Raw genomic sequence first — 72,089 nt, 5'->3', positions numbered from 1 at the left:
GAAGAAGCCTCGCTCTTTCAGATGCCGTACCAGCTTCGTCAACTCTTCGCTACCATTCTGCTGTATTCCATGCCAGCAGATACGAAGGCTCTCTGGGATAAATTCTACGACGATTTGGCTCGCGATTACGAGTAAAGTCACGTAGAAGGGAAGTAATAAAATAATAAAAATAAAACATAATAAAATAATTCTCACGACGTTTTGCCACAACGCAAGCAGCCGTCCTCAGGTGAAAACCAGGTCTGTCGAGGCGACAGCGTCTGAATGAAACAGCACACGTGATTGGGGGGAAAGGGCGCCTTGACAAAATAATTTGCATATCAAGAGGAATTTAGCATATTTATGGGAAATGCAGGTATGTGATTACTACTACTTATGCCCGTGCATTATGCAGGATTAGCAGCATCAAAGGGATGGGATATGGGAAATGCAGGTATGTGATTAGTACTACTTATACCCGTGCATTATGCTGGATTAGCAGCATCAAAGAAAATAAAAGAAATGGTAAAGTTCAAGACCCTTCACAGCCTCCACGAGTTCCTCACGGCAGGTGGGATGGCTCTGTCGGACTTTGACGACCTCCCGCAGCTTTCCGAGTACCCACACTTGGTCTTGGACTCGCTGCTTGAGAACAACCATATCCGCCGCGAATTGGACACGAAGGACTTCCCATTTCGACTTCTGCGCAAACAGTTCCCCATTGTCCCAGCCTTCGCGATGACCATCAACAAGGCGCAAGGGCAAACTGTTCACAACCTGGGATTATATCTACCAACGCCATGCTTCTCGCTCGGCCAACTGTACGTGGCACTATCGCGAGCCACGGCAAGATCCAACATCAAGGCGCTTATTGAGGGACCTGACGACGAGGAGGAAGACGGAGTGTACACGAAGAATATCGTGTATCGCCAGATATTTCAATAAGTTGCATTCTATATTTGAATAAGTTGCATTCTTTAATATTGTCGATTGAGCGTCTCATAAAAATGCATATAACCTCACAAAAATAAACATAAAACAATCACCAAAACATGTCTATTGTGTCCAGCCCCTTTCAACTACCCACCAACCAAGCATATACACACCGCCCGCGAAGCGGGCGGCGACTGCTAGTGTTATATGTAGATGTGCATTGGGAGTCGTAATTGCAAACTGGGAGGCTCTCGGTTTAGAATGTCATCAATTAGTATAATAACAACGTGGTCCTATTAGAATCACGCTATCTACTGCTGCCGATGTTCTGGTGGCGGCCGTCGATTCGAGCTTTGCTCTTTCTTTCTTCGCCTGGATGGTGCCGCGGGACGCAGCATCTCTGAAGGTGATGCTGCTGCTGCTGTTGTTGCTGTTGTTGCTGCTGCTGCAGTTGTTGCTGCTGCAGTTGTTGCTGCTGTTGCTGCTGTTGTTGCTGCTGTTGCTGCTGTTGTTGCTGCTGTTGCTGCTACTGTTGCTGCTGCAGTTGCTGCTGCAGTTGCTGCTGCTGTTGCTGTTGCAGTTGCTGCTGCAGTTGCTGCTGCAGTTACTGCTGCAGTTGCTGCTGTTGTTGCTGTTGCTGCAGTTGTTGCCGTTGCTGCTGCTGCAGTTGCTGCTGTTGTTGTTGCTGCTGTTGCTGCTTAGTATGCTTCAGTTCCAGTGGTGTTCCCTGATGGGATAAGAAACTTTGATCAAATACTTTTATCAAACGAGTCATTACAATGGTAACGATTGGTTCGCACGTCCATATTACATACATACATGTTGCATACATACATACTACATACATACATGTTACATATATACAGGTTACATGCATACATGTCACATACATACATGATACATGCACATATACTTACTACAAACAGACATGTTACATACATACATGTTACATACTTACGACCGTAGTGTGATTCGAAGAGGACCACGGAGTGATTCGAATAATTCGAATGCGATTCGAATATCACACTTCAATGTAGGTTGTTCTAATCTATAACACTAGTTAATAATGTTATTGTATAGCGTTATAATGTATAGCTCATATGTTATATTGTTAGAGTTTACTATAACACTAGTTTACAGTATTTTGTATATTCTTCAAATGTATATGTTAATGTTTAAGTTATAATGTTGGAATTCATAATGTTAAAGTTCACAGTGTGAGAGTTTACAATGTAACAGTATATCAAAAGGCGTCGATCGATGGCTTCGATATGGTAGGTTGCATCAGAGTTTTTCATCAAAGGCGTTATCCCATCACGGGACACCACCATGCTGCGTATATAACAGTAACAGAAGCAACTACAGCAGCTACGAAACCGTTCGATGGCAAAGCAGCGACTTCTGCTTCTGCTCCAACTGCTGCCCGGCTGTTTGTGGCCGACTCTGCTCTCGTGGTACCCCACACGTCTATGGAAACAATTGAGATGATCCTATCTGAGTTGAGATTTGAGCGACTAAAGTTTACTTTGTTTAAACATAACTTAGTGTAGGTTAGTGCCATCGGTGTTTAGCGAATACTACCGAAGAATTAGCTCACACTCATTTATTACATAATTTGTCATAATTTTGGTTGATTAAGGAGAACAAGACACAGGCCATGTCGACGAATTCTTATCATAAATGTACTTAACTATCTTACTGTGATAACATTTGGCTGTTCAAAGCAGTCTGCAACCGTGAATTGTGCAGTTTGGACTAATTGAGGACATCACATCTATTTTGTTGGTTCTCGAAAACTGAGACCAATAATTAAGAGGCAAATCACGAGCGAAAGTTCGAAGGCTGTCATATACCGCTACATTTACGAGTTGGCTCTTTGGGGCTGTACGATGTGTATAGTTGAAGGTGCTAGGTGTTGTCTTCTTCTAACAGCTACTAACATGCGTGTTATGACTGTTTTTTTGGATTTGTTCATTGTTGTTCTTTTTTTTAGGCTTTTTTTTGTTCTGTCACTTGAATGTTGCAGTTTGAGAATTTGTCATGTGACAGTGGTGTTTTTCGAAGTATTAATATAATAATATTCCGTCTTTTGCTATTCGATGACATTGAGATGAGACCTTCATCTAGCAGTGAAAATCGTGATTGTAATACGACCGTGTTGTAATTTTTTTTTTATCCGATCCTTGCACGTAGACCATACATACATATGAGCAAAGTGCTATTCTAATAAGACCACACTGTGATTCTAATGCTTCTAATGAGATTATAATACCTTACCTCCGTTTATATCGTTCTAAATTAAAACACTAGTTTATAGTCGTTTTATGTTTAGTATTATCGTTTATAGTGTTACAGTTTACATGTTATAGAGTACAGTTTATCCCCGGCACACTTCGGGATTAAGGACTGGTACGTTGAGAAACGATTAACTACGGGGACCTTTCCCCTCAAGAAACACGTGTCAATCGGGTAGACAGCCAAGATGCTGCCGGTTAAGGGCACACTTGTGTGACGGAGATCCTCCAACTGAAACTCGCTTAACATGTTTTTGCTAGGAACATTATAAAATAAAGAACGGACAAACATTTGTTAAAAATACGTTTTTATTCATCTGCAATCATTTTTACGTCAAAACTCGAAGGGAATATTTATTATGTCCTATGTTCACACATTTCCAGTACAATGCAAACCATTTCCGTTCCAGGAATACCAAAGCGTTAAAGTATAATTCCCCATGATTTCCTTAATAGTTCACCACATTTGTTCACTGTGCATCTATGTTGAAGTCAAGGCCATATATCCAACGAACGCGTCATCAAAGTACATCCTGAAATCGGTTATGAAAGTCGATGAATACCAACCAAAAAAAGCTATATACTTGACAAAAATCGTTTAAAATGTAGAGTAAAGATGTACCTACAGACGCATTCCAACTTTAGCTCAACAGGAACACATAACGACTACAATTGAACAGTCTCACAACCAGTCCTCATCACACCACTTCGGCAAGTAATCCGATAACATTACAAACCACCACTGTGCACGTCATTAAACTCTCAAAAAAACTGTAAAACTAAAATGGTCAAAATTAAACACAAACGTACTCAAGACAGCTTAATAGGTATAACCGCATGCAACATTATATTTCAGTCACCCCGAGCTCTCGGTTTGATCCTCGAGCCACTCCATTACATCCAGCCATCTCTCGGGATCCAACTGCATGGGATCGAAGGTGGAAACTTCTTCAGGACTCATTGCAGCACCTTGAATTTCAGCTTTTGATTTCAGTTTCCTATCATTGTGGACCTTCTGATGCCTGTTCATGGTTGATGACCGTGCAAATGCCTTCCCACACACAGGGCACAAGAATGGCTTCTCACCAGTGTGTGTTCTCTGATGAGTTTGAAGAGTTGATGACCGTACAAATGCCTTCCCACACACAGGGCACAGGAATGGCTTCTCGCCCGTGTGTGTTCTCTGGTGACTCTGAAGATGTGATGAGTTTGTAAATGTCTTCCCACACACAGGGCACAGGAATGGCTTCTCGCCCGTGTGTGTTTTCTGGTGACGCTGAAGATGTGATGAGTTTGTAAATGTCTTCCCACACACAGGGCACAGGAATGGCTTCTCGCCCGTGTGTGTTCTCTGATGAGTTTGAAGAGTTGATGACCGTACAAATGCCTTCCCACACACAGGGCACAGGAATGGCTTCTCGCCCGTGTGTGTTCTCTGGTGACGCTGAAGATGTGATGAGTTTGTAAATGTCTTCCCACACACAGGGCACAGGAATGGCTTCTCGCCCGTGTGTGTTCTCTGATGAGTTTGAAGAGTTGACGACTGTGCAAATGTCTTCCCACACACAGAGCAAAGGAATGGCTTCTCGCCCGTGTGTGTTCTCTGGTGAGTTTGACGAGTTGATTCCCGTGCAAATGCCTCCCCACACACAGAGCACAGGAACGGCTTTTCGCCCGTGTGTGTTCTCTGGTGTCTCTGAAGATGTGATGGCCGTAAAAATGTCTTTCCACACACAGAGCAATTCAATGGCTTCTTGTCTCCGTGTGCGTGGGGCTGTGGAGAGCGTCTCTGCTCCATGTGAGCGTAGTAACAGCAGCGGTGTTATCGAGTCAAAAGTACGCTATCGGCCGCAAGGATGTTTAGCGTTGAGTTTTGGATTTTGTTAACTGCTAAAACAAGAACGACACTCGCGTCTAACCGAGACGCAAAAAAATCCCGTAAATTTGACGACGAACACGTTTAAGAGTTCATCCGCGAAAATAGACACTTACTTGGAGATTCAGGGTATATCGATGTCTGGAAGCCGTCTGAAGATGTCGCCACGAACTCTCCCGACGCAAAGTCGCCTGACTGTCGACACAGCAATTGTGCTCGCCAGGCTGCGTTGTCTCGCGGTTGAAGGGCGATCAGCAGAGCGACGAGTCGAGCGTCCAACCTCATCAAGTTCCCTCTCGAAATGGCATTGAGCTCTGCTTCTGAGCCGCCTTATAACTCCCCCCCTAGGATCCAATCCTTTGTCTTCAGGATATTTGCATTCGATTGTTAATTTTGGAAGGCACAAACCGCATGTCTATTAACATACCGAAGGGTAATGTGCCCATTGTGCTTCATGCATGAATATGTAAGTGCATCTCAGTGTGTAATTGTGCGCTTATTTTGAATAAATGAAAAAACATTGTTCTCGATTTAAAGTGAATGCAGAGAAATTAGCACATAACTTTAGAAAAGGAAGAGAGCGGCCTTCTCGACGAGGGAGTGAAACCCAATGAGTAATATTCTTTTACAGCGTTACAATGGATAGGTTGTAGTTCATAGGTTATAATATTATGTTTCACTATGAGTTGATCAAATGCGACGATCAAGGGCATCAATCGGGTGAGTTTGATCAGAGGCTTTAATCAAAGGCGTCATCCCTTCACGGCACACTACCTCCCTGCGTATATCACAGCAACAGAAGCAACTACAGCAGCAACAACAGCAGCGACAACAACAGCAGCAACATGACATTTCGAGGGCGACGCAGCTACTTACGATTCTGCTGCCCAGCTGTTTGTAGTCGGGACCTGCTCTCGCAGGACCCCACACGTCTTTGGAAATGATTGCGATGATCATGTCTGAGCTGAGAATTAAGTCACTCAAGATTACTTTTTTTAACCATAACTTTAGGTAGGTTAGTGTCCTCGGGTCTCTGTGAATACTACTCTTGAATGAAATCATACTCCCGACATTATACTAATTTTGGTTGATCGAGTAGAACAAGGCACGTGCCATGTCCAGACGAATTCTTATCAACAACAGTGTCCTTAACACTTGATTAAACGTGCACCTCTTAACCCCTCCCTCGCATTTACGACTAACGATTGCATTTGCACATAACATACATTCAAGCCCATTAAAATGCTAATACGACCATATTGTTATTCTAAAATTTGAATGCGATTCTTGCCCTGTATCTCCACAGTTCACATATCCGACCTCCGGTTCGATTGAACAGATAATTTACATACATATGTGTAGATTGCGATTTAATACTTCTAATGAGATTTTAATACCGTACCTCCGTTTATGGTGCTATAAATTATAAAACCAGTTGATAATTTGTGTTGTCGTTTAATGTTTAGTGTTATTGTCTATATTCTTAGGTTGTTTCGGTAAAGTCACGTAGGTAAAACATCAAAATTAATAAAAATAATAAAATAAAATAAAAGTCACGACGTTTCGGAGGCAACACAAGTCTCCGTCATCAGGTGGGACCGTCACAGCCAGATTAGCTGCATCAAGTGAGGCAATGATTCAAGATGCAATCCCTTAAAAGCAAGTTGAGGGGGGAGGAGACGGGGGCTCATCAGAATGTGGTAGCCAATGAATGGAACGTCGAGCACATCCTTTTGGCCCCTCCCCCTCCCGATGCGTTGTGCCTGGCGCCCCGTGCTGTCTTTGAGCCCCGCCCCCCTCCCTCCCGATACGTTCCATTCATTGGCTACCACATTCTGATGAGCCCCCCTCTCCTCCCCCCTCAACTTGCTTTTAAGGGATTGCATCTTGAATCATTGCCTCACTTGATGCAGCTAATCTGGCTGTGACGGTCCCACCTGATGACGGAGACTTGTGTTGCCTCCGAAACGTCGTGACTTTTATTTTATTTTATTATATTATATTTATTAATTTTGATGTTTTACCTACGTGACTTTACAGAAAAACCTAAGAATATGAATCCTTGCAGTCCCGAAAGCTTCAAATTTAAAATTATTGTCTATAGTTTTATCAATTTACATGTTTTTAAAGTACAGGTGATTCCCGGTATACTTCGGTATTCTGGACCTGAATGTTGCGAAACGATTCATAATGGGGACCTTTCTCCACCGGAGCGCACGGGCTAATATTGGGTTTGTGCGATTATTTTACATATCCATACTGAATATTGCTATTTGATGCCATTGAGATGGAACATTTATCCAATAGTGGACAGCTTGATCCTAATACCACCAAAGTGTTATTCAAATAATTTTAATCCCATCCTGATCCTGCACCTTCCGTTTCACATATCCCACAATTGGATCGCACGTCCATATTACATAAATGTCACATGCATACATGTTACATACAGACATGTTACATACTCACGAGCATAGTGTGATTCTTAGAGGAACACGTTGTGAAGCTGAGAATTCGAATGAGATTCGAATATCACACTTCAATGTACGGTGTTCTAATCTGTAACACTAGTTTATGATGTTATTTTATAACGTTTTAATGTATCGCACATAGCTTATATTGTTAGAGTTCACAACATTATAGTTTACTATAACACTAGTTTGTAGTGTTATTTTAAAGCGTTACAATGTATAGCTCATAGGTTAAAGGTTATATTGTTAGAGTTTTTAATGTTAGAGTATGCAATGTGAGTTTACAATTTGATAGTTTGTGGACGTGCCCTGTTCTCGTGGGACCCGACACGGATTTGTAAATAATTGCTATGATCATGTCTGAGCTGGGATGAGCGACTAATGTTTACTTTGTTTAATCATAACTGTGTGTAGGTTAGTGCCATCGGGGCTTAGTGAATACTACTCATGAATGAACTCATACTTCTTTCGGATAGAAATTTGAAATCGTGTTGGTAGAACAAGTCGCCTGCCTTTTCTAGACGAATTGTCATCTTCAAGTGCATTCGTAAATAACTGCTAAAATACACAGCATATGGAAGGCTGCCCTGTTGGGGAGATGTAGTTTGGGTAAAGCGCTGTGACCGGGTGATGACACGGATTCTGAAACAATGGAGTTAAACACTCTCTGCTTGGCCCCGTCGACAGCAGTGAAGGCTGTCATATACCGCCCCATTTACGAGTTGGCTGTATGATGTGTATAGTTGAAGGTGCTAGGTGTTGTCTTCTTCTAACAGATACTAACGTGCGTGTGTTGTGTGTTTTTAAGACTTGCCCATTGATGTTGTTCTTTTTATTGCGGCGTTTTTTTGTTGAGTTCTGTCACTTGAGTGTTGCAGTTTGTTTAAGAATTCGTCACGTGAGCGTGGTGTTTTGCTTGTGGGAATTTCGCTTTGTCACAATTTGTGATTGTTATAATAATTGTAACGATTCATAATCTCATGAGTTTATAATGAGTTTGTGCGTGTATTTATATAAATATATTCCGTCGTTTGTTATTCGATGACATCTAGCAGTGAAAATCGTGATTGTAATATGACCATGTTGTAATTGTGATAATTTTTATCCGATCCTTGCACGTACACTATACATACATATTAGATATTCTTATACGACCACACTATGATTCTAATGCTTCTAATGATATTATAATACCTTAAATCCGTTTATATGGTTATGAATTATAACACTAGTTTATAATAGTTTAATGTTTAGTGTTTTCGTGCATAGTATTACAGTTTACATGTTATAGAGTACAGTTTATCCCCGACATACTTCGGAATTAGGGACTGGTACGTTGATGAAAGATTAACTACGGGGACGTTTCCCCTCAAGGAACACGTGTTAATCAGGTAGACAGCCAAGATGCTGCCGGTTAAGGGCACACTTGTGTGACGGAGATCCTCCACCTGACATTATCTTCACATGTTTTTGCTAGTAACATTATAAAATAAAGACCGGACAAACATTTGTAAAAATACGTTTTTAATTCATCATTTTTACGTCAAAACTCGAAGGGAATATTTATTATGTCCAGAACAATGCAAACCATTTCCGTTCCAGGAATACCAAAGCGTTAAAGTATCATTCCCCATGATTTCCTTATTAGTTCACCACATTTGTTCACTGTGCGTCTATGTTGAAGTCAAGGCCATATATCCAAAGAACGCGTCATCAATGTACATCCTGACATCTAAAGTCGATTAATACCAATAAAAAAGCAATGTACTTGAAAAAACGTTTAAAATGTTGAGTAAAGATCTAACTACAGACGCATTCCAACTGTAGCTCAACAGGAACACTTAACGACTACAATTGAACCCTCTCACAACCAGTGCTCATCACACCACTTCGGCAAGTAATCCGATAACATTACAAACCACCACTGTCATTAAACTCACAAAAACTGTAAAACTAAAATGGTAAAAATTACACACAAAAGTACTCGATACGGCTTAAAAGGTATAACCACCTGACGTAATATTTGTTCATCCCTGACTCTCGGTTTGATCCTCGAGCCACTCCATTACATCCAGCCATCTCTCGGGATCCAACTGCATGGGATCGAAGGTGGAAACTTCTTCAGGATTCATTCCAGCACCTCGAACTTCAGCTTTTGATTTCAGTTTCCTATCATTGTGGACCTTCTGATGCCTGTTCCTGGTTGATGAGTCTGCAAATGTCTTCCCACACACAGGGCACAGGAATGGCTTCTCGCCCGTGTGTATTCTCTGATGACTATGAAGATTTGATGACTTTGAAAATGTCTTCCCACACACAGGGCACAGGAATGGCTTCTCGCCCGTGTGTGTTCTCTGATGACTATGAAGAGTTGATGAGTCTGCAAATGTCTTCCCACACACAGGGCACAGGAATGGCTTCTCGCCCGTGTGTGTTCTCTGATGACTCTGAAGATGTGATGACTTTGCAAATGTCTTCCCACACACAGGGCACAGGAATGGCTTCTCGCCCGTGTGTGTTCTCTGATGACTCTGAAGATGTGATGACTGTGCAAATGCCTCCCCACACACAGAGCACAGGAATGGCTTCTCGCCCGTGTGTGTTCTCTGGTGAGTTTGACGAGTTGATTCCCGTGCAAATGCCTCCCCACACACAGAGCACAGGAACGGCTTCTCGCCCGCGTGTGTTCTCTGGTGTCTCTGAAGATGTGATGGCCGTGAAAATGACTTCTCACACACAGAGCAATTGAATTGCTTCTTGTCTCCGTGTGCGTGGGGCTGTGGAGAGCGGCTCTGCTCCATGTGAGCGTAGTAACAGCAGCGGTGTTATCGAGTCAAAATTACGCTATCGTTCGCAAGGATGTTAAGCGTTTTTTGTTAACAGCTAAAACAAGAACGACACTCGCGTCTAACCGAGACGCAAAAAATCCCGTAATTTTGACGACGAACACGTTTAAGATTTTATCCGCGAAAAAAGACACTTACTTGGAGATTCACGGTATATCGATGTCTGGAACCCGTCTGAAGATGTCGCCACGAACTCTCCCGACGCAAAGTCGCCTAACTGTCGACACAGCAATTGTGCTCGCCAGGCTGCGTTGTCTCGCGGTTAAAGGGCGATCAGCAGAGCGACGAGTCGAGCGTCCAACCTCATCAAGTTCCCTCTCGAAATGGCATTGAGTTCTGCTTCTGAGCCGCCTTATAACTCCCCCCTAGGATCCAATCCTTTGTCTTTCAGGATATTTGCATTCGATTGTTAATTTTGGAAATCACAATCCGCATGTCTATTAACATACCGAAGAGTAATGTGCCCATTGTGCTTCATGCATGAATATGTAAGTGCATCTCAGTGTGTAATTGTGCGCTTATTTTGAATAAATGGAAAAACTTTGTCCTCGATTTAAAGTGAATGCAGAGAAATTAACATGTAACTTTAGAAAAGGAAGAGAGCGGCCTTCTCGACGAGGGAGTGAAACCCAATAGGTAATATTCTTTTACAGCGTTACAATGGATAGGTTGTAGTTCATAGGTTATAATATTATGTTTCACTATGATAGAGCTTAACATGTGAGAGTATACAATATCAGAGTTGATCAAATGCGGCGATCACGGACATCAATCGGGTGAGTTTGATCAGAGGCTTTAATCAAAGGCGTCATCCCATCACGGAACACCACCTCCCTGCGTTTATTACAGCAACAGAAGCAAGTACAGCAGCAACAACAGCAGCGACAACAACAGCAGCAACATCACATTTCGAGGGCGACGCAACTACTTCCGATTCCGAGTGGGGATCTGCTCTCGCAGGACCCCACACGTCTTTGGAAATGATTGCGATGATCATGCCTGAGCTGAGAATTAAGTCACTCAAGATTACTTTGTTTAACCATAACTTTAGGTAGGTTAGTGTCATCGGGGCTGTGTGAATACTACTCATGAATGAAATCACACTCCTGTATGACCGACATTATACTAATTTTGGTTGATCGAGTAGAACAAGGCACGTGCCATGTCCAGACGAATTCTTATCAATAACAAATTTTGAATAAATGGATAAACACGTTCCCCATACCCTCCATTGTCCTCGATTTAAAGTGAATGCAGCCCCGTGGCGTTGCCAAAAACCACCGAGCTTCGGGAGTGAGCACGTACAGACGCGTAGTGACCACACTTGCAATACAATCACTCTAACATCAGTAACCAAAATCCGATCTGGTACATGGTCTCCGCTTGGTCTGGTTTGTATCCGTCATCACTCCGGAGACAAACAGCGAGGAATGGTTTGGCCAGCCACCAGCAGCTATTAAAGTCGCCAAAGCGACTTTAATAGCTGCTCTGAAACAACACTGTCACCAATGGTGGTTTACAGGCTAGGCTGTTAAGCGGACAATCAGTCTTTTTGGGCAAGGCGTATGGGAAAATACACACCTCTGTTATCCCGTAAACATAATACACAGCATCGGTAAGGCTGCCTTGTTTGGGAGATGTAGTTTGGGTAAGGTGCTGTCACTGGAGTTAGGCGATGTGACTGGGTTATCACACGGATTCCGAAAAGCAGCTTAGACAATACGATCCACTGCGCTCCATGTCCCCACATAAACGACGACATTCTGAGTTTTAAAAAAGTGGAATATATATTTGTAAATACGTTTTTTATATAATGTTTATTGTATCTATGTTACAATGTGTGATTGTTATACTCTTTATTTGTGTATACTGTATATACTTATATGGCTATTCGATTCCATTGATACGACACATGCATCCAACAGTGGAAAGTGTGATTCTAATACGACGAGTGGGATTCGAATTATTGTAATTCGATTCTAATCCTGCATATCCTACCCCCGGTTGGCATATTAACTTACCATACGTACAACCACAGTGTGATTCTAATTAGCTCAGTGCGATTCTAATGATTAGTATGCGATTATAATCCCATACCTCCAATTATGTGGTTCTGCACTATAACAGTTAATCGTATTTTAAAGCGTAACAATGGATAGTTTGTAGTTCATATGTTATAATATTATATTTCACTATGTTAGAGTTTAACATGTGAGAGTTTACAATGTCAGAGTTGATCAAATGCGACGATCAAGAGCGTCAATCTTGATCGACGCAGAAGCAAATACAGCAGCAGCAACATCACATTTCGAGGGCGACGCAGCTACTTCTGATTCTGCTGCTTCCGCTGCTCAGATATTTGTTGCCAGGCCCTGCTCTTGCGGGACCCCACACGTCTTTGGAAATGATTGAGATGATGATGTCTGAGCTGATAATTAATTTAATAAAGAGTACTTTGTTTGTGTGTAGGTCTGTGTCATCGGGGATCAGCGAATACTGCTTATGAATAAACTCGCACACCTTTATGACCGACATTGTACTCATTTTGGTTGATCGAGACGAACAAGGCACGTGCCATGTCCACACGAATTGATATTAACAATATTGTCCTTAAATACAATGCTAACACTGGATTAACGTTAACACTGGATTAAACATGCACATTTTAAACCCTGCCTAGCATTTATGACTAACGATTCGCATTTGCACATAACACATATTCAAGCACAGTAAAATGCGCATACGAACATATTGTTACTAGAATAATTTTAATTCGATTCTAACCCTGCAAACCCCCACAGTTCGCATATCCGTCCCCCGATTCGATTGAATGTATACTTTACATACATATGAGCGATCAAAATGCTTCTAATGACATTGTCATACCGTAACTCCGTTTAGAGTGGAATCTATTATGTTCTCTGATGGTCTTGAAGAGTTACCGAGTGTGCAAATGCCTTCCCACACACAGGGCACAGGAATGGCTTCTCGCCCGTGTGTGTTCTCTGGTGTCTCTGAAGATGTGATGGCCGTGAAAAGGACTTCCCACACACAGAGCAATTGAATGGCTTCTTGACTCCGTGTGCGTGGGGCTGTGGAGAGCGTCTCTGCTCCATGTGAGCGTAGTAACAGCAGCGGTGTTATCGAGTCAAATGTACGCTATCGGCCGCAATGATGTTTAGCGTTGAGTTTTGGATTTTGTTAACTGCTAAAACAAGAACGACACTCGCGTCTAACCGAGACGCAAAAAAATACCGCTAATTTGACGACGAACACGTTTAAGAGTTTATCCGCGAAAATAGACACTTACTAGGAGATTCACAGTATATCGATGTCTGGAACCCGTTTAAAGATGTCGCCACGAACTCTCCCGACGCAAAGTCGCCTAACTGTCGACACAGCAATTGTGCTCGCCAGGCTGCGTTGTCTCGCGGTTGAAGGGCGATCAGCAGAGCGACGAGTCGAGCGTCCAACCTCATCAAGTTCCCTCTCGAAATGGCATTGAGCTCTGCTTCTGAGGCGCCTTATAACTCCCCACCTAGGATCCAATCCTTTGTCTTTCAGGATATTTGCATTCGATTGTTAATTTTGGAAGGTACAATCCGCATGTCTATTAACATACCGAAGAGTAATGTGCCCATTGTGCTTCATGCATGAATATGTAAGTGCATCTCAGTGTGTAATTGTGCGCTTATTTTGAATTAATGGAAAAACTTTGTCCTCGATTTAAAGTGAATGCAGAGAAATTAGCATGTAACTTCAGAAAAGGAAGAGAGCGCCCTTCTCGACGAGGGAGTGAAACCCAATGGGTAATATTCTTTTACAGCATTACAATGGATAGGTTGTAGTTCATAGGTTATAATATTATGTTTCACTATGATAGAGCTTAACATGTGAGAGTATACAATATCAGAGTTGATCAAATGCGACGATCAAGAGCGTCAATCGGGTGAGTTTGATCAGAGGCTTTAATCAAAGGCGTCATCCCATCACAGAACACCACCTCCATGCGTATATCACAGCAACAGAAGCAACAACAGCAGCAACAACAGCAGCGACAACAACAGCAGCAACCTCACATTTCGAGGGCGACGCAGCTACTTCCGATTATGCTGCCCAGCTGTTTGGAGTCAGGACCTGCTCTCGCAGGACCACACACGTCTTTAGAAATTATTGCGATGATCATGTCTGAGCTGAGAATTAAGTAACTCAAGATTACTTTGTTTAACCATAACTTTAGGTAGGTTATCACAACTACAACATGGTCATATTACAATCACGATTTTCACTGCTAGATGTCATCGAATAACAAAAGACGGAATATACTTATATAAATGCACGCACAAACCCATTTTAAACTAATGAGATTATGAATCGTTACAATCATTATGACAATCACAAATTGTGACAAAGAGAAATTCCCACAAGCAAAACACCACGCTCACGTGACGAATTCTTAAACAAACTGCAACACTCAAGTGACAGAACTCAACAAAAAAACGCCGCAATAAAAAGAAAAACATCAATGGACAAATCCTAAAAACAGACAACACACGCACGTTAGTAGCTGTTGGAAGAAGACAACACCTAGCACCTTCAACTATAAACATTATACAGCCCCAAAGAGCCAACTCGTAAATGGGGCGGTATATGACAGCCTTTGCTGCTGTCGACGGGGCCAAGCAGTGAGTGTTTAACTCCATTGTTTCAGAATCCGTGTCATCACCCGGCCACAGCGCCTTACCCAAACTGCATCTCCCCAACAAGGCAGCCTTCCCTATGCTGTGTATTTTAGCAAGTATATTTACGGACGCACTTGAAGATAACAATTCGTCTAGAAAAAGCAGCCGACTTGTTCTACCAACACTATTTCAAATTTCTATCCAAAAGAAGTATGAGTTCATTCATGAGTAGTATTCACTAAGCCCCGATTGCACTAACCTACACACAGTTATGATTAAACAAAGTAAACATTAGTAGCTCATCCCAGCTCATACATGATTATAGCAATTATTTCCAAATCCGTGTCGGGTCCAACGAGAACAGGGCACGTCCACAAACTCTCAAATTGTAAACTCACATTGAATACCCTAACATTATAAACTCTAACAATATAACATTTAAACTATGAGCTAGTGTTATAGTCAACTATAATGTTGTGAACTCTAACAATATAAGCTATGAGCGATACATTATAACGCTATAAAATAACATCATTAACTAGTGTTACAGATTAGAACACCCTACATTGAAGTGTGATATTCGAATTCTTAGCTTCACACCGTGGTCCTCTAGGAATCACACTATGCTCGTCAGTATGTAACATGTATGTATGTAATATGTATGCATGTGATATGTCTCTATGTAGTATGTATGCATGTAACATGTATGTATGTAATATGGACATGCGAACCAATGGTGGGATATGTGAAACGGAAAGTGCAGGATCAGGATGGGATTAAAATTATTTGAATAACACTTTGGTGGTATTATGATCAAGCTGTCCACTGCTGGATGAATGTTCCATCTCAATGGCATCAAATAGCAATATTCAGTATGAATATATAAAATAATCGCAAAAACCCAATATTAGCCCGTGAAATAATGATTCGTTACAATTGTAATGACTCCGGACTATATTAATTCAGCAAGTAATCCGATAACATTACAAACCACCACTGTGCAGATGAATAAAACATTATTTTCAAAAACTGTTAATAGCAAAAAAAATTGGAGCCGAGTTTCAGGTAGGAGCATCTCCGTCACACAAGTCTGACCTTAACATGCATCATGTTGGCTGTCTCCCCATTAACATGTGTGGTTCAGGAGGGGACGGTCCCTATTATAAATCGATTCACAACGTTACGGTCCCTAATCATTAAGTATACAGGGAATCCTGTACGCTATGACATGTGAACTGTAACACTATAAACGATAACACGAACCATTAAAATACAATAAACTAGTTTAATCATTAATAATACCAAAACAGAGGTACGCTATTATAATCTCATTACAAGTATTGAGTAGTTCCGACGGACGTAATCGGAGACGGAGGTAAGTTAGGTGCTTCCGCCAGGGTTTATTAACACTTATCCATACTACACAGCAGGGTACACAACTCCCAGGGGCTAGGGGTCCTACTCTGAGTCCGGGTCCCTGCCGGCTAGCTCCGGTCTCTCTCTCGTGTCGGATCGGGGACTCTGCCGACTCCACCGAGCGGAGAGAGAAGCACCTCTACGGCTACCACCGGCTTCTCCCCAGACTCCCTGTTCGATCCCTCTCTCTACCCACTGGTTCCCTCTTCACCCTGTTTACTATCCCCGTTCCTATAGTGGCCCCGCTTTCGTCACGGGGTATCCCTTAAATACCCTAGGAGGCGTGACGTCACGTGCACTGCCCAGCGCGTGCGACCCCACGTCCCGTGACGTCATCGCACCGGACAGCGCACGCGACGCCACCACTCTCCTCTACTCCTCTACACAAGTATTAGAATTACAACGCGATCGTATTAAAATCACACTATGCGCATATGTATGTATAGTGTACGTGCAAGCGAACTGTGCTCGTATGGACGTATGTAATATGTATGGCCTTTGGACATGCGCACCGATGGTCGGATATGCGAACTGTGGGGGGTGAAGGGTTAGCATCGCATTACAATTCTTAGAATAACAATGTGGTCGTATGAGCATTTTGCTTTGATTGAATGTAAGTTATGTGCAAGTGCAATTGTTAGTCGTAAATACGAGGCAGGGATTAATAGGTGCACGTTGCATCCAGTGTTAACGTTTATTTTAGCATTATATTTTAGGCCACTATTGTTGATAAGAATTCGTCTATACGTGGCACGTGCCTTGTTCTACTCGATCAACCAAAATGAGTACAATTGTCGGTCATAAAGGAGTGCGAGTTAATTCATGAGTAGTATCCACTTAGCCCCGATAACACTAACCTACAAACACAGTTATGGTTAAACAAAGTCATCTTTAGCCACTTAATTCTCAGCTCAGACATGATCATCGCAATAATTTCCAACGACGTGTGGGGTCCCGCGAGAGCAGGGCCCGGTTACAAAAAAGGTGCTGAAATGAGTCCTGAAGAAGATTCAACCTTCGAGCCCATGAAGTTGGATCTCGAGAGATGGCTGGATGTAATGGAGTGGCTCGAAATTCAAATCTAAAGCAAAGGATAATTGAAATTATTTTGGGTTTGGTGAGACCTATTAAGCCACATTGTGTGCAATTGTGTATGTTTTAGACCAAGTAATACGTTACAATTGATGTATCAGTGATTTTGATACTCGAGTTTTGCAGTTTGTTAGAATATTTCGTTACGTGCAGTTGGTGGTTTCTAATATCGGATTACTTGCTGAAGTGGTGCGAGGAGCAGTGTTTGTGAGACCGTTCAATTACTGACAATCTTGTCGTGGTTAAGTGTTCCTGTTGGAATGAGTCTGTTGTTACAACTTTATTCGATATATTTTACTTGTTTTTTTCCTTTATATCGCTATTTTGGATGGTAATACGCGACTTTAGATAACTGATTTCAGGATATACATTGATTACGCGTTCGTTGGATGTTTGGCTATGACTTAAACAGACGCACAGTGAACAAACGTGGTGAACTAATAAGGAGATCAATGGGGAATTATACTTTGGTTTGGTATTCCTGGAAGTGACTTGATTTGCATTATACTGTAGCTATATTCTTTGGTTCTTTCGGTAACGTCATATAGGTAGACAAAATAATATAGATAAATAATGTGATCTGTTATTTTTCTACCTACGTGACTTCAGCGAAAGAACCAAAGAGTATGGATTCCTGCAGTCACGAAAGCTTCAAATCAAGATAATAAAAATCGCACCATGGTCGTATTAGAATCAAGCTGCCCACTGCTGGTAGAATGTTCCATTGCAATGGCACCGAATATATGCCGGATTGATATTGGGCGTGGAGCCTACAAGCGCAACCTTGCGCATTTTGACCTGGTTCTCGACGCCCGTCCCGCGCCCATGGTAGAATCTTGTGCATGTCGGGGCGTCAAGGGTTCGCACCACAGCCTTGCAGGATTAGGCAGGTCCCTGGCTTATTTTGAAGAATTTGACCAGGCTCCAGGCACCGGTCCCTCGCACGTGGCGGATCCTTGAGGCACCCCGGGCCTCAGGGGCTCGGAAACTGTGGGCGGCACAACACATTTCCTTTGGCGTACGGTTTCCGTTGCCGAGTGCCCCACCACGTCGGGCAAACCAGACTTGGGCTGTACAGGACATGGGGGTGAGCTGTCTGGGTGGGGACGGACATAAGTCTTGAGGCGCGATGGGTGGACGAACCAACGGCGGCAACCCTAACTACATTTACACACTGCAGCCATTTCACCTCTATGACTTCTACCGTACCTTGCAATTGACTGAGCAGCTTGGGGATATACCCGGTGGCACCTGTGGGCAAACAAGCATGCCCTGTCCCCGACCGCCCATGGAAGCACGTGTTTCCACCGCCCCGTGTTCTTTTCATTAGCGGCTTGCAGAAAGTAGAGCCCGTGTCGTCATCGGGGTCTGTGCTGAAGTCGGAGTCAGGTGGAACGGGGAGCCAGGGGCAAGGGAGTCGGGATAGGACAGAGCGCAGCGCCATGGCTGGAGGTGGCTGTGGCCGGCGCAGAGGAGGCAGCACGGGGCAGCCGACTGTGTCGGGGGGACCAGTGGGACCGAGCCCGGCATCCCTCACCCCTGGGAAGTTGTTACACCTGGTGTAGGTCAATAACTTTAATAAACCCTCGGCGAAAGCCCTTAAACCTCTCCTTCGTCTCCGAGTGCGTCCTGGGAAATTCTCTACATATGTATAGTAGTGTACGGGCATGTGAACTGTGCTCGTATGTATGTAATATGTATGCATGCCATTTGGACTTGCGAACCGGGGGTTGGATATGCGAACTGACGGCTGTTTGCGTTGTGGCCGAAACGTCGTGAGAATAATTGTATTATGTTTTGATTATTTTATTATTTCCATTCTACGTGACTTTACCGAAAGAACCAAGAAGTTTGATCCTAATACCACCAACGTGTTATTCAAATAATTTTAATCCCATCCTGATCCTGCACCTTCCGTTTCACATATTCCACAATTGGTTCGCACGTCCATATTACATACATACATTTTACATGCATACATACTACATACAGACATAACTCATGCATACATATTACATACATACATGTTACATTCTCACGAGCATAGTGTGATTCTTAGAGGACCACGGTGTGAAGCTAAGAATTCAATTTGTTCTAATCTGTAACACTAGTTTATGATGTTATTTTATAGTGTTATAATGTATAGCTCATAGCTTATATTGTTAGAGTTCACAACATTATAGTTTACTATAACACTAGTTTGTAGTGTTATTTTAAAGCGTTACAATGTATAGTTCATAGTTTTAAGGTTATATTGTTAGAGTTTATAATGTTAGAGTTTCCAAATGTTAGTTTACAATTTGAGAGTTTGTGGACGTGCCCTGTTCTCGATTTGGAAATAATTGCTATGATCATGTTTGAGCTGGGATGAGCGACTAATGTTTACTTTGATTAATCATAACTGTGTGTTGGTTAGTGCAATCGGGGCTTAGTGAATACTACTCATGAATGAACTCATACTTGTTTCGGATAGAAATTTTAAATTGTGTTGGTAGAACAAGTCGCCTGCCTTTTCTAGACGAAATTGTTATCTTCAAGTGCGTCCGTAAATATGCTGCTAAGATACACAGCATAGGGAAGGCTGCCTTGTTGGGGAGATGTAGTTTGGGTAAGGCGCTGTGGCCGGGAGATGACACGGATTCTGAAACAATGGAGTTAAACACTCGCTGCTTGGCCCCGTCGACAGCAGCGAAGGCTGTCATATACCGCCCCATTTACGAGTTGGCTGTTTGGGGCTGTATAATGTGTTTAGTTGAAGGTGCTAGGTGTTGTTTTCTTCTAACAGCTACTAACGTGCGTGTGTTGTCTGTTTTTAGGATTTGGCCATTGATGTTGTTCTTTTTATTGGGCGTTTTTTTGTTGAGTTCTGTCACTTGAGTGTTGCAGTTTGTTTAAGAATTCGTCACGTGAGCGTGGTGTTTTGATTGTGGGATTTAGTTTTTGTCACAATTTGTGATTCTTATAATAATTATAACGATTCATAATCTCATGAGTTTATGATTCTGTGCGTGTATTTATACAAATATATTCCGTCTTTTGTTATTCGATTACATATAGCAGTGAAAATCGTGATTGTAATATGACCATGTTGTAATTGTAATAATTGTATCCGATCCTTGCATGTACACTATACATACATATTAGCGATTCTTATACGACTCTAATGCTTCTAATGATATTATAATACCTACTAATACACTAGTTTATAATCGTTTAAAGTTTAGTGTTATCGTTTATAGTATTAGTTTACATGTTATAGAGTACAGTTTATCCCCGACATACTTAGGGATTAGGGACTGGTACGTTGATGAAGGATTAACTACGGGGACCTTTCCCCTCAAGGAACACGTGTTAATCGGGTAGACAGCCAAGATGCTGCCAGTTAAGGGCACACTTGTGTGACGGAGATCCTCCACCTGAAATTCTCTTAACATGTTTTTTCTAGGAACATTATAAAATAAAGACCGGACAAACATTTGTTAAAAATACGTTTTTATTCATCTGCAATCATTTTTACGTCAAAACTCGAAGGGAATATTTATTACGTCCTATGCTCCAGTACAATGCAAACTATTTCCGTTCCAGGAATACCAAAGCGTTAAAATATAATTCCCCATGATTTCCTTATTAGTTCACCACATTTGTTCACTGTGCGTCTATGTTCAAGTCAAGGCCATATATCCAACGAACGCGTCATCAATGTACATCCTGAAAACCGGCTATCTAAAGCCGATTAATACCAATCAAAAAAAGCTATATACTTGAAAAAAAAACCGTTTAAAATGTTGAGTAAAGATGTACCTACAGACGCATTCCAACTTTAGCTCAACAGGAACACTTAACGACTACAATTGAACCCTCTCACAACCAGTGCTCTTCACACCACTTCGGCAAGTAATCCGATAACATTACAAACCACCACTGTGCACGTCATTAAACTCTAAAAAAAACTGTAAAACTAAAATTACACACAAAAGTACTCGATACGGCTTAATAGGTATAGCCACATGACATAATATTTTTTCAGTCACTCCGAGCTCTCTGGTTGACTCTCGAGCCACTCCATTACATCCAGCCATCTCTCGGGATCCAACTGCATGGGATCGAAGGTGGAAACTTCTTCAGGACTCATTGCAGCACCTTGAATTTCAGCTTTTGATTTCAACAAACTACAACATCAGCTAGTTGCTCTTAAACTAGTCCTAAATCCTGCCAAATCCTGCCAAAACCAAGGTGCTATGCTTCTCACCAGGACTAAAGCGGGAAGTTATTTTCCCCAAATTACATTCCTTAAATAATGATCAAATAGAGCAAGTTAAGATCTATAAGTATCTTGGGATCATCCTGGATTCAAAACTGAATTTTGAAGATCACATTGATTATATTGGGAAAAAGACAAAAATTAAAATTGGTTTTCTATATCGACACAAGCACTGCTTCCCCCCTATGTTCCGTTTGGAATTGATTAAAGCTACCATACTGCCTCTACTTGATTACTGTGACATTGTTTATAAATCAGCCCCAAGTACTGTACTGAAGAAGCTTGACTCAATGTATCACTCGGCCTTAAGATTTGCATTGAACTGCCCATATAGGACTCACCACTGTGACCTCTACATTGGGTCAAACTTAACATCTCTGAATGTTCGACGGCTTGTGCACCAGATCTTATTTATTCATGATGTACTTGCAAAAGAATCTGCAGATTACCTGCTGGATCTCATCTCTGTTTCAAAGAACAAATTTGACCTAAGGTCTACACTCATTTACCAGCTTAATATTCCCTATTGCCGTACATATACTGGAGGAAGGGCCTTTGCTATTGATGCCCCCAGGGTCTGGAATGCTGTTGCCAATAAATTGAAACTTGAGTCACTACCTATGAGATCTTCACTCAAAACTGCTCTAGAGGAGTTGTACACCCCTAGCTGCCAGTGCTATTCAGTGACCTAAAGTAAAATGTTTCGCTCCGGATGATCGCTACAAAGTATGACCTGTGTTTTGATTTAGTGTGCTGATCTTAAAGGTGGAGTGACTCATGCAGCCAGCTATGGCTGCAGGGTTTTGGTAGTACATGTTGTTTATGCCATTTATTGTGAAAATTCTGTCACAGTTCCTATGATTGCTTTTTCATTGCTTTCATGGCTTTATTTTGGTGATTTCGAAAAGTGTATTGGTTTAGCCATGTTTGTTTGTTGTAGTACAGAGTTAGACTGATGGCCTTAATTTAAGCTGTCTTGTGGTTGTTGTTGTTGTTGTTTGACTTGCATCCCACTGGGATTTTTGCACACAGCGTTGGTGTACGGTGTTTTTTCTGCAATATTTTGCTGTCTTTTCTTGGATTTTCTGTTTGCACTTAGTCACATATTCACTTTAAGATGTTTTTTTGTTCATGTTTTTGTTTTTTGTTTGTTGCGGTTGCACCCGATTCAAGAGCTGAATGGCTCACAGGGCTATACCTAATAAATGAACTTGAACTTGAACTCGTATGGGCTGGACTCATTAACATAATTTATTCAAGTTAAGACCCGCTCATTGCGGAAGGGGAGTGTTTTGTACCCAAGAAGTGACGTCACGGCCTGCTGCCGCGTGGCTGTTGCATCTCCGCGCGTGAACTGAAATCCGAGGTGAGAAATTCTCATCGCGGTTGTGGTGGTGGTTGTGGTGATGGTTGTGGTGATGGTGGATGTGGTGGTGGTGGTAGTGGTGGTGGTTGTGGTGGTTGTGGTGGTGGTTGTGGTGGTGGTTGTGGTGGTGGTTGTGGTGGTGGTTGTTGTGGTGGTTGTTGTGGTGGTTGTTGTGGTGGTTGTAGTGGTGGTTGTAGTGGTGGTGGTTGTGGTGGTGATTGTGGTTGTTGTTGTTTACCGAGGTAGAGCCTCACTCTCGTAGGGATGTCAATTGAGTAGCAGCGAGCATGGAAGCGATGTCCAGGTTGGAACTTTACAACGCGGGCCTTGCCTCCTGCCCTCGCCTGATCGCGTTTGCTTCAATTCTCTCGCTTAGTTTAGCAATCTGTGGAAGAACGTAATCTCCCAGGCTATGCGTTCATTGTGTGTTGACCGACTCTCTGTGTTGCATTGCATTACATTTCCAAATTTTACGAAGTTTGTTTGATTAAGTGTGCTCTCTCTGTGTCCTCTACTGCAGTCACCAAACCTCCAAATATCTCATTGACACAAGGCCATAATTATAATATGTTAGAATAATTATTATATATTATAATAATTCTAATAATCAAATATGCCCCTCCAATTTATTGCTATAAAAATCTTCTTTAAAAGTAATAATTGCGATGCTATGTTAATAAAAACAACAATTTGCTAAACCTTGGCCACGAAATCTGGACTTGTCTTCATATAACAATACATAGATTTATGTTTATGTGATTGCGTTGTACTTTATGAATCCCTAATCTCTGCCATTACATACTATGAAACAAGAAAAGGTTAATAAAAAAACACAGCAATGTAATACAATATACTATTACACATTATTGTATCAAATAAAAAAAATTCCATCCCATGTGTTAGTGAATTTTTAAAAATATTTTAGGGAGGAAATGGCAGGAAATGAGTTTTCAAATATAGATATTTTTCTAGTGGGGGACCCTTGACCCCCTGTAAGATTTGATCCCCCCCCAATGTTGACTCCATGGCTACGGCCTTGCATTGACATGCTAATTTCTCTACCCCCCCCTCTCTCTCTACCCCCCCCTCTCTATTTAAGACCTCGACACAGAAGCATTGTTTCTCTGTGTGCCTATGTGTGTCTCTCTCTGTCTCTCTGTCATCTCTCTCTGTGTGTCTCTGTGTCATCTCTCTCTGTGTGTCTATGTGTGTGTGTCTCTCTCGGTGTGTCTATGTGTGTGTGTCATCTCTCTCTGTTCATGTGTCTCCGTGTCGGTGTTTCATCTCTCTCAAATTGAGAAATCTTTGGAAGAACGTAATCAACCAGGTGGGGTGTTGACTGTTATGTTAGCCGACTCTCGGTGTTGTATTGCAATACATTTATGAGTTTACTAGGTTTTTTTCCTCTTTCATTTGTACCTAATGATGATTGCTTGTGTTGCAATCGAAATGTCGTATGCTATTATTATTTTTTTATACATTACTTTACTGAAAGAACCAAAGAGTATCTTGCTTACGTTTTAATTTCTCTTCACCTGGCTCGCTACTTTGTAACTTTGTTTTATTTTAAATATTCACAGTTTTTTTTCATTTTTTACCAGGCCACGCCCGTTTCAGCTGCTGTACCGCTCTTGTTTTCAGAAGCGACCTGCCCACAACAACAATAACAACAAGGTGGGGCTTGTCAACAGCGTTGCGGTGGTCACTCTAGACGCGTGGCGGTGTTCACTCTAGACGCGTGGCGGTGTTCACTCTAGACGCGTGGCGGTGTTCACTTTCGACGCGTGGCGGTGTTCACTCTGGACGCGTGGCGGTGTTCACTCTGGACGCGTGGCGGTGTTCACTCTGGACGCGTGGCGGTGTTCACTCTGGACGCGTGGCGGTGTTCACTCTGGACGCGTGGCGGTGTTCACTCTGGACGCGTGGCGGTGTTCACTCTGGACGCGTGGCGGGTAAACCGGGGGATCCGGAGGGAAATCCCCATGACCACAGAGAGAGAGACACGCAGCCTCGGCTGTGTTGATTGATCCTCAATTATTTACTTGGTGGAGTGAGGAAGCATTAATACTGAGCAGGTGATTGTGGCCAGGCGTGGGTCTGGACACACCACCACCTGTGAACTATGCCAGTGCGTGACAGTGGTGGAGGAAGTGGGGGTGGAGTGGCACGTGCCCCCCCAATGGTCCGATCGAAATCACTAATTTCGATGGGATCATTGGGGTTTATTAGTAACATGCTTCACTACGTGGCTTCGCCCGGGACTTGGATTCTTGTCTTGGATTAATTTCATATTCCCTTTTATTTCATTGTAAAATCCTGAAAAAAATGTATGCTTGCAAGAAAGAAAAAAGCCTAAACAAATCAGTTTAACTAAATCGGATGTTTTTCACTGCAGGAAATTCAACCATAACCCACTTCGACGTAAGGTCGATTTTGCAACTCGGGAAGGGAATGACGTGGCAAGCTGAAAATAGTCACGTTCACTTAGACATTCCAGACAGCATAAGTTGTGCAAATTTAATGATGCTAGAGCTCAGCGTTGGAGAGTTTTTGGTGCTTCACACAAACAAACAGATGTAATTTCTGCTTCATATTTAAGATAGCAGTTGTACCTGTTCTTCACACGGATATGTATTGAAACTCCGAGAAGCGAATGACTTCATCGTCCAGGAGCGACGCGCCACCTAAAATCTCCCAGCACGCTGTTAACAGCTCGAGAAGTACGGCGCACGAAGAGCCATATGGTAGGGGTAAGCATTGCAGAGCGCTTAACTCAGGTGTGTTGCGGGTTGACGCCACACACTTCATGGTCATTTCCCCCCCCCCCCCCCCCCCCAAATACAAACGTCTATTTTTATACTTTTTTCATTGTGTACAGTATGGAACCTACCCACATGACACATTTCAAGTGTGTTGCATTTTGGGAAGTATGCTAAACATTTCGAACAGTCACAAACACATATCCACACATTTCCCTTTTATATATAGACTAGCTTTACTACCCGGCTTCGCCCGGGACTTGGATTCTTATCTTGGATTAAAACACGGCCTACGCGGAGTGTTGGGGGGGGGATGCGTGACGTTAGCAGGTACACTGCGTAACGCTGCCGCATGTGGGTGACATCACCGATATGACATCACCGCTCACTTGCGTGCAAAATATATGCATTATTGCGCCCCCCCCCCCCCCCCCAAAATACAAAAGTCTATTTTTATACTTTTTGCATTGTGTCCAGTCTGGAAGCTACCCACATGCCAAATTTCAATTTTGTTGCATGTCGGGAAGTATGCTGAACATTTCGAACAGACACACATTCACAAATTTCCCTTTTATATATAGATATCCATAATTGCGCCCCCCCCCAAAATATATAAAAGCCTATTTTTATACTTTTTGCATTGTGTACAGTTTGGAAACTACCCACGTGACAAATTTCAAGTTTGTTGTATGTCGGGAAGTATGCTAAACATTTAGAACAGTCACATTCACAAATTTCCTTTTTATATATATATAGATGAATCAGCATTTTGCGACCCCCACTGCCACCGTGTGGAATATTATTACGTGCTAGGGACTCTATGAGATGATAGGACAACAGTCCGTGTCCATAATTGGCAATAAGTAACGGCAAAGCTGTTACAATCAACTTGCAGAATTGTGCGCAGTTGCATATCCAGTACACGACTTCAGCGAGCGCGATGCCGATCACACGCGTGAAATAAAAATCAAGGGACAAGTCCTTACTTAATAACAACTCCTACGATTTTTCATTGCTGGAGGGGTTGCCCCCTCTACCTGAAATTCCTGGCTCCGCCTCTGAGTGTGTGACAGTGTCAAGTTTGTATTTGCAGTAAAGTCAATTAACTCTATTGAGCACGGGGGTTATATAAAAACAATAGTTTTTTTGTTTTCCTCTGGAACTCTTTGTAAGAATGGAGTCAGGAAGTTATCACAGCACACGTGCAGCTGAAGTCGGAACTGTTCATCACAGCAATCAAGGACATCTGTGCCTGGCTTTACACCTCTTAGTTGCGATTGAACATTAATTTATGCATTTGTGCATAACACAAATAGTATTATTTTCAACATCCTTTTCTATGTCAGCTGAATTTAGCTTTCATAAATATTCCTTTTAAAGTCAGACACCCAAAATTGTGTGCTCGGAGTTTTGGGTTAACATTCATTTTGAAGATACGAGGGCTTCCAGGCATGTTTATAACCATTTGCCCTCTCATTGTGTGCCATAACAGCCCGTGTGATGAATTTGGGACACTTTTACAACTATATCATGAATCTATGAATACGTATTGGTGTGTAAGTCACGTGTGACTGTGTATATATGCATTCCGCTGTGCCTCGATACTGACGTGTACAAGGTGTGGATTTTCTTTTTTTTCTGTCTGCAGCTGCCGCTTCCTCTGCAGATTTGGTCTGATGGAGCAAAGGCACTCAGCGCAGCTCGGTGCAAAAAGGCGGCAATGCGACTGGTGTGCATACAGCACGAATAATCCTGGAAATTTGACACGGCACCAGAGAACTCACACAGGAGAGAAACCCTTCAAGTGCAGTGTGTGTGGGAAGGCGTTTGCACAGTCATCTACTCTTGTAGAACACCAGAGAACCCACACGGGAGAGAAACCCTTCAAGTGCGGTGTGTGTGAGAAGGATTTTGCACAGTCATCAAATTTTCATGTACACCAGAGAACACACACGGGAGAGAAACCCTTCAAGTGCGGTGTGTGTGAGAAGGATTTTGCACAGTCATCAAATCTTCATGTACACCAGAGAACACATACGGGAGAGAAACCATTCAAGTGCAGTGTGTGTGGGAAGGCGTTTGTACAGTCACCACATCTTCAAAAACACCAGAGAACTCACAAGCATCAGAAGATCCACCAGGAGTGGAGTCTGAAATCAGCTTGTGAAAGTCAAAGTGCTGCAATGAGCCCATCCCTCATGAAACAAGAACCGGAAGAAAATCCGAGCTCGAACACTTTTAAAGGTATCGAGGTGAAATATGAGGAGGTGAAGGTGAAATGTGAAGAAGTGATGGTGAAGAGTGAAGAAGTGATGGTGAAGATTGAAGAAGTGATGGTGAAGAGTGAAGAAGTGATGGTGAAGATTGAAGAAGTGAAGGTAAAATGTGAAGATGAAGATTCAATTCCAAAATCGGACCTTCACATCGATGGAGGCAACGTGAAGCAGGAGGAGAATTCTGACTGAGGCAGAGCGAGGCAACTCCCAGCAGTTTGTGGAAGTGGAGGTGTGGGTGGACTTCCTCCGAGACAATACAAAGTCAAATGGAGACCCGGTAGATGTGTAAGCTTGAGACGATGTCGCTCCAATAGATGCACCTTTGTCACCGGCCTTTAATGACAAGAATGTGAAGTTGAACACTCGGTTCCTAGGTTCAACCTGCAGGGTAAGAGCGGCCAGTCTTTGTGGGCCTGTGTGTTGGGTAGATTTCTAACTAGGAGCGAGAGCCAATAAGCTCCCAAGCATTCACTGTTATAAATTGCATTTATATGGTGCTTACTTAATCGCCTCGGCAACTCGGAGTTTTGTATCGTATCTCGTTTCAAACACTCGAAGAGCACCCCCAAGTAGCAGCTGCCCCTGTGTGGCACAAGGTGGTGGCCCTGCACCGGCCTGCATGTAGACAAGAGCCCGTCAGTAGAGGGCGATGGTTGATGTGGCACCTTGGTTGTGAAGTTTATAGGTAATGTTTCTAATTTGCTCAATTTTGACCCAGACACCAGCATTCGTTTTGAATGGCGCAATAGTATTAGTTAAAATGATTGTCAATAATTTAGAATGATTACTTGTCTGATGGTGTGCGCACATGTAACATTTTGTCTATAAGGGTCAAACATTGAATAAGTGATGTTAGGACAAAGTTTGTGTTTTGCAAGTAACCTGTACAGATCACTCGGGTGAGACTCATTGTTTTTGTGATACAGGTCAAAGGGTACTTTTGTGTTTTCAGGAAGCGTCTGCCTCTGGAGCAACTCATTGTCTTTTAAATAGTGAGCACGCTCGGATCATTAATCAGTTACAAGGCATACCAATTAAAAGTTACACGAAAAGGAGGAACATTCTCTACAACACGAATTATAATTTTGTATTATGTGTTGACATACATTTTGTCGAATTAGGACGAGAAATGGTCCTTGCTGATTGTAAAGTGACGAAAAAAATTGCACACGAGCGACGCATCCACGCAAGCTCCCGATGCTCCGTTTTGAAGTTTGAAAATGAAACAACTTTGAATTGCATTATGTTTTGAATTACATAAATGTACTTCATTAAAAGCTTATTCATTGAAAACGATATTTCGTGTGAATTTTCTCTCGTCGTGAAGTAGATCGCCTTGCTGGGAGTTCAGTTTGATGCGGACTTTCACCTGTTTGGGATCGCGGGATCGAGATGAGGCGACACAGAGCTGGCCGTGCGATAAGACCGCCGTCTGCAGATAGATTCCAACGCGATCGAACGTCTGTCCCTGCCCCTCCGTCGTTCATGCAGGGGGCACGTAGGTTTGCAGCGCCCCCTGCATGAAAGCGACGGAACGTGCAGCGTTCGTCACGAAGTTGTGCGTAAGCGCCATAACAAGGCGCTGTAAGCTGACCTGCCACCACGGGCACTGGTCAACAGGGAGCAGGCGAGAGAGAGTGAGGTGCGTAGGGGTCGACCAAAGGTTAAACCCCCGGCCCCCCACCGTGACCGGAGACTAACACCCCTGACCCCCCACTCGTCCCTAAGGCCCATTAAGATCTTTCAGAAGGTTCTGGGACGGGGGGGGGTCAGGAGGGAAGGGGTGATCCCGACCTGGGGATAAAAGGCCGGCCCTCTGGACGGACCGGGCAGTGTTCACCAACTCAAGCCTGAGGACATCCGAAGACCTGAAGACTGGAACAGCACCCGGGGACCCTCAACTGAGGCTCTTGTTAGAGCCGGGTTGTAGCGGACCCGAGGTGAGCTCAGACACTCTGGGACCCTCCCCCAGCTCTAGCCAGAGCCGGGTTGTAGCGGACCAGAGGTGAGCTCCAGTACCCTGGCTGGGACGGGTCGTCCAGTCTTCCCTTAACGCCGGGCTAAGGGACCCGTGGGTGGCAGAGCCCGGAGTGTGCAGGCTGCGATAGAAACGAGGCTGTCACTCCCGTAGGCTATCGGGTGGAAGGGGTCGTACCCCTTCGTGTTTCAGTCGTGTGTAGAGCCGAGTTCGAAAGAGTTATCTTAAACAACTACGCTGGTTTGGTCGTTTGAGTGCGTATCTGGACGTTAATTTATTTACGGACCCGCCCAAACAGCTAGCTCTGATTCGTCGATAAAAATTAATAAAACAGCCGGCAAAAAGCCACAGCTCACTTTCATTCGACAAATATAAATAAATAAACCTGCCGCACAACAGCGTCTCTTCGGTCAACAATTGCACCTACTTTCACGCAACACCATATTCAGAGTGATGGTCGCAACGCAAAATCTACTGTAGGTACAGTGTTGCTGTTGCACCCGCCGAACACTGCGTTTTGGTGGCGATATCTCCCCAACGAAGAACGTCCGCGGCTACAACCAAGAACCCTCCACTAATCAGATAGCCACATACATTTTCAATTCCAGAACTTTTAATAAAATCTGTTCATTATTGGTGGGGTTCGCTTCGACGGCCCATGCAGTGGACAAAACTGACTACTCTTTCGTACGCAGCTCCATCAATATTGCGCCCATTCCCTTGAAACCACTGTGCTTAATCTTTCATTGGGCCGAAACAAGTGTGTGCAAAGTGGCCCTGCACAGTTCCCCGCCCTACATATCAAACCAGCGCTCGAGAAATTATGTCGGTGTTGCCTTCAATCTCATTGGACTAATTCATTATCCCTTACATTTAATTGCCTCAAAGTGGGCTGCTTGCTTTGTGGCGGCAGCACGCGTCAGTCAGTCAGTCGTCCATTTCCAAACAAGCAGAAGCACACAGAAGGTAAGCGCTGTGTGATAGCATAGGTCTGCCAAGGTCTGCGCCGCAGTGGTGCAGTGCACTGTGGGCGCACATCCTGCGCTGTGTGAGTGTCGTGTGTATGCAAGTGTGCGAATGGTTGTTACGGTTATATACGTATAGTTATGTAAAAATGGGTGCTGCGTGCTGCGATTATTGGAGTCCCCAAACAACTTTACCTTACGAGTAGGCAGGGCTCGCTATACAGTGAGTCTTAGCGGACTGAGCTGGCAGCTTCACCTGCCGGGACCACGGCCAGTTGCGTAGCGCCCCCTACAGTTTCGCCCATGGGTCAATACCCCCATGGGGCAACCCAGCTGACTGTTTGATGGGTACAATGGGTACTATCCGGCTTATTAACATTATTATGTATTGACGTTGATCGCGTCTCCATGGACGGCTTGCTGTCTACTTCCGTTGTGTAATTGAGATTTTATGCATGCTGCTGATGGTAAGGGCATGTGTTGCATAATATGCAGCATGTGTCCGCGTATCATGTTTGCCACGGATGCAGTTGGCGTTACTGTACATTTATCATGTTTTGGAGTGCCAATCCCATGCACTTTGAAATGTAATAAACTGTCACTCTCTGGCCGTTGCACAAGCCATATCGGAATTTGCGACATGCTAAAACAATGAGTACAGTGTGACACCACCCGGGTAACTCCCGGGATCAAAATGGGCATTGGAAAGTGATCGCTTTATTGAGATGATTATGGTACTACCACAGGGTATTGTGAACGGTTCAGGAGGAGGAGAGGTCTGGATTTGTAAGTCTCACAGTACCGGTAAGAAGCGCCGGGTGGGGGATGCCCTCCACTGGGGTACTAATTCTGTCATTATTAGTATACGATCAAGCAATGTTTCTATCTGCAAGCTGTCATAACTGAAACGATCCCCGTTATTGTTCGATTGAGAAATGGAGTGACCCACACCTCTGATAACATATATGAGGAACCCAAAAATCTGATGCATGCGTAAAACACCCACAATGGGAATACGTAAACGTAAAAACACCAACAAAATATTTTTTTATAAGAAAAAAATAGGTGGCCCCATGACGGATTTGTCTGTGTGTGTACATACAGACGGAGGATGCAGGGGCCAACCTGTGTGCGATCGGAACGGTGCAATTGCTGACCAATGTCACTGTGCATGGCGCACACGCTGACGCACACCGGAGCTGTGTCTTTGCCATGCAAGGACATGGTGGATGGTGGAGCGCATATGGATGGTGCGTTACGAATACAATGAAACAAAACAAACCGCTGGAAGCAGCCATGCGAGCAGGCTACCTTGAGAGCGATCGCGAATGGGTTGCGTGTCTGGAAGAAGCCTCGCTCTTTCAGATGCCGTACCAGCTTCGTCAACTCTTCGCTACCATTCTGCTGTATTCCATGCCAGCAGATACGAAGGCTCTCTGGGATAAATTCTACGACGAATTGGCTCGCGATTACGAGTACCAGTACCGCCAGCTGACCAACAAAGAAGAAATGGTAAATCTTCTTGGTTCTTTCGGTAAAGTCACGTAGAAGGGAAGTAATAAAATAATAAAAATAAAACATAATAAAATAATTCTCACGACGTTTTGGCCAGGTCTGTCGAGGCGACAGCGTCTGAATGAATCAGCACACGTGCTTGGAGCTGGGTTGGAAGGGGGGAAACGGCGCCTTGACAAAAAAAATTGCATATCAAGAGGAATTTAGCATATTTATGGGAAATGCAGGTATGTGATTAGTACTACCTATGCCCGTGCATTATGCATGATTAGCAGCATCAAAGTGAGATGATATTGGAAATGCAGGTATGTGATTAGTACTACTTATGCCCGTGCATTATGCAGGATTAGCAGAATCAAAGAGAGGGGATATGGGAAATGCAGGTATGTGATTAGTACTCCTTATACCGGTGCATTATGCTGGATTAGCAGCATCAAAGAAAATAATATAAATGGTAAAGTTTAAGACCCTTCATAGCCTCCACGAGTTCCTCACGGCAGGTGGGATGGCTCTGTCGGACTTTGACGACCTCCCGCAGCTTTCCGAGTACCCACACTTGGTCTTGGACTCGCTGCTTGAGAACAACCATATCCGCCGCGAATTGGACACGAAGGACTTCCCATTTCGACTTCGGCGCAAACAGTTCCCCATTGTCCCAGCCTTCGCGATGACCATCAACAAGGCGCAAGGGCAAACTGTTCACAACCTGGGATTATATCTACCAACGCCATGCTTCTCGCACGGCCAACTGTACGTGGCACCATCGCGAGTCACGGCAAGATCCAACATCAAGGCGCTCATTGAGGGACCTGACGACGAGGAGGAAGACGGAGTGTACACGAAGAATATCGTGTATCGCCAGATATTTGAATAAGTTGCATTTTATATTTCTATAACTTGCATTCTTTAATATTGTCGATTGAGGGTCTCATTAAAATACATATAACCTCACAAAAATAAACATAAAACAATCACCAAAACATGTATATTGTGTCCAGCCACTTTCAACTCCCCACCAACCAAGCACATACACACCGCCCGCGAAGCGGGCGGCGACTGCTAGTTGCTTAATGGTGGCAAGCAATCATCTGACAAATTTGTTTTTACGGGTTAATTTTTGAAATCCTTTATATTAAGTTCACTTGCTTGCTTGCACGCTTACGACCGTGCAAATCTTTCAGTCGGTCTTTAACCCACTTCCCGTGATCCAATCGAGCTGACATTTTGCACACAGACTCGTTGTGCGTGACAATTTATTTTCGTGAATTTTTTTCTTCCAAAATTGTACACTTTTTAGGAAAAAATAAATTATATTTAATTACCAATTGCTTAATGGTGGCAGGCAATCATCTGACCCATAGGTGGCAGCCATCTCAAGCCAAAGGACGAGAGGACTCTAGCCGCCACGCATATAAAGGATTTATAGTGAAAAACTTTGTTTTCACGGGTTAATTTTTACAGCGTTACAATGGATAGGTTGTAGTTCATAGGTTATAATATAATGTTTCACTATGATAGAGCTTAAGATGTGAGAGTCTACAATATCAGAGTTGATCAAATGCGACGATCATGGGCGTCAATCGGGTGAGTTTGATCAGAGGCTTTAATCAAAGGCGTCATCCCATCACGGAACACCACCTCCCTGCGTATATCACAGCAACAGAAGCAACTACAGCAGCAACAACAGCAGCGACAACAACAGCAGCTACATCACATTTCGAGGGCGACGCAGCTACTTCCGATTCTGCTGCCCACCTGTTTGTAGTCGGGACCTGCTCTCGCAGGAACCCACCCGTCTTTGGAAATGATTGCGATGATCATGTCTGAGCTGAGAATTAAGTCACTCAAGATTACTTTGTTTAACCATAACTTTAGGTAGGTTAGTGTCATCGGGGCTGTGTGAATACTACTCATGAATGAAATCACACTCCTGTGTGACCGACATTGTACTAATTTTGGTTGATCGAGTATAACAAGGCACGTGCCATGTCCAGACGAATTCTTAAATATGATGCTAAAATAAATGTTAACACTGGACTAAACGTGCACCTCTTAACCCCTCCCTCGCATTTACAACTAACGATTTGCATTTGCACGTAACAAACATTCAAGCACAGTAAAATGCTAATACTACCATATTTTTTTACTAAAATTTGAATGCGATTCTTGCCCTGTACCCCCCACAGTTCACATATCCGACCCCCGGCTCGATTGAACAGATAATTTACATACATATGTGTAGAGTGAGATTTTAATACTTCTAATGAGATTTAAATACAGTACCTCCGTTTACAGTGCTATAAATTATAAAACCAGTTGATATTTTTTTGTCGTTTAATGTTTAGTGTTATTTTTCATAGTGTGATCAATTTACATGTTTTTAAGTGCAGGTGATTCCCGGTATACTTCGGTATTCTGGACCTGAATGTTGCGAAACGATTGATAACGAGGACCTTTCCCCACCAGAGCGCAAGCCGCCAATGAAAAGAACACGGGCCGGCGGGAGCACGTGCTTCCATGGGCAGTGGGGGACAGGGCATGGTTGTATTGCCCACAGGTGCCACCGGGAAAATCCCCTAAGTTGCTCCGCCCATGACGGGGTCAGGTAGAGGTCATAGAGGTGGGTGATGTAAAGACAGTGCGTCAACTAAGGGACAAGTGGTGACAACAAGATAGAGAGAGTTCGAGAAGGGAAGGCGAGACCAAGTGTGGGCGGAGGTTCACGCCGAGAATGAGAGAGGGGGAGGAACGAGGTTTGGGGCTGTGTTGGCTGGTTGCTGTCTCGTCGTCGTCGTTGCTATATCGTGACGCCTGGGGTCTGAAACCGCGTTAAAAGGCTAAACAAAAGAGCCCTCTGCAGTCTGAGTACGGAGTCATTACAATTGTAACGATTCATTATTTCACGGGCTAATATTGGGTTTTTGCGATTATTTTACATATTCATACTGAATATTGTTATTTGATGCCATTGAGATGGAACATTCATCCAATAGTGGACAGCTTGATCCTAATACCACGAAAGTGTTATTCAAATAATTGTAATCCCATCCTGATCCTGCACCTTTCATTTCACATATCCCGCCCTTGGTTCGCACGTCCATATTACATACATGCATTTTACATGCATACATGTTACATACAGACATATTACATTCATGCATATTACATACAGACATGTTACATACTCACGAGCATAGTGTGATTCTTAGAGGACCACGGTGTGAAGCTAAGAATTCGAATGAGTTAATCTTCTTGGTTCTTTCGGTAAAGTCTTTCTACGTGACTTTACCGAAAGAACCAAGAAGATGAAGCCCTGCAGTCACAAAAGCTTTAAATCGAAATTTGAATGAGATTCGAATATCACACTTCAATCTTAATTATATAGCGTTAAAATGTATCGCTCATAGCTTATATTGTTAGAGTTCACAACATTATAGTTTACTATAACACTAGTCTGTAGTGTTATTTTAAAGCTGGGATGAGCGACGAATGTTTACTTTGTTTAATCATAACTGTGTGTAGGTTAGTGCCATCGGGGCTTAGTGAATACTACTCATTAATGAACTCATACTTCTTTCGTATAGAAATTGAAATCGTGTTGGTAGAATAAGTCGCCTGCCTTTTCTAGACGAATTGTTATCTTCAAGTGCGCCCGTAAATATATTGCTAAAATACACAGCATAGGGAAGGCTGCCTTGTTGGGACGATGTCGTTTGGCTAAGGCGCTGTGGCAGGGTGATGACACGGATTCTGAAACAATGGAGTTAAACACTCGCTGCTTGGCCCCGTCGACAGCAGCGAAGGCTGTCATATACCGCCCCATTTACGAGTTGGCTGTATAATGTGTATAGTTGAAGGTGCTAGGTGTTGTCTTCTTCTAACAGCTACTAACGTGCGTGTGTTGTTTGTTTTTAGAATTTGTCCATTGATGTGGTTCTTTTTATTGCGGCGTTTTTTTGTTGAGTTCTGTCACTTGAGTGTTGCAGTTTGTTTAAGAATTCGTCACGTGAGCGTGGTGTTTTGCTTGTTGGAATTTCGCTTTGTTACAATTTGTGATTGTTATAAAATTGTAACGATTCATAATCGCATGCGTTTATAATGGGTTTGTGCGTGTATTTATATAAATATATTCTGTCTTTTGTTATTCGATGACATCTAGCAGTGAAAATCGTGATTCTAATATGACCATGTTGTAATTGTAATAATTTTTATCCGATCCTTGCACGTACACTATAAAAAACATATTAGCGATTTTTATACGACCACACTGTGATTCTAATGCTTCTAATGATATTATAATACCTTACCTCCGTTTAAATGGTTATAAATTAAAACACTAGTTTATAATCGTTTAATGTTCAGTGTTAGCTTAAACAACTACGCTGGTTTGGTCGTCTGCGTGCGTATCTGGACGTTAATTTATTTACGGACCCGCCCAAACAGCTAGCTCTGATTCGTCGATAAAAATTAATAAAACAGCCGGCAAAAAGCCACAGCTCACTTTCATTCGACAAATATAAATAAACCTGCCGCACAACAGCGTCTCTTCGGTCAACAATTGCACCTACTTTCACGCAACACCATATTCACAGTGATGGTCGCAACGCAAAATCTACTGTAGGTACAGTGTTGCTGTTGCACCCGCCGAACACTGCGTTCTGGTGGCGATATCTCCCCAACGAAGAACGTCCGCGGCTGCAACCAAGAACCCTCCACTAATCAGATAGCCAGATACATTTTCAATTCCAGAACTTTCAATAAAATCTGTTCATTATTGGTGGGGTTCGGTTCGACGGGCCAGTGGACAAAACTGACCACTCTTTCGTACGCAGCTCCATCAATATTGCGCCCATTCCCTTGAAACCACTGTGCTTAATCTTTCATTGGGCCGAAACAAGTGTGTGCAAAGTGGCCCAGCACAGTTCACGGCCCTACATATCAAACCAGCGCTCGAGAAATTATGTCGGTGTTGCCTTCAATCTCATTGGACTAATTAATTATCCCTTACATTTAATTGCCTCAAAGTGGCCTGCGTGCGTTGTGGCGGCAGCACGCGTTAGTCAGTCAGTCGTCCATTTCCAAACAAGCAGAAGCACACAGAAGGTAAGCGGTGTGTGATAGCATAGGTCTGCCAAGGTCTGCGCCGCAGTGGTGCAGTGCACTGTGGGCGCACATCCTGCGCTGTGTGAGTGTGGTGTGTATGCAAGTGTGCGAATGGTAGTTACGCTAATATTACGTATATTTATGTAAAAAAATGGGTGCTGCGTGCTGCGATTAGTGGAGTCCCCAAACAACTTTACCTTACGAGTAGGCAGGGCTCGCTATACGCTGAGTCTTCGCGGACTGAGCTGCCAGCTTCACCTGCCGGGACCACGGCCAGTTGCGTAGCGCCCCCTACAGTTTCGGGAGTTCCGCCCATGGCTCAATACCCCCATGGGGCAACCGAGCTCACTGTTTGATGGGTACAATGGTTACGTTTCGCTTCATCCGGCTTATTACCATTTAGATATATTGACGTTGATCACGTCTCCATGGACGGCATAACACCGACAAATCACATTTTCGAAGTAAAAAAACAGGTGGCCCCATAGCGGATCTGTTTGTGTACATACAGGCGGAGGATGCAGGGGCCAACCTGTGTGCGACCGGAACGGTGCCATTGCTGACCAATGTCACTGTGGCTGGCGCACACGCTCACGCACACCGGAGCTGTGTCTTTGCAATGCAAGGGCATGGTGGATGGTGGAGCGCATATGGATGGTGCGTTACGAATTAAATCAAAAATAACAAACCGCTGCATCTGTAAGTGTGCCAGTGTGCGCTTATGGTGGATAGTGGTGCGTGCGGAAGTGAGGGTCATCTTTGGGTAAAAAAAACACTGAACGCGCAAGAACATAGCTGGCGGTCGCGTAGGGACTTGGTAGCGAGCAGGGTAGAGGCACTGCGTGTATTATATCTGTCGTCACAACGTTTGTGCGTCAGTCGGGGGGGACTTTATCTGCCAGTACCCGTGCGCAACAGTACAGCGATATATATTCTACAGTGCTTCAGATGTCACGGACTGAGAGGCAACGCGGTTTACATAGGCTTTCTGTCTAACGCGTCACGTTTGTGTACGCAGACTTCCAGATATCTGACCACAGCCACCACGATTACTACAAGCACTGGTCGTGGAACACGGAGAGGGTGCCTAAGCTGCTCAACTATTTCATACTCCATCTCCCCACAAGGTCCACGAAATTCTCAGTTTTTTTTAAATGAACGTATGTTTTTCAAATCATATGAAATGCAATTATGTTATAATATGTCCATAATCAACGATTTTTGGGTTTAGATCGCGTTATTTATAAATGTGTCGTAACCCTCCACCACCCGACACGGCCAATCAGTAAAAATGTGTCACGTTGACAAAAGACAAATAGTTCACTGCTTTAGCCCACCGGTGTGTTGAAGCCACAACATTTACAATTTGAGTACGACGTTTCGCTGGTAATTGCATCCAGCATCATCGGGCAATTCGCCAGAATGGTGAATTGCCCGATGATGCTGGATGATGCTGGATGCAATTACCAGCGAAACGTCGTACTCAAATTGTAAATGTTGTGGCTTCAACACACCGGTGGGCTAAAGCAGTGAACTATTTGTCTTTTGTCAAAAACTGTAAAACTAAAATGGCTAAAATTACACACAAAAATACTCGATACGGATTAATAGGTATAACCACATGACATAATATTTTTTCAGTCACCCGGAGCTCTCTGTTTGACCCTCGAGCCACTCCATTACATCCAGCCATCTCTCGGGATCCAACTGCATGGGATCGAAGTAGGAAACTTCTTCAGGACTCATTGCAGCACCTTGAATTTCAGCTTTTGATTTCAGTTTCCTATCATTGTGGACCTTCTGATGCTTGTTCATGGTTGATGACCGTGCAAATGCCTTCTGATGGTTTTGAAGAGTTGACGAGTGTGCAAATGCCTTCCCACACACAGGGCACAGGAATGGCTTCTCGCCCGTGTGTGTTCTCTGATGGTCTTGAAGAGTTGACGAGTGTGCAAATGCCTTCCCACACACAGGGCACAGGAATGGCTTCTCGCCCGTGTGTGTTCTCTTATGAGTTTGAAGAGTTGATGACTGTGCAAATGCTTTCCCACACACAGGGCACAGGAATGGCTTCTCGCCCTTGTGTGTTCTCTGGTGTCTCTGAAGAAGTGATGGTCGTGAAAAGGACTTCCCGCACACAGAGCAATTGAATGGCTTCTTGCCTCCGTGTAGGTGGGGCTGTGGAGAGCGTCTCTGCTCCATGTGAGCGTAGTAACAGCAGCGGTGTTATCGAGTCAAAAGTACGCAATCGGCCTCGATTTAAAGTGTTTAGCGTTGAGTTTTGGATTTTGTTAAATGCTAAAACAAGAACGACACTCGCGTCTAACCGAGACGCAAAAAATTCCCGCTAATTTGACGACGAACACGTTTAAGAGTTTATCCACGAAAATAGACACTTACTTGTAGATTCACGGTATATCGATGTCTGAAACCCGTCTGAAGATGTCGCCACGAACTCTCCGGACGCAAAGTCGCCTAACTGTCGACACAGCAATTGTGCTCGCCAGGCTGCGTTGTCTCGCGGTTGAAGGGCGATCAGCAGAGCGACGAGTCGAGCGTCCAACCTCATCAATTTTCCTCTCGAAATGGCATTGAGCTCTGCTTCTGAGCCGCCTTATAACTCCCCCCCTAGGATCCAATCCTTTGTCTTTCAGGATATTTGCATTCGATTGTTAATTTTGGAAGGTACAATCCGCATGTCTATTAACATACCGAAGGGTAATGTGCCCATTGTGCTTCATGCATGAATATGTAAGTGCATCTCAGTGTGTAATTGTGCGCCTATTTTGAATAAATCGAAAAGCTTTGTCCTCGATTTAAAGTGAATGCAGAGAAATTAGCATGTAACTTTAGAAAAGGAAGAGAGCGCCTTCTCGACGAGGGAGTGAACCCCAATAGGTAATATTATTTTACAGCGTTACAATGGATAGGTTGTAGTTCATAGGTTATAATATTATGTTTCACTATGATAGAGCTTAATATGTGAGAGTAGACAATATCAGAGTTGATCAAATGCGACGATCAAGGGCGTCAATCGGGTGAGTTTGATCAGAGGCTTGAATCAAAGGCGTCATCCCATCACGGAACATCACCACCCTGCGTCTATCACAGCAACAGAAGCAACTACAGCAGCAACAACAGCAGCGACAACAACAGCAGCAACATCACATTTCGAGGGCGACGCAGCTACTTCCGATTCTGCTGCCCAGCTGTTTGTAGTCGGGACCTGCTCTCGCAGGACCCCACACGTCTTTGGAAATGATTGCGATGATCATGTCTGAGCTGAGAATTAAGTAACTCAAGATTACTTTGTTTAACCATAACTTTAGGTAGGTTAGTGTCATCGGGGCTCTGTGAATACTACTCTTGAATGAAATCACACTCCTGAATAACCGACATTGTACTAATGTTGTACTAATTTTGGTTGATCTAGTAGAACAAGGCATGTGCCATGTCCAGACGAATTCTTATCAACAACAGTGTCCTTAAATATGATGCTAAAATAATTGTTAACGCTGGATTTAACGTGCACCTCTTAACCCCTCCCTCGCATTTACGACTAATGATTTGCATTTGCACGTAACATATATTAAAGTCCATTAAAATGCTAATACGACCATATTGTTATTCTAAAAATTGAATGCGATTCTTGCCCTGTACCCCCCCCCCCCACAGTTCACATATCCGACCCCCGGTTCGATTGAACAGATAATTTACATACATATCTTTATGTCCCCCAAGTTGCTCCGCCCATGGCGGGGTCAGGTAGAGGTTATAGAAGTGGGTGATCTAAAGACAGTGCATCAACTAAGGGACAAGAAAGAGAGAGTTCGAGAAGGGAAGGCGAGACCAAGTGTGGGCGAAGGTTCACGCCGAGAATGAGAGAGGGGGAGGAACGAGGTTTGGGGCTGTTTTGGCTGGTTGCTGTCTCGTCGTCGTCGTTGCTATATCGTGACGCCTGGGGTCTGAAACCGCGTTAAAGGCTAAATAAAATAACCCTCTGCAGTGTGAGTCCGGAGTCATTGCAATTGTAATGATTCATTATTTCACGGGCTAATATTGGGTTTGTGCGATTATTTTACATATTCATACTGAATATTGTTATTTGATTCCATTTAGATGAAACATTCATCCATTAGTGGACAGCTTGATATTAATACCACCAAAGGGTTATTCAAATAATTTTAATCCCATCCTGATCCTGCACCTTCCGTTTCACATATCCCACCCTTGGTTCGCACGTCCATATTACATGCATACATGTTACATACAGACATTACATTCATGCATATTACATACATGTTACATACTCACGAGTGTGAAGCTAAGAATTCGAATGAGATTCGAATATCACAATTCAATGTACGGTGTTCTAATCTGTAATACGAGTTCACAACATTATAGTTTACTATAACACTAGTTTGTAGTGTTATTTTAAAGCGTTGAAATGTATAGCTCATAGTTTAAAGGTTATATTCTTAGAGGTTATAATGTTAGAGTATGCAATGTGAGTTTACAATTTGAGAGTTTGTGGACGTGCCCTATTCTCGTGGGACCCGACACGGATTTGGAAATAATTGGTATGATCATGTTTGAGCTGGGATGAGCGACTAATGTTTACTTTGATTAATCATAACTGTGTGTAGGTTAGTGCCATCGGTGAATACTACTCATGAATGCACTCATACTTCTTTCGGATTTAAATTGAAATCCTGTTGGTAGAACAAGTCGCCTGCCTTTTCTAGACGAATTGTTTTCTTCAAGTGCGTCCGTAAATATAGTGCTAAAATACACAGCATAGGGAAGGCTGCCTTGTTGGGGAGATGTAGTTTGGCTAAGTCGTTGTCGCCGGGTGATGACACGGATTCTGAAACAATGGAGTTAAACACTCGCTGCTTGGCCCCGTCGACAGCAGCGAAGGCTGTCATATACCGCCCCATTTACGAGTTGGCTGTATGATGTGTATAGTTGAAGGTGTTATGTGTTGTCTTCTTCTAACAGCTATTAACGTGCCTGTGTTGTCTGTTTTTACGATTTGTCCATTGATGTTGTTTTTATTGCGGCGTTCTGTCACTTGAGTGTTGCAGTTTGTTTAAGAATTCGTCACGTGAGCGTGGTGTTTTGCTTGTGGGAATTTCGCTTTGTCACAATTTGTGATTGTCATAATAATTGTAACGATTCATAATGTCATGAGTTTATAATGGGTTTGTGCGTGTATTTATATAAATATATTCCGTCTTTTGTTTTTCGATGACATCTAGCAGTACACTATACATACATATGAGCAGAGTGCGATTCTTATACAACCAGTGTTCTTCTAATGATATTGTAATACCTTACCTACGTTTACATAGTTATAAATTAAACACTAGTTTATAATCGTTTAATGTTTAGTGTTATCGTTTATAGTATTACAGTTTACATGTTATAGAGTACAGTTTATCCCCGACATACTTCAGGATTAGGGACTGTTACGTTGATGAACGATTAACTACGGGGACCTTTCCCCTCAAGGAACACGTGTTAATCGTGTAGACAGCCAAGATGCTGCCAGTTAAGGGCACACTTGTGTGACGGAGATCTTCCACCTGAAATTCTCTTGACATAGGAACATTATAAAATAAAGACCGGACAAACATTTGTTAAAAATACGTTTTTATTCATCTGCAATCATTTTTACGTCAAAACTCGAAGGAGATATTTATTATGTCCTATGTTCACACATTTCCAGTACAATGCAAACCATATCCGTTCCAGGAATACCAAAGCGTTAAAGTATCATTCCCCATGATTTCCTTATTAGTTCACCACATTTGTTCACTGTGCGTCTATGTTGAAGTCAAGGCCATATATCCAACGAACGCGTCATCAATGTACATCCTGAAATCAGCTATCTAAAATCGATTAATACCAATCAAAAAAAGCTGTACACTTGACAAAAAAATCTTTAAAATATTGAGCAAAGATGTACCTACAGATGCATTCTAACTTTAGCACAACAGGAACACTTAACGACTACAATTGAACCCTCTCACAACCAGTGCTCATTACACCACTTCGGCAAGTAATCCGATAACATTACAAACCACAACTGTGCACGTCATTAAACTCACAAAAACTGTAAAACTAAAATGGCTAAAATTACACACAAAAATACTCGATACGGATTAATAGGTATAACCACATGACATAATATTTTTTCAGTCACCCCGAGCTCTCTGGTTGACTCTCGAGCCACTCCATTACATCCAGCCATCTCTCGGGATCCAACTGCATGGGATCGAAGGTGGAAACTTCTTCAGGACTCATTGCAGCACCTTGAATTTCAGCTTTTGATTTCAGTTTCCTATCATTGTGGACCTTCTGATGCTTGTTCATGGTTGATGACCGTGCAAATGCCTTCCCACACACAGAGCACGGGAATGGCTTCTCACCAGTGTGTGTTCTCTGATGGTTTTGAAGAGTTGACGAGTGTGAAAATGCCTTCCCACACACAGGGCACAGGAATGGCTTCTCACCCGTGTGTGTTCTCTGATGACTCTGAAGATGTGATGACTGTGCAAATGCCTTCCCACACACAGGGCACAGGAATGGCTTCTCTCCCGTGTGTGTTCTCTGATGGTCTTGAAGAGTTGACGAGTGTGCAAATGCCTTCCCACACACAGGGCACAGGAATGGCTTCTCACCCGTGTGTGTTCTCTGATGACTCTGAAGATGTGATGACTTTGTAAATGTCTTGCCACACACAGGGCACAGGAATGGCTTCTCGCCCGTGTGCGTTCTCTGATGGTCTTGAAGAGTTGACGAGTGTGCAAATGCCTTTCCACACACAGAGCACAGGAATGGCTTCTCTCCCGTGTGTGTTCTCTGATGGTCTTGAAGAGTTGATGAGTGTGCAAATGTCTTCCCACACACAGGGCACAGGAATGGCTTCTCGCCCTTGTGTGTTCTCTGGTGTCTCTGAAGAAGTGATGGTCGTGAAAAGGACTTCCCGCACACAGAGCAATTGAATGGCTTCTTGCCTCCGTGTACGTGGGGCTGTGGAGAGCGTCTCTGCTCCATGTGAGCGTAGTAACAGCAGCGGTGTTATCGAGTCAAAAGTACGCTATCGGCCGCAAGGATGTTTAGCGTTGAGTTTTGGATTTTGTTAACTGCTAAAACAAGAACGACGCTCGTGTCTAAACGAGAGGCAAAAAATTCCCGCTAATTTGACGACGAACACGTTTAAGAGTTTATCCACGAAAATAGACACTTACTAGGAGATTCACGGTATATCGATGTCTGGAACCCGTCTGAAGATGTCGCCACGAACTCTCCCGACGCAAAGTCGCCTAACTGTCGACACAGCAATTGTGCTCGCCAGGCTGCGTTGTCTGGCGGTTGAAGGGCGATCAGCAGAGCGACGAGTCGAGCGTCCAACCTCATCAAGTTCCCTCTGGAAATGGCATCGAGCTCTGCTTCTGAGCCGCCTTATAACTCCCCCCCTAGGATCCGTATCCTTTGTCTTTCAGGATATTTGCATTCGATTGTTCATTTTGGAAGGTACAATCCGCATGTCTATTAACATACCGAATTGTAATGTGCCCATTGTGCTTCATGCATGAATATGTAAGTGCATCTCAGTGTGTAATTGTGCGCTTATTTTGAATAAATGGAAAAACATTGTCCTCGATTTAAAGTGAATGCAGAGAAATTAGCATGTAACTTTAGAAAAGGAAGAGAGCGGCCTTCTCGACGAGGGAGTGAAACCCAATGGGTAATATTCTTTTACAGCGTTACAATGGATAGGTTGTAGTTCATAGGTTATAATATTATGTTTCACTATGATAGCGCTTAAGATGTGAGAGTCTACAATATCAGAGTTGATCAAATGCGACGATCAAGGGCGTCAATTGGTTAAGTTTGATCAGTCTTTGATCAAAGGGTGCATCCCATCACGGAACACCACCTCCCTGCGTATATAACAGCAACAGAAGCAACTACAGCAGCAACAACAGCAGCGACAACAACAGCAGCAACATCACATTTCGAGGGCGGCGCAGCTACTTCCGATTCTGCTGCCAAGCTGTTTGTAGTCGGGACCTGCTCTTGCAGGACCCCACACGTCTTTGGAAATGATTGCGATGATCATGTCTGAGCTGAGAATTAAGTCACTCAAGATTACTTTGTTTAACCATAACTTTAGGTAGGTTAGTGTCATCGGGGCTCTGTGAATACTACTCATGAATGAAATCACACTCCTGAATAACCGACATTGTACTAATGTTGTACTAATTTTGGTTGATCTAGTAGAACAAGGCACGTGCCATGTCCAGACGAATTCTTATCAACAACAGTGTCCTTAAATATGATGCTAAAATAAATGTTAACGCTGGATTTAACGTGCACCTCTTAACCCCTCCCTCGCATTTACGACTAATGATTTGCATTTGCACGTAACATATATTAAAGTCCATTAAAATGCTAATACGACCATATTGTTATTCTAAAAATTGAATGCGATTCTTGCCCTGTACCCCCCCCCCCCCACAGTTCACATATCCGACCCCCGGTTCGATTGAACAGATAATTTACATACATATCTGTATGTCCCCCAAGTTGCTCCGCCCATGGCGGGGTCAGGTAGAGGTCATAGAAGTGGGTGATCTAAAGACAGTGCATCAACTAAGGGACAAGAAAGAGAGAGTTCGAGAAGGAAAGGCGAGACCAAGTGTGGGCGGAGGTTCACGCCGAGAATGAGAGAGGGGGAGGAACGAGGTTTGGGGCTGTTTTGGCTGGTTGCTGTCTCGTCGTCGTCGTTGCTATATCGTGACGCCTGGGGTCTGAAACCGCGTTAAAGGCTAAATAAAATAACCCTCTGCAGTGTGAGTCCGGAGTCATTGCAATTGTAATGATTCATTATTTCACGGGCTAATATTGGGTTTGTGCGATTATTTTACATATTCATACTGAATATTGTTATTTGATTCCATTTAGATGGAACATTCATCCATTAGTGGACAGCGTGATATTAATACCACCAAAGTGTTATTCAAATAATTTTAATCCCATCCTGATCCTGCACCTTCCGTTTCACATATCCCACCCTTGGTTCGCACGTCCATATTACATGCATACATGTTACATACAGACATTACATTCATGCATATTACATACATGTTACATACTCACGAGTGTGAAGCTAAGAATTCGAATGAGATTCGAATATCACAATTCAATGTACGGTGTTCTAATCTGTAATACGAGTTCACAACATTATAGTTTACTATAACACTAGTTTGTAGTGTTATTTTAAAGCGTTGAAATGTATAGCTCATAGTTTAAAGGTTATATTCTTAGAGGTTATAATGTTAGAGTATGCAATGTGAGTTTACAATTTGAGAGTTTGTGGACGTGCCCTATTCTCGTGGGACCCGACACGGATTTGGAAATAATTGGTATGATCATGTTTGAGCTGGGATGAGCGACTAATGTTTACTTTGATTAATCATAACTGTGTGTAGGTTAGTGCCATCGGGGCTTAGTGAATACTACTCATGAATGCACTCATACTTCTTTCGGATTTAAATTGAAATCCTGTTGGTAGAACAAGTCGCCTGCCTTTTCTAGACGAATTGTTATCTTCAAGTGCGTCCGTAAATATAGTGCTAAAATACACAGCATAGGGAAGGCTGCCTTGTTGGGGAGATGTAGTTTGGCTAAGTCGTTGTCGCCGGGTGATGACACGGATTCTGAAACAATGGAGTTAAACACTCGCTGCTTGGCCCCGTCGACAGCAGCGAAGGCTGTCATATACCGCCCCATTTACGAGTTGGCTGTATGATGTGTATAGTTGAAGGTGTTATGTGTTGTCTTCTTCTAACAGCTATTAACGTGCCTGTGTTGTCTATTTTTGCGATTTGTCCATTGATGTTGTTTTTATTGCGGCGTTCTGTCACTTGAGTGTTGCAGTTTGTTTAAGAATTCGTCACGTGAGCGTGGTGTTTTGCTTGTGGGAATTTCGCTTTGTCACAATTTGTGATTGTCATAATAATTGTAACGATTCATAATGTCATGAGTTTATAATGGGTTTGTGCGTGTATTTATATAAATATATTCCGTCTTTTGTTTTTCGATGACATCTAGCAGTACACTATACATACATATGAGCAGAGTGCGATTCTTATACAACCAGTGTTCTTCTAATGATATTGTAATACCTTACCTACGTTTACATAGTTATAAATTAAACACTAGTTTATAATCGTTTAATGTTTAGTGTTATCGTTTATAGTATTACAGTTTACATGTTATAGAGTACAGTTTATCCCCGACATACTTCAGGATTAGGGACTGTTACGTTGATGAACGATTAACTACGGGGACCTTTCCCCTCAAGGAACACGTGTTAATCGTGTAGACAGCCAAGATGCTGCCAGTTAAGGGCACACTTGTGTGACGGAGATCCTCCACCTGAAATTCTCTTGACATAGGAACATTATAAAATAAAGACCGGACAAACATTTGTTAAAAATACGTTTTTATTCATCTGCAATCAATTTTACGTCAAAACTCGAAGGAGATATTTATTATGTCCTATGTTCACACATTTCCAGTACAATGCAAACCATATCCGTTCCAGGAATACCAAAGCGTTAAAGTATCATTCTCCATGATTTCCTTATTAGTTCACCACATTTGTTCACTGTGCGTCTATGTTGAAGTCAAGGCCATATATCCAACGAACGCGTCATCAATGTACATCCTGAAATCAGCTATCTAAAATCGATTAATACCAATCAAAAAAAGCTGTACACTTGACAAAAATTTTTTTAAAATATTGAGCAAAGATGTACCTACAGATGCATTCTAACTTTAGCACAACAGGAACACTTAACGACTACAATTGAACCCTCTCACAACCAGTGCTCATTACACCACTTCGGCAAGTAATCCGATAACATTACAAACCACAACTGTGCACGTCATTAAACTCACAAAAACTGTAAAACTAAAATGGCTAAAATTACACACAAAAATACTCGATACGGATTAATAGGTATAACCACATGACATAATATTTTTTCAGTCACCCCGAGCTCTCTGGTTGACTCTCGAGCCACTCCATTACATCCAGCCATCTCTCGGGATCCAACTGCATGGGATCGAAGGTGGAAACTTCTTCAGGACTCATTGCAGCACCTTGAATTTCAGCTTTTGATTTCAGTTTCCTATCATTGTGGACCTTCTGATGCTTGTTCATGGTTGATGACCGTGCAAATGCCTTCCCACACACAGAGCACGGGAATGGCTTCTCACCAGTGTGTGTTCTCTGATGGTTTTGAAGAGTTGACGAGTGTGAAAATGCCTTCCCACACACAGGGCACAGGAATGGCTTCTCACCCGTGTGTGTTCTCTGATGACTCTGAAGATGTGATGACTGTGCAAATGCCTTCCCACACACAGGGCACAGGAATGGCTTCTCTCCCGTGTGTGTTCTCTGATGGTCTTGAAGAGTTGACGAGTGTGCAAATGCCTTCCCACACACATGGCACAGGAATGGCTTCTCACCCGTGTGTGTTCTCTGATGACTCTGAAGATGTGATGACTTTGTAAATGTCTTGCCACACACAGGGCACAGGAATGGCTTCTCGCCCGTGTGCGTTCTCTGATGGTCTTGAAGAGTTGACGAGTGTGCAAATGCCTTTCCACACACAGAGCACAGGAATGGCTTCTCTCCCGTGTGTGTTCTCTGATGGTCTTGAAGAGTTGATGAGTGTGCAAATGTCTTCCCACACACAGGGCACAGGAATGGCTTCTCGCCCTTGTGTGTTCTCTGGTGTCTCTGAAGAAGTGATGGTCGTGAAAAGGACTTCCCGCACACAGAGCAATTGAATGGCTTCTTGCCTCCGTGTACGTGGGGCTGTGGAGAGCGTCTCTGCTCCATGTGAGCGTAGTAACAGCAGCGGTGTTATCGAGTCAAAAGTACGCTATCGGCCGCAAGGATGTTTAGCGTTGAGTTTTGGATTTTGTTAACTGCTAAAACAAGAACGACGCTCGTGTCTAAACGAGAGGCAAAAAATTCCCGCTAATTTGACGACGAACACGTTTAAGAGTTTATCCACGAAAATAGACACTTACTAGGAGATTCACGGTATATCGATGTCTGGAACCCGTCTGAAGATGTCGCCACGAACTCTCCCGACGCAAAGTCGCCTAACTGTCGACACAGCAATTGTGCTCGCCAGGCTGCGTTGTCTGGCGGTTGAAGGGCGATCAGCAGAGCGACGAGTCGAGCGTCCAACCTCATCAAGTTCCCTCTGGAAATGGCATCGAGCTCTGCTTCTGAGCCGCCTTATAACTCCCCCCCTAGGATCCGTATCCTTTGTCTTTCAGGATATTTGCATTCGATTGTTCATTTTGGAAGGTACAATCCGCATGTCTATTAACATACCGAATTGTAATGTGCCCATTGTGCTTCATGCATGAATATGTAAGTGCATCTCAGTGTGTAATTGTGCGCTTATTTTGAATAAATGGAAAAACATTGTCCTCGATTTAAAGTGAATGCAGATAAATTAGCATGTAACTTTAGAAAAGGAAGAGAGCGGCCTTCTCGACGAGGGAGTGAAACCCAATGGGTAATATTCTTTTACAGCGTTACAATGGATAGGTTGTAGTTCATAGGTTATAATATTATGTTTCACTATGATAGCGCTTAAGATGTGAGAGTCTACAATATCAGAGTTGATCAAATGCGACGATCAAGGGCGTCAATTGGTTAAGTTTGATCAGTCTTTGATCAAAGGCGTCATCCCATCACGGAACACCACCTCCCTGCGTATATAACAGCAACAGAAGCAACTACAGCAGCAACAACAGCAGCGACAACAACAGCAGCAACATCACATTTCGAGGGCGGCGCAGCTACTTCCGATTCTGCTGCCAAGCTGTTTGTAGTCGGGACCTGCTCTTGCAGGACCCCACACGTCTTTGGAAATGATTGCGATGATCATGTCTGAGCTGAGAATTAAGTCACTCAAGATTACTTTGTTTAACCATAACTTTAGGTAGGTTAGTGTCATCGGGGCTCTGTGAATACTACTCATGAATGAAATCACACTCCTGAATAACCGACATTGTACTAATGTTGTACTAATTTTGGTTGATCTAGTAGAACAAGGCACGTGCCATGTCCAGACGAATTCTTATCAACAACAGTGTCCTTAAATATGATGCTAAAATAAATGTTAACGCTGGATTTAACGTGCACCTCTTAACCCCTCCCTCGCATTTACGACTAACGATTTGCATTTGCACGTAACATATATTAAAGTCCATTAAAATGCTAATACGACCATATTGTTATTCTAAAAATTGAATGCGATTCTTGCCCTGTACCCCCCCCCCCCCACAGTTCACATATCCGACCCCCGGTTCGATTGAACAGATAATTTACATAAATATCTGTATGTTCCCCAAGTTGCTCCGCCCATGGCGGGGTCAGGTAGAGGTCATAGAGGTGGGTGATCTAAAGACAGTGCATCAACTAAGGGACAAGAAAGAGAGAGTTCGAGAAGGAAAGGCGAGACCAAGTGTGGGCGGAGGTTCACGCCGAGAATGAGAGAGGGGGAGGAACGAGGTTTGGGGCTGTTTTGGCTGGTTGCTGTCTCGTCGTCGTCGTTGCTATATCGTGACGCCTGGGGTCTGAAACCGCGTTAAAGGCTAAATAAAATAACCCTCTGCAGTGTGAGTCCGGAGTCATTGCAATTGTAATGATTCATTATTTCACGGGCTAATATTGGGTTTGTGCGATTATTTTACATATTCATACTGAATATTGTTATTTGATTCCATTTAGATGGAACATTCATCCATTAGTGGACAGCTTGATATTAATACCACCAAAGTGTTATTCAAATAATTTTAATCCCATCCTGATCCTGCACCTTCCGTTTCACATATCCCACCCTTGGGTCGCACGTCCATATTACATGCATACATGTGTAATAAAAGACTTGACCACGATCTCTGGCTCAGTGTCCTTTATTCGGTCCGTACTGCGTTCCCACACGGCTGTCTCTCTTATTCTCTCTGTGCTGGTTCCGATGTCACTCCAGTCCACATCAGCAGCCCCGCTGCTGTTTCTGTCGCTCTTGCAGCCCCACAGCAGCTCCGCTGCTGTACTCTCACACAGCTCCCTTGGCTGTTCCTGCTGCAGCTCTGACAGCCTCGTGCTGTCTCGCCTTCTCGTCGCTCCTGCGACTCTTGGCAGCCACCCCGCTGCCCCTCACACACAGCCTTACTGCCTATCTCTATCTGCAGCTTTACACCTCCCAGTAGCTCCCTACTGTTCCCAGGGTTGGCTCCCGCTTCTGACGGTGCCCCCTCGGCTCGTACGCCCGCGTGGCCCCACACCTTTCCATTCACACCCCGACTGACTTCTCCTTCCGGTTTACCCGCTTAAGGACCCCCTACCTTTCACCCACGTCACCTGGCTCCGCCTCCTCGTGACGTCACATCCGGAAGGTCGCTTTCGCCCGCATTACACCACCCTCCCCCATAGAAAAAACCCAGCCGACCTCGGCTGAACAACACCAAAGCGTAATGCGGTGAACCGACCTTCCCCCTTAAAGGACACTAAGCATGCAATATAACAACAAGAACAACACACAAGTAACATCGACGAACGTACAAAAGCATGCGATAAATACGATGGCAAGAACAAGAACAATAACAACATACAATTAACGAAACGTAAGCGATTTGGAACGAGTGCGGGTCGCCGGCCCGTCCCGGACGGTCGGCGGCCCACTTGTAGAACGGGGACGCGATGGAACACGAGAAATGACAGGGGGTAATTCCCCTGCTGCGATTGGAAGTCCACCGACATCTCGTGTCCCTGACGAATCAGTCTTGGTCGTATTCCGCGAATGCGCCTGCAGCGGGGTCGGAAGGGTCGCCGGGCTTGAAGGTACCGCAGCCCTGGCAGGCGCCCTCCGAACAGGCCCACTCCTCCCCCGCGGTGTCACGGTCGGCCTGTCTGGAACAGGTACGACAGGCGCTCGAGCAAGATCAGTGGACGCAGGCAGGGGAGAGTCGGCAGCAACAGACCCCGGCAAGGCAGTATTGGGAGATGACGCATCACGTAGGGGAGCAACATATGGTTTCAACCGCGACGTATGAACAAACCAACGGCGAGAACCAAACTGAACGCGCGCCGACTGTGGATTGGGAACCTCAATGAGGCGCACAGGACCATGCCAAGGTTTGTGCAATTTAGGAGAGGTCCCCGGCCGCACCTGCGGGCAATGGAGCCAGGCCAGGTCTCCCACCTTCCAGGGGCACTCCCCCTCAGACCGCCGAGCATACCGCTCATTCCGGGCCTGGGCTTTGGCTGTAGCCACGCGTGCGTTTTCCCGCGCCTCCGTAACCCGGCGAACCGTGTCCTGAATGTATTCAGGGAGTGGTTTACGAGGTCCCTTCACCCCAGTACCCAATTGCACATCCACCGGAGGCACGTTTTCCCGACCATACATAAGGTAAAACGGCGAATACCCTGTAGCCGCATGGGGCGTCATCCTGTACGCCGAAAGCACTCCGGGGATGTGCAGATCCCAATCCGATTGCTGTTCACTCACAGTATGGCAAAGCATGGCAGACAATGTCCTGTTCAGCCGCTCAACCATACCATCCGTCTGCGGATGGTATGGAGATGTCCGTATTTTCTTAGTCCCAAGGCCTGCGCACACTTCAGCCAATAATTTAGAAGAGAAATTTCGGCCCTGGTCCGTGAGGAGTCTCTCCGGCGCCCCCTTGTCCATAATGTACCCAAACAAAAAGGCGTCGGTGATGGCCGCGGCCGACTGATCGGGCAACGGCCAGGCCATCGGCCAATGGGAGAGATACTCAACCCCTACCAGCAAATATTTATTTCCCCTCGCCGATGGTGGGAAGGGTCCCAATATGTCCAGTGCCACCAATTCATTGACTCGAGACACCTGAATCGACTGGAGAGGCGGCACGTAAGGATGTTTAGGCGGCTTACGCCGGGCGCATTCAGGGCACGCGCGCACATGCCCTACGACATCTGTCGCCATGCCGTGCCAAAAATAATGACGTTGTAACGTCAACAAGGTCTTCTGCACCCCTAAATGCAATAGTGTGTCACAATGGAGAGTTCTAATCAACTCAAATCGCAAGGACGTTGGTACCACCACACGCCAGCTTTCCTGGAACCTTTCTTGCCACATAAGCAGACCATCTCGGAGAGCGGTTCGCGGCCCCACAGCTGAACTCGGACTCCCATTGTCCCTCATAGACCGCTTCCGCATGGACAACAAGGACTCGTCCATCATCTGTTCCCGAATCCAGACAGACCGCGGCAGATTCAAAACCCCATCAGTCGGTCCCGGTTCCATCGGAGTATCCGACTTCCCGACGGCCAACGTAAGTGGCTGAGGGGGGTTCAGAATCGGCGAACACCTATGCGTCCCCAACGCACATTTACAAGGGGCGCGCCCTGGTAATCTGGAAAGTGCGTCAGCGTTCGCATGGCGCACTCCCTTCCGATGTTGAATTTGGAAGGAAAATTCCTGCAGCGTGTCCAACCAACGTGCCCACTGTCCCGATGGCTGGTCCATTTTAAGTGCATATTGCAAGGCCGCATGATCCGTACGCACAATAAAAGAACGACCGTAAAGGTACGGTCGAAATTGCCGTAGGAAAAAAACAACCGCCAAAAGTTCTCTACGAGTGACACAGTAGCGTGTTTCCTCAGGCGACAAGACTCGGCTACCATACGCCACGACGCGCTCTACGCCCCCTTTAGACTGTGATAATACCGCCCCAATACCTGTGTCACTCGCGTCCGTATCAAGAATGAAAGGGCGATCAAAATCGGGATAATCCAATGTCGGGGCCGTAGCCAATAGATCACGCAGACTCCGAAAGGCCGCCTCTTCCGGCTCTCCCCAAACAAATTTCCGTCCTTTACCCGTAAGGAGATGCAAGGGCCTCGCAATCGTCGCAAACCCCGGCACAAATCTTCGGTAATACGAGGCAAATCCCAAAAAGCGCCGAACATCCCCCACAGAGGCCGGAGTCGGCCAATCCCGGACACACGCCGTCTTTTCCGGATCCGTGGACACCCCCTCTGCACTCACAATGTGCCCCAAATAACGGACGGACCGTTGCAGTAGGTGGCATTTCTTTGGTTTGAATTTCAAATTGGCAGAGCGCATCCTCGTGAACACTGTCTCCAGCCGCGTTAAATGTTCCTCAAATGTGCGGCTGAACACAATAATATCGTCCAAATATATAAGACACGTCTCCCACTGCAACCCCGTCAAAACGAGCTCCATCAATCTTTGAAATGTAGCAGGGGCCGCATTCAATCCCATCGGGAGGCAGTTGAATTGAAATAACCCCTGCGGCGTACGGAATGCGGTTTTCTCCCGTGAGGACTCGTCAAGGGGAAGCTGCCAAAATCCCGAAGAGAGGTCCAGTGTGGAAAAGAACTTAGCCCCCGACAATGCGTCAAGGGAGTCGTCCATACGCGGCAGGGGGTACGCATCTGCCACCGATATCTTATTCAATTTCCGGAAATCGACACAAAATCGCAAGTTGCCATCCTTTTTCTTAACCAAGACCACAGGAGCGCCCCATGGGCTGTTAGATGGCGATATAATGTCCGCAGCCAACATGTCTTCCACCGCCCCCCGAACGTGTTCTCGCTCCGCTGGACTCATCCGATGCGAATTTAACCGAATAGGGGCAGCGTCGCCCATCTCAATGTGATGGGAAAGTAACGATGTGCGTCCCAAATCCAAATCGTCGGAGCTGAACACATCCGAATACGTCAGCAACAATTTACGCAGCGCATCACGTTGCCCCACGGACAGGGAAGAATTTTCATCACATAAGGTAGCGATCCAACGATTATCCGAACCCCTTGGCTCGGAAACACCAGCGACCACTCCCCGGCGATGCGGACAATCGCGCGTCGCAAACGCCGTAGTGGCATGTGCCACAACCGTACCGGCCGGAACACGGATGTTTTCCACCCCCGCATTAAGCACCTGTAAAACCGGTAATTGATCCGGCCGGACGATGGTCTGTGCCCCAACTAACGCCAATCCCGTTGTTATCGTGGCGGATGGTGACAACAAGACCCCTTGTGCTCCTAGCCGATTGGGCAGGGGCTTCCGATACCGCAAGGGTATAAGCATCTGTGAACCAGGTGGGATGTCCACAGATGCGACGGACAGCGCCTGCACCTGTACGGCCGAAGCAGGTCGCCCCCAGGGCGACGGCAGAAACGAGATTCGACGGCCCCCCGGCAATTCAATACAATTCTCATTGATTTTAATCAAAATGGGCATCTTAGCCAAAAAATCCGTGCCTAGTAAGCAAGGAACCGCCAAAGATCTCGATATTAACACAACGCCCGAAGCCGACACATCCCCTATAGATATCTTAGCATCCACCTGGCCCACGATACCCATACTACCCCCGTTCGCAGCGACGCAAGACCCATAAACCGGACGCACAGCCCCCGGCGGAATGCCCAACAGATGGAAAATGACATCCGATATAATAGTCGCAGACGCTCCAGAGTCGACCAAAATGCGCACGTCCACACCTTGTATGGATCCCGGCACAGTGGACGAACCCGTAGCGGCCGCGACAACTCTCCGTGCCAATTTGCGCCACTGCGTAACTGAATGACAAGGCCCCGTCGATGGCCTTTCTTTAACAACAACAATAGGATCGCGCAACAAGGGTGGTGGGTGAGGTGTAAAGCCTTGCCGAGTGTCTGGTGCGTGCCGACATGCCTGTTTCGGAGGTTCCTTGGTCGGCTTGTCCGGTGTTGTGGGCTCCTGCTGCGGCGGACCTGGGAAGCGGGCCCAGCAATCTTTGGCGTAATGGCCCCTATGGCCGCAGCGGAAGCAATCGGCCTCGTTGCGCCGAAGCGCAGGTCTTGCATCCCGGCGGCCCCGTCCCGATGGCGTAGCGCGCGGCCCCGGCCTTCCGCGTCCCGACCACGGAGAGGAGGCAGCCATCAGCTCCTGTGGACCCCGCTCATCCGGCACATAGATCGCCCTTGTGGGGTCCCACCCCATCGCGCCTCCTTCCTTGACGGGCCCACCCGTCCATGCCGCCACTTGCTTCCAGCGACGGAGATTAAACTGCGCATCCAGACACTTTGCTGCCGCCCGGGACGTGAGCTTCTCATGCCCACACACAGGCATGGGGATCCCCAGATCCCGAGACAGCTCCAGCATTTTTCCCAATATGAGAGGCTCGAGCAGATCCTGTGGCGTGTCAGGATATGCTGCCATGGCCAGCTCCAACACCGCACCCCTGAACGCCACGGGCGATTCTTCGGGTGCTCGTTGTCGTTGAGCGAATCGCCGATGCGCGTCGTCAGGTGGCTCATAGGCGTCGGCCATTTCCTCAAAAACTCCACATAAAGTCTTCTTCTTATCGGCCGTTATGGAACGGAAAAATCGAACAGATTCGTCGTCCAGTAGAGTCGGCAACACTTCCAAGGCCTCCGCATCGGTCCATCTGCTGTTTCTGTCGCTCTTGCAGCCCCACAGCAGCTCCGCTGCTGTACTCTCACACAGCTCCCTTGGCTGTTCCTGCTGCAGCTCTGACAGCCTCGTGCTGTCTCGCCTTCTCGTCGCTCCTGCGACTCTTGGCAGCCACCCCGCTGCCCCTCACACACAGCCTTACTGCCTATCTCTATCTGCAGCTTTACACCTCCCAGTAGCTCCCTACTGTTCCCAGGGTTGGCTCCCGCTTCTGACGGTGCCCCCTCGGCTCGTACGCCCGCGTGGCCCCACACCTTTCCATTCACACCCCGACTGACTTCTCCTTCCGGTTTACCCGCTTAAGGACCCCCTACCTTTCACCCACGTCACCTGGCTCCGCCTCCTCGTGACGTCACATCCGGAAGGTCGCTTTCGCCCGCATTACACATGTTACATACAGACATTACATTCATGCATATTACATACATGTTACATACTCACGAGTGTGAAGCTAAGAATTCGAATGAGATTCGAATATCACAATTCAATGTACGGTGTTCTAATCTGTAATACGAGTTCACAACATTATAGTTTACTATGACACTAGTTTGTAGTGTTATTTTAAAGCGTTGAAATGTATAGCTCATAGTTTAAAGGTTATATTCTTAGAGGTTATAATGATAGAGTATGCAATGTGAGTTTACAATTTGAGAGTTTGTGGACGTGCCCTATTCTCGTGGGACCCGACACGGATTTGGAAATAATTGGTATGATCATGTTTGAGCTGGGATGAGCGACTAATGTTTACTTTGATTAATCATAACTGTGTGTAGGTTAGTGCCATCGGGGCTTAGTGAATACTACTCATGAATGCACTCATACTTCTTTCGGATTTAAATTGAAATCCTGTTGGTAGAACAAGTCGCCTGCCTTTTCTAGACGAATTGTTATCTTCAAGTGCGTCCGTAAATATAGTGCTAAAATACACAGCATAGGGAAGGCTGCCTTGTTGGGGAGATGTAGTTTGGCTAAGTCGTTGTCGCCGGGTGATGACACGGATTCTGAAACAATGGAGTTAAACACTCGCTGCTTGGCCCCGTCGACAGCAGCGAAGGCTGTCATATACCGCCCCATTTACGAGTTGGCTGTATGATGTGTATAGTTGAAGGTGTTATGTGTTGTCTTCTTCTAACAGCTATTAACGTGCCTGTGTTGTCTGTTTTTACGATTTGTCCATTGATGTTGTTTTTATTGCGGCGTTCTGTCACTTGAGTGTTGCAGTTTGTTTAAGAATTCGTCACGTGAGCGTGGTGTTTTGCTTGTGGGAATTTCGCTTTGTCACAATTTGTGATTGTCATAATAATTGTAACGATTCATAATGTCATGAGTTTATAATGGGTTTGTGCGTGTATTTATATAAATATATTCCGTCTTTTGTTTTTCGATGACATCTAGCAGTACACTATACATACATATGAGCAGAGTGCGATTCTTATACAACCAGTGTTCTTCTAATGATATTGTAATACCTTACCTACGTTTACATAGTTATAAATTAAACACTAGTTTATAATCGTTTAATGTTTAGTGTTATCGTTTATAGTATTACAGTTTACATGTTATAGAGTACAGTTTATCCCCGACATACTTCAGGATTAGGGACTGTTACGTTGATGAACGATTAACTACGGGGATCTTTCCCCTCAAGGAACACGTGTTAATCGTGTAGACAGCCAAGATGCTGCCAGTTAAGGGCACACTTGTGTGACGGAGATCCTCCACCTGAAATTCTCTTGACATAGGAACATTATAAAATAAAGACCGGACAAACATTTGTTAAAAATACGTTTTTATTCATCTGCAATCATTTTTACGTCAAAACTCGAAGGAGATATTTATTATGTCCTATGTTCACACATTTCCAGTACAATGCAAACCATATCCGTTCCAGGAATACCAAAGCGTTAAAGTATCATTCCCCATGATTTCCTTATTAGTTCACCACATTTGTTCACTGTGCGTCTATGTTGAAGTCAAGGCCATATATCCAACGAACGCGTCATCAATGTACATCCTGAAATCAGCTATCTAAAATCGATTAATACCAATCAAAAAAAGCTGTACACTTGACAAAAAAATATTTAAAATATTGAGCAAAGATGTACCTACAGATGCATTCTAACTTTAGCACAACAGGAACACTTAACGACTACAATTGAACCCTCTCACAACCAGTGCTCATTACACCACTTCGGCAAGTAATCCGATAACATTACAAACCACAACTGTGCACGTCATTAAACTCACAAAAACTGTAAAACTAAAATGGCTAAAATTACACACAAAAATACTCGATACGGATTAATAGGTATAACCACATGACATAATATTTTTTCAGTCACCCCGAGCTCTCTGGTTGACTCTCGAGCCACTCCATTACATCCAGCCATCTCTCGGGATCCAACTGCATGGGATCGAAGGTGGAAACTTCTTCAGGACTCATTGCAGCACCTTGAATTTCAGCTTTTGATTTCAGTTTCCTATCATTGTGGACCTTCTGATGCTTGTTCATGGTTGATGACCGTGCAAATGCCTTCCCACACACAGAGCACGGGAATGGCTTCTCACCAGTGTGTGTTCTCTGATGGTTTTGAAGAGTTGACGAGTGTGAAAATGCCTTCCCACACACAGGGCACAGGAATGGCTTCTCTCCCGTGTGTGTTCTCTGATGGTCTTGAAGAGTTGACGAGTGTGCAAATGCCTTCCCACACACAGGGCACAGGAATGGCTTCTCACCAGTGTGTGTTCTCTGATGACTCTGAAGATGTGATGACTTTGTAAATGTCTTGCCACACACAGGGCACAGGAATGGCTTCTCGCCCGTGTGCGTTCTCTGATGGTCTTGAAGAGTTGACGAGTGTGCAAATGCCTTTCCACACACAGAGCACAGGAATGGCTTCTCTCCCGTGTGTGTTCTCTGATGGTCTTGAAGAGTTGATGAGTGTGCAAATGTCTTCCCACACACAGGGCACAGGAATGGCTTCTCGCCCTTGTGTGTTCTCTGGTGTCTCTGAAGAAGTGATGGTCGTGAAAAGGACTTCCCGCACACAGAGCAATTGAATGGCTTCTTGCCTCCGTGTACGTGGGGCTGTGGAGAGCGTCTCTGCTCCATGTGAGCGTAGTAACAGCAGCGGTGTTATCGAGTCAAAAGTACGCTATCGGCCGCAAGGATGTTTAGCGTTGAGTTTTGGATTTTGTTAACTGCTAAAACAAGAACGACGCTCGTGTCTAAACGAGAGGCAAAAAATTCCCGCTAATTTGACGACGAACACGTTTAAGAGTTTATCCACGAAAATAGACACTTACTAGGAGATTCACGGTATATCGATGTCTGGAACCCGTCTGAAGATGTCGCCACGAACTCTCCCGACGCAAAGTCGCCTAACTGTCGACACAGCAATTGTGCTCGCCAGGCTGCGTTGTCTGGCGGTTGAAGGGCGATCAGCAGAGCGACGAGTCGAGCGTCCAACCTCATCAAGTTCCCTCTGGAAATGGCATCGAGCTCTGCTTCTGAGCCGCCTTAGAACTCCCCCCCTAGGATCCGTATCCTTTGTCTTTCAGGATATTTGCATTCGATTGTTCATTTTGGAAGGTACAATCCGCATGTCTATTAACATACCGAATTGTAATGTGCCCATTGTGCTTCATGCATGAATATGTAAGTGCATCTCAGTGTGTAATTGTGCGCTTATTTTGAATAAATGGAAAAACATTGTCCTCGATTTAAAGTGAATGCAGAGAAATTAGCATGTAACTTTAGAAAAGGAAGAGAGCGGCCTTCTCGACGAGGGAGTGAAACCCAATGGGTAATATTCTTTTACAGCGTTACAATGGATAGGTTGTAGTTCATAGGTTATAATATTATGTTTCACTATGATAGCGCTTAAGATGTGAGAGTCTACAATATCAGAGTTGATCAAATGCGACGATCAAGGGCGTCAATTGGTTAAGTTTGATCAGTCTTTGATCAAAGGCGTCATCCCATCACGGAACACCACCTCCCTGCGTATATAACAGCAACAGAAGCAACTACAGCAGCAACAACAGCAGCGACAACAACAGCAGCAACATCACATTTCGAGGGCGGCGCAGCTACTTCCGATTCTGCTGCCAAGCTGTTTGTAGTCGGGACCTGCTCTTGCAGGACCCCACACGTCTTTGGAAATGATTGCGATGATCATGTCTGAGCTGAGAATTAAGTCACTCAAGATTACTTTGTTTAACCATAACTTTAGGTAGGTTAGTGTCATCGGGGCTCTGTGAATACTACTCATGAATGAAATCACACTCCTGAATAACCGACATTGTACTAATGTTGTACTAATTTTGGTTGATCTAGTAGAACAAGGCACGTGCCATGTCCAGACGAATTCTTATCAACAACAGTGTCCTTAAATATGATGCTAAAATAAATGTTAACGCTGGATTTAACGTGCACCTCTTAACCCCTCCCTCGCATTTACGACTAACGATTTGCATTTGCACGTAACATATATTAAAGTCCATTAAAATGCTAATACGACCATATTGTTATTCTAAAAATTGAATGCGATTCTTGCCCTGTACCCCCCCCCCCCCCCCCACAGTTCACATATCCGACCCCCGGTTCGATTGAACAGATAATTTACATACATATCTGTATGTCCCCCAAGTTGCTCCGCCCATGGCGGGGTCAGGTAGAGGTCATAGAGGTGGGTGATCTAAAGACAGTGCATCAACTAAGGGACAAGAAAGAGAGAGTTCGAGAAGGAAAGGCGAGACCAAGTGTGGGCGGAGGTTCACGCCGAGAATGAGAGAGGGGGAGGAACGAGGTTTGGGGCTGTTTTGGCTGGTTGCTGTCTCGTCGTCGTCGTTGCTATATCGTGACGCCTGGGGTCTGAAACCGCGTTAAAGGCTAAATAAAATAACCCTCTGCAGTGTGAGTCCGGAGTCATTGCAATTGTAATGATTCATTATTTCACGGGCTAATATTGGGTTTGTGCGATTATTTTACATATTCATACTGAATATTGTTATTTGATTCCATTTAGATGGAACATTCATCCATTAGTGGACAGCTTGATATTAATACCACCAAAGTGTTATTCAAATAATTTTAATCCCATCCTGATCCTGCACCTTCCGTTTCACATATCCCACCCTTGGGTCGCACGTCCATATTACATGCATACATGTTACATACAGACATTACATTCATGCATATTACATACATGTTACATACTCACGAGTGTGAAGCTAAGAATTCGAATGAGATTCGAATATCACAATTCAATGTACGGTGTTCTAATCTGTAATACGAGTTCACAACATTATAGTTTACTATGACACTAGTTTGTAGTGTTATTTTAAAGCGTTGAAATGTATAGCTCATAGTTTAAAGGTTATATTCTTAGAGGTTATAATGTTAGAGTATGCAATGTGAGTTTACAATTTGAGAGTTTGTGGACGTGCCCTATTCTCGTGGGACCCGACACGGATTTGGAAATAATTGGTATGATCATGTTTGAGCTGGGATGAGCGACTAATGTTTACTTTGATTAATCATAACTGTGTGTAGGTTAGTGCAATCAGGGCTTAGTGAATACTACTCATGAATGAACTCATACTTCTTTTGGATAGAAATTTGAAATAGTGTTGGTAGAACAAGTCGCCTGCCTTTTCTAGACGAATTGTTATCTTCAAGTGCGTCCGTAAATATACTGCTAAAATACACAGCATATGCCTTCTTCTTGGTTCTTTCGGTAAAGTCACGTAGAAGGGAAGTAATAAAATAATAAAAATAAAACATAATAAAACAATTCTCACGAACGTTTCGGCCACAACGCAAGCAGCCGTCCTCAGGCGAAGAATGAGACATTATCAAGCTAGGAGCTTATATAGGTGTAGCGAGGAGGAGCGCCTTAACAAAAGAATGTGCATATGAAGAGGAATTTAGCATACCAATGGGCAATGCGTAGGAGGTGGGCGGAGGGGTTTGAAAGTCCCATTATGCCCATGCATTATGCAGGATCAACAGCACCACGGGGGGGCGCAATGAACAGCGTTAATAAAGGAAAGGAATGTTAATGATATGTAGCTGCATTTACCAAACAACCATGTAGAAAACCAAAGTAAAAAAACTACATAAAAAACTAAAATATAAACTGATACTTACTATACTCTACAATAAGCTGAGTTACTAACAACAAATAATAAATTACAATTCTACGTCGTAAGAAGTATATAATATACTTCCATCTAAACTTTATTCTCTTAGCATATACAGTACTATATACTGCCATAGATAAACCCAACATTAAATTATAAACTGTGTTGCTGTAAACCACCCTATACTTTATACATTTTAATATAACACTATGTATTATTCAACTCACCCTAATGTGTATCGAAATGGTTTATTACGTCCTTCCAATGATTGCTAAGCCTGAATCCATCTTCTCGGTTAAAATTGTCTCTGTGTTTGTATATGTGGATCGCCTCATGAACGAATCTCTCATGATAGCCAGATGGCTTGCAGAGAACCTCCGTCTTGGAGAAGTCAATGTCATGTGAGCCCACTGAGTGTTTTATTATGTTTTATTTTTATTATTTTATTACTTCCCTTCTACGTGACTTTACCGAAAGAACCAAGAAGATGAATCCCTGCAGTCACGAAAGCTTTAAATCGAAGCATATGCCTTGTTTGGGAGATGTAGTTTGGCTAAGGCACTGTGGCCGGGTGATGACACGGATTCTCAAACAATGGAGTTAAACACTCGCTGCTTGGCCCCGTCGACAGCAGCGAAGGCTGTCATATACCGCCCCATTTACGAGTTTGCTCTTTGGGGCTGTATAATGTGTATAGTTGAAGGTGCTAGGTGTTGTCTTCTTCTAACAGCTACGAACGTGCGTGTGTTGTCTGTTTTTAGGATGTGTGCATTGATGTTGTTTTTTTTATTGCGGCGTTTATTTGTTGAGTTCTGTCACTTGAGTGTTGCAGTTTGTTTAATAATTCGTCACGTGAGCGTGGTGTTTTGCATGTGGGAATTTCGCTTTGTCACAATTTGTGATTGTTATAATAATTGTAACGATTCATAATCTCATGAGTTTATAATGGGTTTGTGCCTGATTCTTATACGACCACGCTGTGATTCTAATGGTATTATAATACCTTACCTCCGTTTATATGGTTATAAATTAAACACTGGTTTATAATCGTTTAATGTTTAGTGTTATCGTTTTTAGTATTACAGTTTACATGTTATAAAGTACAGTTTATCCCCGACATACTTAGGGATTAGGGACTGGTACGTTGATGAACGATTAATAATGGGGCCCTTTTCCCTCCAGGAACACATGTTAATGGGGAGACAGCCAAGATGCTGCCGGTTAAGGGCAGATGTGTGACGAAGATCCTCCACCTGAAACTCGCTTAAAACACGTTGTTGATATGAATAAATAAACGGACACACATTTGTTAAAAAACGTTTTTATTCATCTGCAATCATTTTTAAGTCAAAACTCGAACCGAATGTATTATGTCCTATGTTCAAACAGTTACAATACAACGCAAACCATATCCGTTCCAGGAATACCAACGCGTTAAAGTATCATTCCCCATTATTTCCTTATTAGTTCACCACATTTGTTCACTGTACATCTATGTTGAAGTCAAGGCCATATATCCAACGAACGCGTCATCAATGTACATCCTTAAATCGGTTATCTAAAGTCGATTAATACCAACCAAAAAAAGCTATATGCTTGAAAAAAACCCGTTAAAAATGTTGAGAAAAGATCTAACTAAAGATGCATTCCAACTTTAGCTCAACAGGAAGACTTAAACACTACAATATTGTCCGGAATTGAATAATATCACAACCACTGCTCATCACGCCACTTCGGCAAGTAATCCGATAACATTACAAACCAACATTGTGCACGTCATTAAACTCTCACAAAAACGGTAAAACTAACAAATATTACCTGACGTAATATTTGTTCATTCATCCCTGACTCTCGGTTTGATCGTCGAGCCACTCCATTACATCCAGCCATCTCTCGGGATCCAACTGCATGGGATCGAAGGTGGAACATTTTTCAGGACTCATTGTAGCACCTTGAACTTCAGCTTTTGATTTCAGTTTCTTATCATTGTGGACCTTCTGATGCGTGTTAAGATTTGACGACTGTGAAAATGCCTTCCCACACACAGGGCACAGGAATGGCTTATCGCCCCTGTGTGTTCTCTGATGGTCTTGAAGAGTTGACGAGTGTGCAAATGCCTTCCCACATACAGAGCACAAGAACGGCTTCTCGCCCGTGTGTGTTCTCTGATGAATCTGAAGATGTGATGAGTTTGCAAATTTCTTCCCACACACAGGGCACAGGAATGGCTTCTCGCCCGTGTGTGTTTTCTGGTGACTATGAAGATGTGATGACTTTGCAAATGCCCCCAGGATATTTGTATTCGATTGTTAATTTTGGAAGGTACAATATGCATGTATATTAACATACCGGAGGGTAATGTGCCCATTGTGCTTCATGCATGAATATGTAAGTGCATCTCAGTGTGTAATTGTGCGCTTATTTTGAATAAATGAATGCAGAGAAATTAGCATGTAACTTTAGAAAAGGAAGAGAGCGGCCTTCTCGACGAGGGAGTGAAACCCAATAGGTAATATTCTTTTTTAAATCCTTTATATTAAGTTCACTTGCTTGCTTGCGCGCTTACGACTATGCAAATATTTCAGTCGTCTTTTTACCCACTTCCCGTGATCCAATCGAGCTGACATTTTGCACACAGACTCGTTGTGCATGACAATTAATTTTCGTGAATTTTTTTTCTCCAAAATTTTACACTTTTTAGGAATTTTTTTTTAAATGTCATTACCAATTGCTTAATGGTGGCAAGCAATCATCTGACCCATAAGTGACAGCCATCTCAAGCCAGAGGACGAGAGGACTCTAGCCGCCACGCATATAAAGGATTTATAGTGAAAAACTTTGTTTTTACGGGTTAATTTTTAAATCCTTTATATTAAGTTCACTTGCTTGCTTGCTTGCACGCTTACGACCGTTCAAATCTTTCAGTCGTTCTTTAACCCACTTCCCGTGATCCAATCGAGCTGACATTTTGCACACAGACTCGTTGTGCGTGACAATTTAGTTTCCTGAAAATTTTTTTTCCAACATTGTACACTTTTAAGGAAAAAATAAATTATATTTAATTACCAATTGCTTAATGGTGGCAGGCAATCATCTGACCCCTAGGTTGCAGCAATCTCAAGCCAGAGGACGAGAGGACTCTAGCCGCCACGCATATAAAGGATTTATAGTGAAAAACTTAGTTTTTACGGGTTAATTTTTACAGCTTTACAATGGATAGGTTGTAGTTCATAGGTTATAATATAATGTTTCACTATGATAGAGCTTAACATGTGAGAGTCTACAATATCAGAGTTGATCAAATGCGACGATCAAGGGCGTCGATCGGGTGAGTTTGGTCAGAGGCTTTAATCAAATGCGTCATCCCATCACGGAACACCACCTCCCTGCGTATATCACAGCAACAGAAGCAACTACAGCAGCAACAACAGCAGCGACAACAACAGCAGCAACATCACATTTCCAGGGCGACGCAGCTACTTCCGATTCTGCTGCCCAGCTGTTTGTAGTCGTTTCACATATTCCACCCTTGTTTCGCACGTCCATATTACATACATACATTTTACATGCATACATGTTACATACAGACATATTACATTCATGCATATTACATACAGACATGTTACATACTCATAGTGTGATTCTTAGAGGATCACGGTGTGAAGCTAAGAATTCGAATGAGAGTCGAAAATCACACTTCAATGTACGGTGTTCTAATCTGTAACACTAGTTTATGATGTAATTTTATAGCGTTATAATCTATCGCACATAGCTTATATTGTTAGAGTTCACAACATTATAGTTTACTATAACACTAGTTTGTAGTGTTATTTTAAAGCGTTGCAATGTATAGCTCATAGTTTAAAGGTTATATTGTTAGAGTTTATAATGTTAGAGTATGCAATGTGAGTTTATAATTTGAGAGTTTGTGGACGTGCCCTGTTCTCGTGGGACCCGACACGGATTTTGAAATATTTGCTATGATCATGTCTGAGCTGGGATGAGCGACTAATGTTTACTTTGCTTAATCATAACTGTGTGTAGGTTAGTGCCATCGGGGCTTAGTAAATACTACTCATGAATGAACTCATACTTCTTTCGGTAGAAATTTGAAATCCTGTTGGTAGAACAAGTCGCCTGCCTTTTCTAGACGAATTGTTATCTTCAAGTGCGTCCGTAAATAAACTGCTAAAATACACAGCATAGGGAAGGCTGCCTTGTTGGGGAGATGCAGTTTGGGTAAGGCGCTGTGATCGGGTGATGACACGGATTCTGAAACAATGGCGTTAAACACTCGCTGCTTGGCCCCGTCGACAGCAGCGAAGGCTGTCATATACCGCTCCATTTACGAGTTGGATGTATAATGTGTATAGTTGAAGGTGCTAGGTGTTGATTTCTTCTAACTGCTACTAACGTCTGTTTTTAGTATTTGTCTATCTAGGTACACGTGTTAATCGGGTAGACAGCCAAGATGCTGCCGGTTAAGGGCACACTTGTGTGATGGAGATCCTCCACCTGAAATTCTCTTAACATGTTTTTGCTAGGAACATTATAAAATAAAGACTGGACAAACATTTGTTAAAAATACGTTTTTATACAACTGCAATAATTTCACGTCAAAACTCGAAGGGAATATTTATTACATTTCCAGTACAATGCAAACCATTTCCGTTCCAGGAATACCAAAGCGTTAAAGTTTCATTCCCCATGATTTCCTTATTAGTTCACCACGTTTGTTCACTGTGCGTCTATGTTGAAGTCAAGGACAAATATCCAACGAACGAGTCATCAATGTACATCCTGACATAGGCTATCTAAAGGCCATTAATACCAATAAAAAAAGCTATGTACTTGAAAAAAATCGTTTAAAATGTTGAGTAAAGATGTACCTAGAGAGGCATTCCAACTTTAGCTCAACAGGAACACTTAACGACTACAATTGAACCCTCTCACAACCAGTGCTCATCACACCACTTCGGCAAGTAATCCGATAACATTACAAACCACCACTGTGCACGTAATTAAACTCACAAAAACTGTAAAACTAAAATGGTCAAAATTACACACAAAAGTACTCGATACGGATTAAAAGGTATAACCACATGACATAATATTTTTTCAGTCACCCCGAGCTCTCTGGTTGACTCTCGAGCCACTCCATTACATCCAGCCATTTCTCGGGATCCAACTGCATGGGATCGAAGGTGGAAACTTCTTCAGGACTCATTGCAGCACCTTGAATTTCAGCTTTTGATTTCAGTTTACTATCATTGTGGACCTTCTGGTGCCTGTTCATGGCTGATGACCGTGCAAATGCTCTCCCACACACAGAGCACAGGAATGGCTTCTCGTCCGTGTGTGTTCTCTGATGACTCTGAAGATGTGATGACTGTGCAAATGCCTTCCCACACACAGGGCACAGGAATGGCTTCTCTCCCGTGTGTGTTCTCTGATGGTCTTGAAGAGTTGACGAGTGTGCAAGTGCCTTCCCACACACAGGGCACAGGAATGGCTTCTCACCCGTGTGTGTTCTCTGATGACTCTGAAGATCTGATGACTTTGTAAATGTCTTGCCACACACAGGGCACAGGAATGGCTTCTCGCCCGTGTGCGTTCTCTGATGGTCTTGAAGAGTTGACGAGTGTGCAAATGCCTTTCCACACACAGAGCACAGGAATGGCTTCTCTCCCGTGTGTGTTCTCTGATGGTCTTGAAGAGTTGAGGAGTGTGCAAATATCTTCCCACACACAGGGCACAGGAATGGCTTCTCACCCGTGTGTGTTCTCTGGTGTCTCTTAAGACTTGATGGCCGTGAAAATGCCTTTCTACACAGAGAGCAATTGAATAGCTTCTTGCCTCCGTGTGCGTGGGGCTGTGGAGAGAGTCTCTTGTCCATGTGAGCGTAGAAACAGCAGCAGTGTTATGGAGTCAAAAGTACGCTTTCGGCCGAAAGGATGTTTAGCGTTGAGTTTTGGATTTTGTTAACTGCTAAAACAAGAACGACACTCGCATCTAACCGAGACGCAAAAAAATCCCGTAAATTTGACGACGAACACGTTTAATAGTTTATCCGCGAAAATAGACACTTACTTGGAGATTCACGGTATATCGATGTCTGGAACCCGTCTGAAGATGTCGCCACGAACTCTCCCGACGCAAAGTCGCCTAACTGTCGACACAGCAATTGTGCTCGCCAGGCTGCGTTGTCTCGCGGTTGAAGGGCGATCAGCAGAGCAACGAGTCGAGCGTCCAACCTCATCAAGTTCTCTCTCGAAATGGCATTGAGCTCTGCTTCTGAGCCGCCTTATAACTCCCCCCCTAGGATCCAATCCTTTGTCTTTCTGGATATTTGCATTCGATTGTTAATTTTGGAAGGTTCAAATGCATGTCTATTAACATACCGAAGGGTAATGTGCACATTGTGCTTCATGCATGAATATGTAAGTGCACCTCAGTGTGTAATTGTGCGCTTATTTTGAATAAATGGTATTAGCGCTGGAAAAATACATTCCCCATGCCCTCCATTGTACTCGATTTAAAGTGAATGCAGCCCCGTGGCGTTGCCAAAAATCGCTGAGCTTCGGGAGTGAGCACGTACAGACGCGTAGTGACCACACTTGCAATACAATCACTCTAACATCAGTAACCAAAATCCGATCTGGTACATGGTCTCCACTTGGTCTGGTTTGTATCCGTCATCACTCCGGAGACAAACATGAGGCATGGTTTGGCCAGCCACCACCTCGTTTGCTGCAGCGACTTTAATAGCTGCTCTCAAACAACACTATCACCAATGGTGGTTTACAGGCTAGGCTGTTAAGCTGGCAATCAGTCGTTTTGGGCAAGGCGCATGGGAAAATACACACCTCTGTTATCCCATAAACATAATGCACAGCATCGGTAAGGCTGCCTTGTTGGGGAGATGTAATTTGGGTAAGGCGCTGTGACCAGAGTTAGGCGATGTGGTTTGGGTGATCACACAGATTCCGAAAAGCAGTGGAGACGAAACGAACCACTGCGCTCCATCTACCCACAAAAACAACGACACTCAGTTTTAAAAAAATGAAAAAAATTCAATACGTTTTTTAAATTATGTGTATTGTATATATGTTACAATGTATGATTGTTTTACTCTTTGTATGTGTATATATACTGTATATTCGATTAAATTGATACGACACATTCATCCAACAGTGGATAGTGTGATTCTAATACAATTAGCGGGATTTGAATAATTGTAATTCGATTCTAATCCTGCATATCCCACCCCCGGGTTCGCATATTCACTTACTATACGTAAAACCACAGTGTGATTCTAATGAGCTCAGTGCGATTTTAATGATTAGTATGCGATTATAATCCCATACCTCCAATTATGTGGTTCTGCACTATAACAGTTAATCGTATTTTAAAGCGTAACAATGGATAGGTTGTAGTTCATAGGTTATAATATTATATTTCACTATGTTTAACATGTGAGAGTTTACAATGTCAGAGTTGATCAAATGCGACGATCAAGAGCGTCAATCTTGATCGACGCAGAAGCAAATACAGCAGCAGCAACATCACATTTCTAGGGCGACGCAGCTACTTCTGATTCTGCTGTTTCCGCTGCTCAGATATTTGTTGCCAGGCCCTGCTCTCGCGGGACCCCACACGTCTTTGGAAATGATTGAGATGAAGATGTCTGAGCTGATAATTAATTTAATTAAGAGTACTTTGTTTGTGTGTAGGTCTGTATCATCGGGGATCAGCGAATACTGCTTATGAATGAACTCGCACACCTTTATGACCGACATTGTACTAATTTTGGTTGATCGAGACGAACAAGGCACGTGCCATGTCCAGACGAATTGATATTAACAATATTGTCCTTAAATATAATGCTAACACTGGATTAACGTTAACACTGGATTAAACATGCACATTTTAAACCCCTGCCTCGCATTTATGACTAACGATTCGCATTTGCACATAACATATATTCAAGCACAGTAAAATGCGCATACGAACATATTGTTACTAGAATAATTTTAATGCGATTCTAACCCTGCAAACCCCCACAGTTCGCATATCCGTCCCCCGATTCGATTGAACGTATACTTTACAAACATATGAGCGATTAAAATGCTTCTAAAACAAAAATTAAAGTCGTTTAATGTTTAGTGTTATTGTTCATAGTGTTATCAGTTTACATGTTATAGAGTACAGGTGATCCCCCGTATACTTCGGGTTTCGGGACCAGAACGTTGTGAAACGATTTATAACGAGGAACTTTCCCTGCCAGAGCGCAAGTGGCTAATGACAAGAACACATGGGCGGTCGTAGACAGGTTGTATTGCCCAAAGGTGACACCGGGTACGTCCCCCAAGTTGCGCCGCCCATGGCGGGGTCTGGTAGAAGTCATTGAGGTGAAATGGCCGCAGTGTGTACGCATGTAGTTATGTCCGTCCCCACCCAGACAGCTCATCGCCATGTCCTGTAGAGCCCAAGTCTGGTGTGTCCGACGCGGTGGGGCACTCAGCAACGGAAACCGTACGCCAAAGGAAATGT

General features: G+C 43.9%; 3 protein-coding genes across 3 annotated transcripts in view; 1 reads left to right on the top strand and 2 right to left on the bottom strand.

Moving 5' to 3' along the window:
• Nucleotides 1-19,033, bottom strand: part of LOC144737838 (uncharacterized) — a 122,530-nt gene extending 103,497 nt beyond the window's left edge. The window contains 3 exon segments of the mRNA XM_078620712.1: nt 4,258-4,929; nt 18,522-18,577; nt 18,799-19,033. Of these exon segments, the coding sequence (XP_078476838.1) occupies nt 4,258-4,929; nt 18,522-18,577; nt 18,799-19,033 (963 nt within the window).
• A 5,805-nt stretch (nt 19,034-24,838) lies between these two features.
• On the top strand, nt 24,839-29,544 carry LOC144737865 (uncharacterized). The gene is made up of 2 exons (XM_078620743.1): nt 24,839-24,890; nt 27,624-29,544. The coding sequence occupies exon 2, from the start codon at nt 27,652-27,654 to the stop codon at nt 28,438-28,440; it is 789 nt and encodes a 262-aa protein (XP_078476869.1). The 5' UTR covers nt 24,839-24,890; nt 27,624-27,651; the 3' UTR covers nt 28,441-29,544.
• Nucleotides 29,545-44,016: 14,472 nt separating this feature from the next.
• On the bottom strand, nt 44,017-69,432 carry LOC144737837 (uncharacterized). The gene is made up of 5 exons (XM_078620711.1): nt 68,836-69,432; nt 65,531-65,809; nt 59,894-60,477; nt 49,111-49,634; nt 44,017-44,834 (listed from the first exon to the last, which is right to left on the bottom strand). The coding sequence occupies exons 1-5, from the start codon at nt 69,430-69,432 to the stop codon at nt 44,017-44,019; spliced, it is 2,802 nt and encodes a 933-aa protein (XP_078476837.1).
• Between the last annotated feature and the right edge of the window lie 2,657 nt (nt 69,433-72,089).

Source organism: Lampetra planeri, chromosome 74 (genome assembly GCF_965212315.1).
Source record: "Lampetra planeri chromosome 74, kcLamPlan1.2.h2, whole genome shotgun sequence".
In the NCBI taxonomy this organism is placed as follows: Eukaryota; Metazoa; Chordata; class Hyperoartia; order Petromyzontiformes; family Petromyzontidae; genus Lampetra; species Lampetra planeri.
The sequence above is the reverse complement of the archived record's forward strand: the minus strand, read 5'-3'. Positions and strand labels throughout refer to the sequence as shown.

Bases quoted from the DNA above. Each gene is read 5' to 3' on its own strand.
- LOC144737837 (XM_078620711.1), bottom strand. From the start codon at position 69,432: ATGGACAAGAGACTCTCTCCACAGCCCCACGCACACGGAGGCAAGAAG. The intron at 65,810-68,835 runs GCCATGAACAGG...GCATTTGCAAAG, and splicing joins GAGCATTTGCACGGTCATCA to TCATCACATCTTCATAGTCA. The intron at 49,635-59,893 runs GCATCAGAAGGT...ACTTCTTCAGAG, and splicing joins CGGTCATCAACCATGAACAA to ACACCAGAGAACACACAAGG.
- LOC144737865 (XM_078620743.1), top strand. From the start codon at position 27,652: ATGGAGCAAAGGCACTCAGCGCAGCTCGGTGCAAAAAGGCGGCAATGC.